Here is a 64,185-nt window from a genome sequence, read left to right as displayed (position 1 = left end):
CATGATCAAGAAAATACATAAAAATTTAAAACTTTTCTTTCATACACCCAACTCAACCTGAGCATGCACTGTACATAGCCATAATCATAATCATGACCCCTCTGTGGGATCCCATCAATGCCCCAATGGGCAATACATCATAAGATGAGTTGGCTTACATGAACATTATAAAACATCTTTGATCATGTATTAAAAGGGATACCTCATACATAAAGTCAAGCACAATCTCTAATCCTCAATATCATTACATGACTGAAAATGTACTTTTACATAACATTAATACATTTATCATGTCCACACTATCTATTACATATACCAAACTTCATTACTCTTGTAAACCTCCTGGTCTACCCTGTACCTGCAATCCTGGGGAAATTTGGGAGAGGGGTGAGCTACTAGAGCCCAGTGAGCAGAATAATAAAACATTTAAAAACATATGATAACATGGGATGCATCACATCACAGCTAATCACGTCAAGGATGAACCTGTCACCAATAGCCCTCTACATGGTCCAACTGTGACAGAACGTAGAATGGGTCCTGGTCTTTCCCTTACACATCATAACATAACAGTGTCCAACTGTGCCAGAACGTAGAATGGGTCCTGGTCTTTCCCTTACATAGTGCCAGCGAACGTAGAATGGGTCCCACTGGTCTTACATTCCGTACCGTACATATCACATCGTCATATCATAGATCGAGGGCTATGGATCATCCAACATTCATCCACATCAACATTTAAAATATGCAATGCAACATATTCGTGAATTCTAATGCAAGCAACCTAATTCATCACATGGCATTCATGATGCATGATCATGCTCAATCCTTGCAATTGATTTGCTTAAAAACATAAAGGGTTATTCCACTCACCTCTGGATAGCTCTGACCAGACACTGGAGCAGCTGACTCACTGCTGGGGTCCTCGGTTCCTCGGGTCCAAACCTACACAGGTGGACTCAAATGAGGGACCAAACAAACATGAACATAATTCTAAACTACTCCCCAAAAACCCCCTAAAACATCAAGAAACAATCATAGAAAAACATGCAAGAGAGGGCTGGACAGGGCACTTTCGGCGGCAGGTTCGGCGGCCGAAAGTCCCTCCAGAGCCGAAAGTCAGGCAGGTTCGGCGGCACCTTCGGCGGCCGAAACTCCCAGACAGAGGCGAAACTCATGCATGTTCGGCGGCACTTTCGGCGGCCGAAACTCCCAGACAGAGACGAAAGTCTCCTTTCGGGGGCAAGCTTCGGCAGCTGAAGGCTGCCTCCACAAGCATGTTCGGCGGCCGAAAGTTCCTTCGGCTGCCGAACCTGGTTTCTCCCTTAGTGGCAGAAACTCAGCTCTTCTATGCACATTTGCCTCCAAAACTATCCAATCAAGCATAAACCTATTCTACAACATTCCCAAACAAGCATACAAGTTCCTAGGGGCATCAAACCATCAAAAACCCCAACTACAACACCTCAAGCAACACACATTGTTCATAAACACATATAAAACCCATAAACCTAACCATGAGCTAAACATGCATTCTACCCCATAGATCCACTTAAAACTTACTTAAAACATGCAATGAGCTTAAGATCGGCTCTTACCTCATGGAGATCGAGAGAGAGACGACCTAACTCGGAGATGGGAGGGGTTGAGTTCCCTTGAACCTCAAAACTCCAAAACTTTGCTCAAAGCTTGAAAATCTTCAAAACAAGGTAAAAACTCATGAAAATCGAGTAGGATTGGAAGGAAAGAACTCAAGATCGGTGAGGGACGGCGGAGAGCTCACCTTGGCCGATAATGGGGAAAAAGCTCGCCCGTTTTCGGCTAAGGGACCCTTTTATAGTGGCTGGCCAGGCCACGTTCGGGGGCCGAACGTGCCTCCACATGCATGCCATGTTCGGCGGCCGAACTTGAGGTTCGGCGGCCGAACCTGGACTTTCCTCACTTATGCTTTCGGGGGCCTAAAGGCGCTCCCGAAGGCATGCATGTTCGGCGGCTGAACTTGAGGTTCGGCGGCCGAACCTGAGTTTTCCTCCAAGGTTGTTTTTATGCAAAAACTCATTTCCATTTTACTTAAAACCATGAAATACCTTAAAACATTTTATGAAAACATGTTTCTATCCTACTAGAGGCTTCCGACATCCGAGATTACACCGGACGGTAGGAATTTCGATACCGGAGTCTAACCGGGTATTACAATGACAGCTCCCACAGCCTAGATAGGTGGGACATCTAAAGGAGCGACTCCGGTGCCCTTTTTCGAGCTGCTCTTAATCGACTCACTGAGCGTGATGGGCTCCTTAAGAGTTCTTTAAGGAGCATGAGGAGTCTTGGCAGGAGACGACGTTTTAGCGGGGACTGACGTCTTAGATGCTGCGGAGCGAGAGCCCCCTGTCACAGGCACCAAAGTTAGGGAAGACACAGGGGCAGGGGCAGAGCAACGAGCTACAGATGCAGGGCCGACTGCCTGAAAAACTTCTTGGGTCACATCAACTACGATCTTGTTGGCCTTGAAAGCGGCCAGAGTCGCTTTCATGCTCTATCGAGACAAGGTGAAATTCTTGGGAAGCTTGACGGTACCCATTGACACAACGGAAGCTGAAAAGAAAATACCAAACCAGTTAGAGCTCAAAGCAACGAAAGACAAACATAAAAAGATGGAAAACCAAAAAAGAATACCAGCTTCCCGGCAGTCTCACAGGTTAGACATGAGCATGCACTTCTTAACGTCATATTTCTTTTCTATACAGATCAATCGGAGAAGGCGAATTTGATCCACTAGGCTTAACTTAGGGAAGTCGTTACAGTCCTGAGGGACCTCTCCCAAGGAGAGGTTGATATCCCAATTGATCCCTAAGCTCTCTTTTAGCTCGACAATAATAATTTTTTCTGTCCAGCCTTTTATCAAATCCTTATACCCAGCAAAAATGGACAGTGCAGCCCGGGGATCAAAGTAATAGGACCCATGGGTGGACCTAACGAGATGGAAGAAAGTGTAGAACAACTCAATAGAAAGGGCAAAACCCCAGCACAAACAAACGGACTTGAAACAATACATGAATAAAATAGAATTGGGGGACAATCTACAAAGAGTCACCCTAAAGTAGTGAAAGACCTCAATGAAGACCAAACTGCACTGTTTGATGAAAAAGACCAAATTGCGCCCTTGCTGGGCGTTTATCAAGCTCGCCGGCAGTGGGTAAGGGAGAACAATCCATTCATTAGGTAAAGGAGCCCTAATTCTATAGATGGTAGTGTCAGAGTAGTTGCTGAAAAAGTAGTGAGAAAAGAAGGAAGGGGTGATGGAGGATACCAGACCCTACTATATCATAAATCCTAGCAGAAGCCATGAGAAGGGTAGGACGTACCTCGGATTGGAAAGGCATGAATTACAAAGAAGAGAAATGGCAAGATAGCAAAAGCAACGCAAAAAGCAGAGCAGTAAGTACAGTCAAGAGCGTAAGTTTGAAATGAATAAAGGCGAAGAAGAGACGTTTTGACAAGAACTCTCCTAGAGCCGCGCAGTAATAATTGGAGTTTCAGGATTTACCCCTTATTAATTATCGAATAATTAATGAACAGATAAAGAGATATATGATGATAATCGAGCCCTGGACACCCCGGTCCAGGTTGAGCCTATACTGAAAAAGTCAAGCATTAACTCTATTAAGACCCAATACATAGATTTGCTTCACATACAAGCCCAGAACTTAACTCTATTAAGGCTCAATACATAGGTTTGCTTCACATAAGTCCAGGACTTATTTTGACGAACCGGATCAAGCTTGACCTTATATATGAGAGGCCTGACTCGATTAACCTACTGGATGAGACAACAGACTCCGTAACGTCCGGGATTGTGTCGACATGGTGCCAGATAGAATTAAATAGCCGTCTGATAATAGAAAAGGACGCAATACGTCCGTACATACGGTCAAACATGACTATAAAAAGAGGATACAAACGCAAGACGACGATTATACGTAACGTTCGGGATCGTGTCGACATAGCGCCAGATAAAATTAAATAGCCGTCTGATGATAGAAAAAAATGCAATACGTACGTACATACGGTCAAACATGATTATAACAAAAGGATACAAACGCAAAAGAATGATTACATATTATTAAAGGACAAAAAGAAAAAGAAATAAAAAAACATAGAAGGACAAACTAAATCCAACTTGCCAAAATATACTTTGAGCCTCCCTTTATTATATTTCAAACATCCATTTAGATTTAATGATCAAAATGAATTCATAAAATGAAGTCAATAATTAATTTAGTAAATCTTAATAAATTAATATAAAAAAAATAATAATTAAAACCATTAGAGTCTTCAATAGTAGTATAAAACAGAATTTTGAATTTTAGAAGAAAATATTATTTATATCAAAGTTTAATATTTTATTTTTACCATTAACTTTTTATTTGACTTTTGAATTATAAATTAGGTTTTAGAAATATTGCTAATTCAGTTAAGCCATGCAAATCCAAAATCCCAGGCGTCAATCGTAATTAAGAAGCAGAATATCCCAAGAAATCAGGGCCTGTTTGGCGCGCACAAAAAAAGAAAGCTCAGCTCTCATTCCTCCATTCTTTGTTTCTTTTCTTTTCTTTTTCTCTTTTCCTTTCTTCTTCTTCCCTCTATTATTGGCTTCAAGCCACGCCCGGTATAAAAGCCTCCATGGCTTCACTGTTGGCTCAGCAGTGAGCAAAAAAAAATCTCCTGAAAACGGCACTAGAAAAAGCTGAAGCGGCATAAGCCACCGCACCGTATAAAATCAAAACCCAGCTTTTTAGCTTTATCTGCTCACGAGAAACAGACACTTCTCTCTCTCTCCCTCTCTCTCTCTCTCTCTCTCGCATGGCCATAAACACTGCCATTGCAATGAAAGCCAAGGCACATAACGTAAACGGCAACAATGGCTGCCTCAGCGAGGGAAGTACTGAGAGCAACTCTCCCAGCCCGCCGCCGTCGCCCCGCCGTCATCTCCAGACCGGCATCTCTCAATGCCGCAGGCGGATACGCTCTAAAGTTCAGGCTCATTTTCGCCGGGAGAACCTGACTGCTGGGATCTTTCTCCGATGGAACATCCGGTACTTGCTGCTGTTGCCTTTGCTGTATATTTCTGGTTTGATCATGTGTGTGGGGCCCTTCTCCGCTTTGCTTCAGCCCAGTCTTCCTGGTTCGGTGTATCGGAGTCATGAGTTGTTTGCAAAGCTCTGGCCTGATATTGCAGCTGATAATTCTACTGCAATTGAGGTTTTCCTTTTTCACTTTATCATTTTTAGTTAATTTTCATTATTTATTGGATATTATTTTCTGTTTGGTTGTTGAGTAAGAGTGGAAAAAGCAAGGCAAAAGAAGAAAAAAAAAGGGTATTTAGCTGTAGAATTATTATATGGGACCGAAGGAAAAAGAAAAAGGAAAAGGAAAATTGAAAGCTATGATGGTTTCTGATGGAACTTGTTAAACTGACGCTTTGCTATCAAATGATGTAGTTAAGCTTTTGTTTTTTAATTTCGAATTGATTCATAGCGATTAGTGAGGAGATGCGTGTTGTGCCGCTGCAGCATTTGTACTTCTTGAAGTTGAGCTAGTTACGCTTTGTAATTTCTGATCATAAATGATTGATCACTTCATATTTTCAAAGGGATTTAGGTTTTTGCTTATTTATTTTGAGTGGCCAAGGTGAATACCAATTCTATTAAGAGTAGCGTTCACCATGGATGGATTCGATTATGTCATTTGCAATGTTATTTTTCCTATTAACTTATAATAGGCGAACTTTCCATTTCTTGCTACAGTTGTCATCTGTATGGAAATTCAAAAGGAGGTTGAAAATGCAGAGGCCTTGTCCAAATTCAACTGCTAGGCAACATTTTGCTATGAATGAAGGTAGCTAAGTCGAACTACCGATTTGATGTTTGATTTTTCTTGTGGGAAAACTTTTGACGTGGGAGTTGCAGCTTCTTGCTAATGTTGCAAGCAGCACGGTTCTAAACCCATAGATTGGATGAAATAAATACGAAAAAAAGGGGAAAGAAGCATATCGTTCTTTGTGTTTCCTGAATATCCTAAACATGGGACCTCAAAATTTATCTATTACCTTCAATCTACAAGGCTTATGAACTTTGTGAGCTGTGAGGACTGAGGATAACTTTCGACCCATACTTTGGGGGAAATTTCTGTAGTTATATAAATTAAAGCTCTGTATTTGTCAATTGAATTGCAGAGTCATCTGGCCCTAATGGTTACTTGATTATTGAGGCAAACGGTGGTCTCAATCAGCAGCGCTCTGCGGTATGTTGTTGCTTTGATATTAATTACCTGCTAGTTTATATCTATCTCAAGTTAATACAAATGTACATGATGATGCTATTCTATCCATATGAATATTCAATATCTACTGCTTTCTTGTTCCTGATGTTTTATGGTTTGCTATAGATCTGCAATGCAGTTGCATTAGCTGGACTTTTGAATGCAATACTAGTCATCCCTCACTTTGAATTCAACAGTGTCTGGAGGGACCCAAGGTGATACCTAGTTGCTTAAGTTTTTCAATTACAAACATTATTGACTCAAATTTTAAGGTTTTGTCTGCCATAACATGTATGTGATCAAAAGAAACATATATATACTTGTACACACACATATACCTAACCCTCACTTTTAGAGAGAATCTTATATAGGAAGACTGCAAGTGCATTAGACTTCCCTGAATGTAGCTGGGTTTGAACATAAATGGTTGTAGATCCCGTGAATTTGCTAGGATAATGCTTCTCTCAGGGTTGTATCTGCAAGAGCAATAAACTAACATTTGCTTTCCAAGCATGCTCTTATTACAGACGATCAAATTTTCATGTTACAACTTAACTTCAGTATTTTGGATAAAAAGGATGGGGACATGCCAAAACGATCTTTCAGCCTGAATGCCATTATTCACTCAATAAGTAATTCTGTCTAAATTGCTCAGTGCTAAAAAGTTGATTCCATTCATACACTGCCAGCTGCTGGAGCCAAATACATTAGGATTTATATGTACCACATAAATGGTCCAACAAAAGTATTTGGTCACTGAAAAAATCTCATTTCATTCTTGCTACCCAACAAACTGGCCAAGCATGGAAAACTTGCAAGAAGTGCATTTTCTGAAGTGAAAGCTCATGGATTTGCACATCAAATCAACTTTACTTGAAATCTATATGTTTTGCAGTGAGTTTAGGGACATATATGATGAGGATTATTTTATAGCCACTCTTGAGGGTCATGTGAAAGTGGTTAAAGAGCTACCTGATGAAGTGATGGAAAGATATGACTACAACATTAGTAGTATTCCAAACATTCGTGTCCAAGCTTGGGCTCCTGCTAATTATTACCTGGGAGAAGTTTATCCTGTCCTGCTGGAGAAAGGGTATGTTGGATTATTTTGAAATATTATTTCACATTGTCTTATTACAAAAGAAATCAATTGCATAGAAACTGAAATAGAAGCACACAAATACTTTAAAGGATTGCTAAATATGCTATTTTCTTTTTCCATATATCTATAACTGTTTTTCTAACCTAAAATTCACAGAAATATATATCCTGGTTGTTTCTAATTTTGGCTTTCTGAAGCAGGGTTATCCGCATTGCTCCCTTTGCAAATAGATTGGCAATGAGTGTCCCACCTCATATTCAATTGCTGAGATGTATGGCAAATTATAAAGCCCTCAGGTTCTCTTCCCCCATATCAACACTTGCGCACAAACTAGTAGATCGAATGATTGAGAAGAGCTCAAGGACTGGTGGAAAATATGTCTCCATACACCTCCGCTTTGAGGAGGTGCTAATACTACATCCTCTTATCTTTCTTTAGCATGTTTCTATCATTTATGTGTTTTATGTTCAAATATCTAGCAACAGTTTAAGATAATATCCAAGTATCTCTCTTATCCTTCAGGACATGGTGGCCTTCTCATGTTGTGTGTATGATGGAGGAGATGCTGAAAAGCTCAAAATGGATTCAATTAGAGAAATAGGGTGGAAAAGGAAGTTCAAAAGAAAAGACCGTGTCATTATACCTGGTCTCAATCGTATTGAAGGAAAATGCCCGCTAACCCCCTTGGAGGTACCCTGTATATCCACAAATTCTCTCGCTCTTTGGATCTTTGGCATTTTGATTTGAGTTCTTTAGCTTTGTGTGGGACTTCACTAATCATTGAAGCAGTTGATATTGTGCTCTGCTAGGAACCTTAACAGAAATTTCATTGTTCTTCAACTTTTTCTTGTAGCTCTTGATTTAATGAGAGTATTTAGACATGTATTTTGTACTGTATACTCTGAAGTAATTTTTCAGTATACATACACCACTTATATATAGGCAGTCTAGACCTATAAACCACTCACTAGAAAATACAAGAACCTACTAGAACACAATATACTAAAAACATTATACTAACATCTAAAATACTATACTAGCTCTATACTAACATCCCTCCTTCAAGTTGGATCAGGGGGCAAAGCAACCAGATGCAACTTGGAGACAAAAAAATGGTGTTATGGAGTGGCCAATGGCTTAGTGAAGACATCCGCAAGCTGAGAAGAGGATGACACGTGAACAGGAGCAATAAAACCTTTTTGGAGTTGTTCCCTGACCATATGACAATCTATGTCAAGATGCTTGGTTCTCTCATGAAAAACGAGATTGTTAGCTATATGAATGACTGCTTGGTTATCACACTGCAAAGAAACAAGAAATTGCATATTAACTCTTAAGTCTTTTAATATACATGAAATCCATAAAAGCTCACACACTACAGCCCCCATGCTTCGATATTCATCTTTGGCAGAGGATTTGGAAACTGTCTTCTGTTTCTTGGTTTTCCAGCTGATAAGAGCACCTCCTAAAAAAATACAAAAACCAGTAACAGATTGTTTAGAAAAGGAACAAGTGGCCCAATCTGCATCACAATAAGCTTGCCTAGAAAGGAACAAGTGGCCCAATCTGCATCACAATAAGCTTGCCTAGAAAGGAACAAGTGGCCCAATCTGCATCACAATAAGCTGAAAGATTAGACAAATCGGACGTGGCAGAAAAATATAATCCCTTAGCTGGATAAGTCTTAAGATATCTTAAGACATGGCAGGCGGAGTCCCAGTGGGGCTTTCTAAGACTTGACATAAATTGACTGAGATAATGAACTGCAAAGCTAATGTCAGACATTAGCCACCTATATTTATTAGGCTCAAAAAGTAAATCACCAGTAGAAGGGGCTCAAAAAGTAAATCACCAGTAGGATCAAGATTCAAATCTTTGGGTAGAGGAATGGAAGCACTCTTAGTATGTAACATGTCGATATCACTTAAAACATCAAAGATAAATTTCCTTTGACTGATAAGAGTACCATAAGGAGATCTAGCGATTTTTAAACCAAGGAAATATTTCAAATGTCCAAGATCTTTAATAGTAAATTTGCAATGTAAGGCACTTTTAATCTGATCAATGGTAGGTACAGAATTACCACTTATAATCACATCGTCTACATAGATAAGCAGAATAGTGAATGTACCATTGTCATCCCGTGTAAAAAGACAATTATCATGTACTGACCAAATAAAGCACAAGGATTTGGATAAAAGACGTGAACTCCAAGTTCCTTGCCGAGAAGCCTACCTTAAACTATAAAGTGATCGTTTTAACAAGTAAACTTGTCCCGGACTGGCTTTAGAATAACCTGCAGGAGGCTGCATGTACACTTCTTCTTCTAGAAAACCATGTAAAAAGGCATTATTAATGTCAATTTGAAAGATAGACCGGTTTTTAGAAGTAGCTAAGACAATAAAAATTCGAATGGTAACGACTTTAGCTACAGGAGAAAAACGATCTTTAAAATTTAATCCCTCTACTTGATTATATCCCTTAGCCACTAAACGAGCTTTATTTCTGTCAACTTCCCCATTGGTCTTGGTTTTAACATTGTATACCCACTTGGAACCAATGACCTTTTTACCTCTTGGAAGATCAGTAAGAATCCTAGTTCCATTCTTTTCAAGAGCTGAAAGCTCATGGTGCATGGCTTCAACCCAATAAGGGTCGTTTGAAGATTGAGTGTAAGTGCAAGGTTCATGAATGCGAGAAATTGTGTTAAGGTAAATGTGATGCGAAGGTGGAAAGTGAACAGACAAAGCAAAGTTAGAAGCAGTGGATAAATGATTTACAACAAAATCTTCTATCCAAGATGGCTTACTATGAATTTTGGTGCTCTTTCTTAAAGGGAGGGTGGGAAAAGAGACCTGTTCCTGGGAATGTGATTGGAAAACAGAATCCGATTGTGTTGGAATCTGAACATTAGAGAAAGAATTTGATTCATCATCAGGTAAACTGATAGGAAGAACAATATCTGAAAAGGAAGACTCCTGAGAGGGATTATGTTGAAAAGGGAAAGTGGATTCATGAAAAAGAACATCTCTACTAACAAAGTTTTGTTTTGTGTCTAAGTTTTGTAATCTATATCCCTTCTGTGTAGCTGAGTATCCAAGGAGAATAAATTTGGTAGATCTAGGATCAAATTTATCCTTTTGAGGGCTGTTATTAATGGCAAAGCATAGGCAACCAATAGTTCTTAAGTGATCATAATTAGGTAGTTTATGAAACAAGGCTTCAAAGGGAGTCAACCAACCTAAAGCTTTAACTGGTATTCTGTTAATGTAGGTAAATATACACTCAGACCAATAAGTTTTTGGAAATTGAGTTTGAAATTGGATGGCCCTAGCTATGTTGAGAAGATGCTTATGTTTAATTTCTACTGTGCCGTTTTGTTGGGGTTTGTAAAGGCAAGTAGTTTGATGGACAATGCCGTGTAAAGAAAGCAAAGAAGCACACCTTTTAATAATAAATTCTCCTCCATTGTCGGATTTTATATTTTTAATTTTTGTTCCAAATTGTATATTGACATATTGAGTGAAAGATGTCAAAATAGAATATGTCTGATCTTTAAACCTAAGCATATAGGTCCAAGTTGCTCTAGTTTTATCATCAATAATAGTTTAAAAAATCCTAGCATCAGTGACAGAATGAATAGAAAAAGGTCCCTATAAATCCATATGCACAAGGTCGAAAGGATTGGCAGCGACCGTATTACTATTGTGAAAGGGCAATTTGGACATTTTAGCTAGAGGACATAAGGTACATGTGTGATTAGTGTCAACAATCTGCTTCAGCACAAGTATATGAAATATTTTATGACAAGAAGAGTGTCCTAATTTAGCATGAATAATAGAGAAAGGAATTTTTATTATAGAATTTGCAAGGAATGTAGCTTCTTTATTGCAATTTTTGAAGCTCAGCAACTTTTACAGTGAGGTTTGGGGCAATTTTATTACACACAGAGTCAGCACAGGACTGAATACTGAATACTGAAAACAGAGAAACTATTATTGTCTAAAATGTATAAACCACTAATCATTTGGCCAACAGCTACAATAGACCTATTCTTCTGGTCCTGAAAGAAACAACACGATGAATAAAAATGTATTGTTAAGTTGGCATGCTTAAACAGCTTGGATATAGACAGAAGATACATATTAAAATTAGAAACAGGGAGGACATTAATTAACTTCATGTGCGTGTGCAATGCAACATTTCCAATATGTGTGACCTGTGTGGAAGAGCCATTCGGCAAGTGTTTAGTTATTGGTGTAGTAACAGAACATATAGATTTCATATGATGCTTATATGGTGTGACATGATCTGATGCACCGATATCAATGATCCATGCTTCTGATCTAGTTGCCATAGCACAACAAGCAAATATTGAAGAAATTTTATGAGTGAAAGAGCTGAAAGAGCTATTACCAGAATAATCAGTTGGATTGAAAGAGCTGAAGTTGTTACCAGAACAATTGGTTGGATTGTGACAGTAGGCTGGATGCGAACTAACTGTGTTTATTGTAGCAACCGCTTTTCCTTTGACTAGTCTACTCATCTCCTGTCGCAGCAGCTCCAGCTTTGTATTAACTTCTTCTATCTTGCTTAATTCGGTGGAGGCAATCGTTCCAGCACCTGCCAACGGTGTTTCCGGGACTGATTCTACACCGTGACCTTCAGCATGTGAGATGTGAGCAGTGTATCTCGGTTTGAACGTCCCTGGATTGTTGAATTGCTTATTCTTGCTCTTAAACCACTCTGGATAGCCGATCAATTTGAAGCATCCAGCTCGTGTATGTCCATCTAAATTATAGTAGTCACGGTGGTCCTTCCTTGCGTCGTACTTATGTAATCTCGTCTGTTGCCTTGAGATCGGACGGCCAAAGCAGCTACCTCAGTGTGTTCTGTGAGGTTGGTTTGGACCTCTTTCCGAGACTCTACCCGTAGGACCATCGAGAAAGCTTTGTTCACCGTCGGTAGTGGATCCAGTAGCAGGACTTGACTACGAACTTGATCAAAGGTATCGTTGAGCCCCATCAGAAATTGCATGAGATGATTCGCATTGTGAATCTTTGTTGCGAGCTTCTCTGATCCGCAAATGCATGCAAGTATAGGGACAATGTTGGCCAATTCGTCCCATAGTTGCTTCAATTTGCCATAGTACGTTGTCATAGAGAGATTATCTTGGGAGATTGACGCTATTCTTCGCTTGATTTGATAGACCATTGGTCCGTTGCTTTCGCCGTATCATTCTCCTAACTCAACCCACAGTTCTCGAGCGGTGGTGACATAGAGGAAGCTTCCGACGAGGTCCTTCGAAATGGAATTGAGGATCCACGATGTCACCATATAGTTGCATCTTCTCCACTTCTCATATTCTTCATATCCGTCCTTAGGTACGTCGATTTTCCCTTCCACGAATGCGAGTTTATTCTTTGAATTGAGAGCGATATTCATTGCCCTATTTTGTCCTCGGTAATTGATTCCGTTTAATTGAACAGAGACGAGAAGCATCGCTAGATTATCTGACTTTTGCAGCATCAAGGCGTCGTCGACTATCGTCTTGGAGATCGTTGGAGCCGAGTTGCTTAGTGCCCTAGCAGAGCTGCTTTCTGCCATTTCTTTGTCTCAAGGAAATGTTTCTGGACGGGAGAGGGTTTCTTGTCTCAAGGAAAGTTTCTGGAAGGGAGAAGAAGAAAGGTCTCAAGGAAACGTTTCTGGACGGGAGAGGGTTTCTTGTCTCAAGGAAACGTTTCTGGACGGGAGAGGGTTTCTTGTCTCAAGGAAACGTTTCTGGACGGGAGAAGGAGAGAGGTCAAGTAACCAAAGGCTCTAATACCATCTTGATTTAACGAGAGTATTTAGACATGTATTTTGTACTATATGCTCTGAAATAATTTTTCAGTATACATATACCATCTATATATAGACAATCTAGACCTATAAACTGCTCACTAGAAAATACAAGAACCTACTAGAACACAATATACTAAAAATATTATACTAACATCTAAAATACTATACTAGCTCTATACTAACAGTAGCAACATTATTTACTTCAACATGCTGCGAAGAACATAATGGCCTGGGGTATGGCCGAGTCACATATTTATTTTTATGTTTTTATTTGCAGATTGTGGCTTGCGTAGGCTTTTTCTTTCTTCCTCAAAATACTTTCCCAGTTTTCCTGTGTTAGGATGTTTGAGATTTAGGTTTTTGATCCATGCCTTAAATGTATATAGCCTTAGAAAAGAGTGATTTGGGAGCCTTTCTAAGCCCATAGCTTATTAACTCAACTCCACTTGTATTCTCCAGTTTGATTTTTGGTAGTCCATTCTTTGCCATAATTTTAGCACCATGTTATAATGCACAAATTAAAATAATAATGATTTTGATGCCATGTTATGTTAGCATAGATTGTGATGCATGCTACATGTGGATGATTATTCTGTTGTGATCTGGTACATTTTGTTTCAATTACACTTTGTTGATTTTCATTCAAGCTAATTTAATTTGTCAAAACATAACTCTTTTTGTGTCTTGATGTTTTTACTGTCAGCATAGGTTGGGATGGTGCTACGTGGTATGGGATTTGATAACAATACATCAATTTATTTAGCCTCGGGGAAAATTTACAAGGCAGAAAGACATTTAGCTCCTTTGTTGCAGATGTTTCCCCTACTTTACACCAAGGAGTCTCTTGCAACCCCAGATGAGCTTGCTTCTTTTGAGGTAACTGTTAATACTGCTTGCAATATATAGTTGAGGATTCTCATGGAGCTATTGGCTTTGTAAATTGACTTGTGTAAGGATGCTATGTCTGAAATCTGAATACCATGTTTGTTTACAGTCACTTGTGGTCAAGCCCAATTATGCCCTTTTCCCCCATAGAGCCATTCTGTTTTTGGCCATATTCATAGGGTTTTAAAATATATTTGAAGGCAATGTATCACGTAAGCAATTCATTCAACTTAGTACCATGAAACTGATCATGGCATCGAATCAGATCACTAGAAATTAGTCCTCTATGTCTCTTTTCCTGAATGGTTCTTTGAAATAAATGAAGACTTGTGTTTGCAATCAGTTCAATTGGATTTTGCAATTTTTAGCGATTGATTCAATCTACTTAACAAGTGACTATGTATTTCCTTGCAGAGTTACTCACCTGAACAAACAGAGAATTAAATTGTTATAATTTGCTGATTCAATTTATTTTCTATTAATTTTCTTAATTCTTTTTTTTTTCAATCTCTTTGTTGTTAGGGATACTCTTCGAGGTTGGCAGCTTTGGATTACACGGTATGCTTGTTTAGTGAGGTTTTTGTGACAACTCAAGGTGGAAACTTCCCGCATTTTCTGATGGGTCAACGGAGATACCTTTTTGACGGGCATGCAAAGACCATTAAGCCTGATAAGCGCAAGCTTGTTGCTCTCCTACAGGATATGGAAATCAGGTATGTTACCTCTAATGCATTATTCCTTGTTAAAACAGTGCTGCATTTTGAAAAATTTATGCCTGTCAGAGCCTTTCAGAATTTTGGACTAGGACTGGTTCTATCTTCACGACATTCTGACTTTTGCCAGACATTAACCAATAAGAAATAGTGTGAATATGATGGCTGGTATCTCGAGGGTGGCACTTTCTGACTTTTGCCCGACATTAACTCAATAAGAAACAGTGTGAATATGACGAATGGTAACTTGTAGGATGCCACTTAGAACCTTTGTTGGTTAGCTAAACTAGAAGTCCATGGATTGCGCTAGTTGAAATTCTTTATTTACATGGCTTGTGGGTAAAGTTCATGTTTGTTACTCTATTGAAGGTTTCCTTTTCTTTATAATATGGTGTGTTTTGTAAGATATTCTTGAGGTTAAGTTAAAGGCTGGAGTTTAGAAGTCCAAAGCAATTTATCTAGGCCTTTTCTAAGTATATGTTAGAGATGACGCAATGTCTACTCTTGATTTGCAGTTGGGAGGCTTTCAAGGATCAGATGGAAATGATGCTCACAGAAAGTGATCGCCAAGGAGTGATGGTACCCAGAGTTAGAAAAATTAATAGAAAAACTTCCATCTATACTTACCCTTTGCCAGAATGTGGCTGTCTCCTATCACACAACTCATCACTCAAATTAACACATACTACAAGCATGCCCGAGTCCACTAGATAACCAACAAATTCCTTGCTCCATTAGTTTTCCTCCTGTACAGACGTCAGTCATGCAGTTATAGCATTGTGCAGCCTGTTGATCAAATCTTGCATAAAAAAGTAGACGGCTGCTTCAGTTACCATTGAGAAATTCAGGAATTCCAGTTTTGATAAGTTAAGGAATTCTTAATCTGGTGTTTTCTGAGTGTTAATTGGCTGCAAATAGGTAATTGTTGTTTGGAATGTGCTGCAATGCATTTTCAGCATTCAGGAGTTGAGTTGAGTTGGAGATTTACTTGCTGCCTCTGATTACTTTTGTTTCTTTTTCACCACCCCCCCCCCCCCCTCTCTCTGTCTAATATTGATAGGCTGACATGAAGCTTCATCGGTTTTATTTTGTTCTTATAATTGTGCAAAGGCCACATTTCCCTCATTATAAAGCATTTATCTAGTATCGAGATTTCTGACTTTCTGGAATAATATGATCTGTTTGTTTGTGGGTAAAGTGAAAGCTTCCTTCAGCCTCGTGAATTTTTTTGCATCTTGGTAAGATGATTTTTCCAGCTTAGGCCTCCATGAAACCTTTTTACTCGATGAGGAAAAAAAAATTACTGAAAAAAATTCAAATATTTGCATTTAATAACTTCAAATCTTAGATAATAAAAATCAAATAACTCGCAATTTTAGTGAAAAGCTTAAATTGAATTTAAAAAAGTTAATAATAATCATAATCCTAAACCTAAAGTTTTATATATTAATAAAATAATTTACTAATTTAAAATTTGTATATAAAAGAATATATCTTATCGTACTCTACTTATTATAATAAGTGTCCAACTTTTTTTTTCAGTTGTTCACTTTTTTTTTTATATTATAATAATATATAAATTAATTATTATAATTTTATTTTATTTCTAATGAATTTTTTAAAAAATTAATAAAAAAATATAAAAAAATAAAATGAATAAAAATTATGTAATCAAAGATTATTTATTTTAAAATATAAAATTTAAATTAAAAAATTATTTTTATTTACTAAAATTTATATTATAAGTGTTCAAGTCAGTTGCTTTGGTTCTGACTAGTTTAGTGGCAGGCAAAACCAGCAGTCTTCCTCTTTCTTCATTTCTCTGAGCTCTAGGGCTTTTGAGACGTTGACCCTTGGACCTCCTGTAGTGAGTTTTGTCGTGGGTTTCAGAAGCATTTTTATTTTAAGTTACCTCTATTGTGAAACTACATGTCGTTATTAACAAATGTCTCAAACGACATAGCCCATTGGAAATGCCCGCATTTCGAAATGGAAACTAATGTGGGCGCATCTGCGCATGAACATAAGCGTTCTTTTCACTAGAATGGTGCGAGCTGAGAAAGCATTTTGATTCAAAGTTGTATGTTCCAATACTTCTGAGGATGAGACTCCTCCTCAACAGACTAGTCGAGTGACAATCTATGAACGTCGTACCCATATGGACTTGAAGCATGTCGCGGCAGCTATACGCCATTGTGGGCGAGCTCAAATGCCGAAACATGGAAAATCATTTCACTCTCGTCTTATTAAAACTGCATACTCTCATAATGTATATATGGCCAGCAATTTGATATCGATGTATGTTGATTGCTACTTTCTGGAGGATGCGCATAAAGTGTTCGATGAAATACCCGATAAAAATATCATTAATTGGACCACAATGGTCTCTGCGTATACTAGCAGCGGAAAACCTCACGATGCCATTAAACTATACATCCAGATGTTAGATTCTAAAGCCGAGGTGCCCAATGGATTCATGTATTCTGTGGTTTTAAAAGCTTGTGGTCTTGTGGGCAATATTGAACTGGGTAAACTAATTCACAAGAGAATTTCTAGAGAAAATTTTGATAATGACATAGTTTTAATGAACACCCTTTTGGATATGTATGTTAAATGTGGCAGTTTGGATGAAGCAAGGAAAGTTTTTGATGGAATTTGTCTGGGTGCAAATTCGGTTACATGGAATACGATCATTTCAGGGTATTGTAAGGAAGGGCTAATGAAGGAGGCGTTGCATTTGTTTAATCAAATGCCAGAGCCAAATGCTGTTTCCTGGAATAGCATTCTTGCTGGATTTGCGGATAACAGGAGTTTTGGTGCGTTAGAGTTTGTCTGCAGGATGCACCACCAAGGGCTTAAGCTTGATGATTTCACGTTTCCCTGCGCTCTCAAGTCATGCAGTTATGATGGTTCCTTATCAATGGGGAGGCAGATTCATTGTTATGTCATAAAGTCAGGTTTTGCATCTAGCTGTTTCACCATGTCAGCACTGGTTGATATGTACTCACATTGCTATCAGTTAAATGAAGCAATAGAGCTATTTGATCAGTACTCAGGTGGCAACAGTTTAATTTCTGATAGCTTGGTGCTTTGGAATTCTATGATCTCTGGATGTGTTGTCAATGGACAAAACAAGACAGCTCTAAGTATGCTTTCAAAAATCTATCTTTCAGGTGCTTATTTTGATTCTTATACTCTCAGTAGTGCTTTGAAGGTCTGCATTAACTTGCTTAACTTAAGACTGGGGATTCAAGTGCACGGTTTGGTTGTTATCAGTGGGTATGAGTTTGATTATGTTGTTGGAAGTGTCCTTGTATATCTCTATGCAAAACTCGGAAATGTTAAGGATGCTTTTGGACTGTTTCACAGGCTTCCAAAGAAAGATATTGTGGCTTGGTCTGGTTTAATTATGGGGAGTGCCGAGATGGGATTAAACTCGTTGGGTTTTTCATTGTTCAGAGATATGGTTAATTTGGACCTTGAAGTTGATCAATATGTTATTTCCTGTGTTCTGAAAATTTGTTCAAGTTTAGCATCTCTTGGAAGTGGCAAACAGGTTCATGCTTTGTGTATTAAGAATGGATATGAAACCGAAGGGGTTACTGTTACAGCTCTAATTGATATGTACTCAAAATGTGGTGAAATTGAGGATGGCATAACTTTATTTGATTCTGTTCTTGATGGGGATGTTGTATGTTGGACAGGGATCGTTGTGGGGTGTGGGCAGAATGGAAGAGCTAAGGAAGCTGTTGAATTTTACAAAAAGATGGTACAAATAGGGTTAAAGCCAAATGAAGTGACCTTTCTCGGTGTCCTTACTGCCTGCAGGCATGCTGGTCTCGTTGAGGAGGCATGGAACATATTTAAGTCCATGAAGTTTAATTTTGGACTTGAGCCTCATATGGAACATTATTACTGCATGGTTGAACTTCTTGGCCAAGCTGGGTGGTTCAACGAGGCAGTGAAATTGATTGCTGAGATGCCATTTAGGCCTGATAAAACTATATGGAGCTCCTTGCTTGGGGCATGTGGAACTCATGGGAATACTGAATTGGTTAGTACCATTGAAGAAAACCTCCTTGCTACCTCCCCAGATGATCCTTCAGTGTATGTCACGCTTTCAAATACTTTTGCAACGTTGGGAATGTGGGATAATCTTAGCAAAGTGAGGGAAGCGGCTAAAAAATTGGGCATAAAGAAAGCTGGAAAGAGCTGGATTGAGATTTCCAGTTAGATATATGCTTTGTGTTTCCTGGTCCAAGCTAGTCGTGTCCAAAGTTCCTGTGATGTAAACTTGAGTAAATTACCTGGGTAAACAACTGAATCACGTTGCTTACACCCGGAGATCTGGATACATCACAACATGTCACGTATATGACAATCAGAATGTTTCCATAAGGAAACCCTTGATGGAAAAGCTTGGAACTATTATGAATTCAGGTTACAGGTGTGCTGAATTGCACATGTACTTTGATGCATGACACACCAACAACAGTTGTATGTTCTTAGTGTCTTTGACATTGGTTATGTAATAATCTCTCTCTCTCTAGTTTTCTATGTTTATTTGTTTTAACTTGTTTTACTAAACAAATGGTGCAGGTTGGCTGTTCCAGCATACTGATAAATTTCCTAAGACAAGGCGAGTTAGAGCACATGGAAAAAGGAAGAACAACAAGATATCTGAGGCGATTATGGCATGAAAGCTAGTTTAAGGTTTATGTGACGAAGAAGACCAAAAAAAAGGAAAAATAAATAATAATACTCTATCCATCTCATAAAGATATAACTCCTTGTTTTCACATGGATTAAAAAAATAAAATTAATTCAGTTAAAGCAATTATTAACTTTTTTAATATACCTCCACCCATTATTGCTCCATGATTCTTGAAACTAATAAATTTTACATTTTCAATGCGTGTTAAATAGTTGAACATTTAAAAATGAAAGTGACATGATTTGGGATGGATGGAAAAAGAAAGCTAGTATATCTTTCCGTGATAGAGGGAGCATCAAATTTTTCATTTTTATACAAGTATTTTTTGTAAGTGAGCTTTGGACAAAGCCATCATGTACCACCTCAAATAGAGGTATGCGGTTAGTCTTAAACAGAGGCTACTCCCTACCTATCTGAGTTGAATTTTTGCAATCAAAATCAACTCTTTTTTGCCTATCCAATGATTTCCCCCGGTCTCTCTGACTTCCTCTCTTGATTTTGGTACATTTTGGTCCTTCTTAAGAAAAAGAAAACTTACAGGGGATTTCATTTATGATTTGCATTCTTATAGGGTCTGAAAACCTAAATTTGCATTGGTAGATGGCATTTGTCTATTCATTCCTAGCATGACTCAGTATCACCTTGGTTAGGCAGTTATTAACACAATAATTTGCTTCTGATACAGACTTGCAAATGTTACCACAGGAGAAAGAATGGAATGGTCCTTGCTCCTTAGCTTGGTCCAGCCGTTTGACCCAGACCTGACATATACATGAGCAAGTACCTGATCATGGGTGGGTTCCAGCGGATTCAGACCAGAGAGCCCCACTTGACCACTTTGTCACAGTTGATGCAAAGCTTCGACCCCTTGTCCTGTAAGGCTTCACCTAGGCCTCGTTTGGTTAAAAAAGTCTATTTCCTGAGTAATTTATTTCCTGGAAAATATATTTACTAGGAAGTTATTTTCTGAGAAATATGTTTTAATTTGTTTGGTTAGTATTTTAAATTTCTAGGAATTAAAACTGTTTTAATGAATTTAATAATATTAATGACATAAATGCCCTTACTCTAATACCAACACTAATCATTAATTTAATATAACACATTTTACTTGGGTAAAAAAAAAAAAAAAAAGAATAAATTTGTGCTCAGAAACTTGCTTGGGGTGAGGTGGGTAATTTATTTACTGTATGGAGGAGTAAGTGAAGTTAATGACTTCCTAGGTATTTGGGAGATGTGGCCAACCAAACAAAAATTGTTTTTACACTTCTAGGGAAGGACTACTTCCTTAGCTAAATTCCCCTAAAACAAACAATGCCCTAATTTCAGCAGCAGTTGGCTGTCTTAAAACGCTCTTTTTCAGTTTTCTCATGCTAACGTTGCTTTCTTCAATCATTTCATCCTCTCTGACTTTGTCTAGCTTCGCCGCTTCTACATTAGTAATCGTGCCTGTGTTTCCTCTTTTAGGCTGTGGACTTATCTCCTTTCAATCACAAAAACAAAAGGCACTGCATGCAACAAAGCTAGCCAACTTGCATGGAAAGGGTCCTTTATGTCTCTTTGACCATCTGCTCTTTGGCGCCAGTAGCAATACTCTTGTTGAGTGAGGACAAGCTAACAAAAATATGAACAAATTTTTTTCTTTCTATTAAGTTTTATTTAGCTTAGAATTATTATTTATTATTATTACAATCAACATGGAAAGAATGAATCTTTATGAGCTACCCCTCGTTGCTACATTTCAAACACAAGAAAGGAAAAAAAGGTATAAGAGAAAACAAAACTAAATCACATCACACTAAATTGAAATTAAGTAAATGTTTGATTTTTTTTTTTTTTAAAAAAGAGCTGGTAGCCGGTACATAATTAAATATATACAATAAGTCGTTTGGTAATTTTATAAAAACTAAGCTGATAGATAAATTATCTATCATATACAATTTATATCAGTTGTTATTTTAAAATTATTTCTCATTTGTTAATAGCTTATTTGATTTCATTTTTCTTGTTAATTTAGACTATATACACTTAAAATTTATTAAATTTAATTACATAGCTTTTATGTCTTTAAATTAAATTTATATCAATAAATTATTTAAAAATATTCATTTCAAAAAAAAAATTATTTAAAAATATAATAAAATAATACAAACACATAAATGATAACTATAATGTTCATTTTTACGTACAATTAAATTGATAGTTATATATATTAAAAGTATAAGGTCTCGAGACAAAGTCCGAGCTGTGGTTTCGTTCTGATTCTCAATCTCCTTGAAATTTAAATTGCAGCCGCACCGCACGGGTGGCATATGGTGTAGTAGCCAAACACCGCACATGCTCCAAATGTACCATTAATGCCTTGTTTCTGACTGCTCCCTGCCAATGCATCGTTAATTGTTTTCTCACAATCCCCAACTATCTAAGTCTATCCTTGCAAAATTGCAGTATCCTTTTGCTGGTGGATCCTTGCTTGTAGCTTAATATCTGTATAAACAAAAGATCTGAGATTTTTTGGTACAAACCACAAAGCAATCAAACAAAATAGGTGGCTTAACATTACCCTTCCTCTTATAGTCACGAAGTACATTTATAGCCACGAAATACATTTAGACCTGTAAAAATTCTCTTCGTCACAAAGAAATAAAAGAAAAATTACCAACTAAATAAATATATTAAAACTTTAAATTTCCTAATTAAGTTAATTCCAACCAAACAAACCTTAATAAATAGGGCATACTAAAATCCTCCATAGATAACAACAAAACAAGGCAAAATTGCCCTCGCATTGAACACATACAACTCATTCAAATTGGAGTAGAACCCCACAGCTCCAGCTACAGAATCATATTCCTCCATGTTACTCTCCATATTCTTCTTAACTCTTCCTGCTACCACTCTGCAGACCAGCATTGCTCTCTTATCACTCTTGCCATTGCTCTCCTCTAATATTTTAGCTTTGTCATGCGCTTTACCACTTGTTGCTGTAGTCAGAATCCCATTTCCTTTGCCTCCCGCAGCAGTGGATTCTTTAAACCCGTTCTTGATGATGCTGCATACATTACAGTGTGGAATTGAATTGCAGAGATTGGATGAACCATTTAGGCCTAGTGAACAGGCAAAGCTGGTGCAGTAAAACCTGAGAAGCTCATTTCCATCTGCTATGCAACGTGGGTGTTTCTTTGGGAGCTTGGTGGCTTTGGCTTTGATGGAGTCTCTGTATTCTTCAAATCTGGAGATGGTTCTTTGAGTGTTGTGGACTTTGAGGATCCTGTCTATTTGGCAAATGGGGGATTCCTTCTTCAGCCAGCTTGACTGGAATATGATTTCCACTATGTTTTTGCTTGTGTCTTCTGGACCCAATTCTGATACTGTCAAGTGATTCCAAATTCAAGTTAAAGAGTTTGATCAATAATAGAATTAACCATAAAGGAAAAAAAAGGATCGTTAATTAAAAGATGGAGAGAAGAATAAATTTGAGGGAAATTTACCTGCATGTCTAACAGCCTGATGATGCTCCAGATTTTCAGGTTTCACGAAGATCTCTCCACATTCAGGGCAAGAACAAATGCTACTTCTCAAAGAGGGGTCTCTGGTGAATCCAATAACAGGATCCACCACCATTCTACACTCATAGCAGCCAGATAATCTCCTGAATGGCATTCCTTTAAAGGACCCAGATGCACCGTTAATGGAGGAATTAGAAGATACAGACAATGAAGAAGTAGTAGAGGAAGGAACCCCATTAATTTCATTTAAAGGAGCCTTCATGGATCTGCATGAGGTGTTATTGTTGCTAGTTAATCTCACTGCAGCCCTTTTTCTTTGGACTTCAGGGGAGGCTGTTTCAGGCCTATGCATGACCTTAGTGTTGCTGCATAGAGAGCCTGAACACTTCATTTTCTTGCATTTTTTGCTGGTTTCCTCCAAAGCTTGCTCCTGTTGCTGCTGTTTTTGCAGGTCCTTGCAGGTGAGAAGACCTCTAACAGCTAGCCATGAAGGTGATGGTTCTGATTTTTGAGGATGTTGGTTTTGGTTCTGGTTCTGGTGGATTTCCTTGATGGGTTTCATTGAGAAGCTTTGGTTTGCTGCAGTTTTTCTCTGGATGAAAGAGTTGCAGTGATCTACTGATATGAAAATTTTGATTTTATAGCAGAGTAATTGCCATGTATATCACATTGTTCATGATGAGAATCTGACCGTTCAATTAGAAGAGAGATACTTAGATCAGTTGCAGAAGAAACTAATATGGGTCCTGGTATTAAAATTACCACATGGACTGTCTCTGTCTGCTTTGAATAGTTTATATGTTGCTCTATTTAGAACATCAAGGAGGACTCTGCTGGAGTGTCAGCAAAGTTAAAAAAGCCATCTGGCTAAGTGATTTTTAATGATTTTGTTAGAGTTTCCATTGTGATGAATAATGATGATAAATTAATTTTCCTAGAAGAAGTCGAAGGTAGGGACAGTTCCTCGGGTATCATCCTTAATAGGCCCGCCCCGAGGTTTTATCATAGTTTTAGTTTTCATTTCCATTTATTTTTTATTTATTTAATTTTATTCAGCTTAGACAATATTTATTTCCATCTCTCATCCATTATGAATTAAGACATTTTCAAAATATAAATAAATAAATTTTTCTATAAAAAAATAAATAAAATCTATTCATTTATAGCTCAAATGTGCAGACAAATTTTTCTTACCCTCCCACCAAGGATGACAACGCAAATATTTATATGTTACAATTAATTCCGGTTGGAGATTTAACTTAAGCTTTCATAATCTTCAAAATAATTTCATAATTTTTAAGCTAAAATTCATTGATAAGAATTTAAATTGTCAAATTATATTTGTATGTATACATACTTTCTCCATAATTGTCATTTTATTTAGAATTTAGTTTTCCTGAATTAGTTTACTGCCAGAGCAAGAAGTAAAGAGAGGAAAGGCAGCAGAAATGGGAATGGGGTTGAAAATCCATTGATGAAGAAGTAGAGATGGAGGCTTGAAAGCTTGACATCCCAAGGTGAATTTTTTGGCCAAAGAGCCAAGTCCAACACTAATTACTTCATGATGCTGCTTCTCTAGGTGAAAAGCTCTGTTTGATTCCCTTTGCCTCAAAATCATAAGACGACTCCTCCTACTTCTATGCTCTAGAATAAAGCTTTCTACTTTAATGCTAGCTAATACAATTACCAAAAATTAATTAAATTAATGCACTTTCTTGCTTTTTAACCTTTACCCTTTAATCTAAGCATTATTCCTAATTCATTGGACTGTTAAAAAAACATATTTGCCGTTGTTGGTACATCTTATGAAGATAAAAATGTAGAGCCCCTATTTGAATTTTGAATGATCATAGTCATGCCTTTGCTGGAGAAGATGGGATTGGAGCAGGGGATCCACTTGTCGGTGGATGCGGCGACTGCCAGGCTTTTTTCTTAAGGAGAGTACCCAAATCAGAAATGCAATGCTATTGAGTGAGTTGATTGTATTTTGAAAACCGATTATTTAAATACAAAAACTATAAATTTCAATATAAATATCTTATAATTGAAAATTCATATTCATCTTATTGGACTCGGATGTACTGGAAAAGTTCTGACCTTTGTGTCCATATGCCCCACAGGCCACAAGCGATTACTTTCTACATTTGGTGTATGCATTTAATTTGTAAAATACTTTCATTTCACATGATTTTAAGTTCCATAAAAAAAAATTTTTTCTATACCAAAAATGATATTCTTAAATTTATATCCGTTTATTAAATATAATGAAAAAATATAACTCATTATTTAAATTAATATTTTAATACAATTTTAAAAAATAATTATAAAAATAATCTCGAAACTATATTGAAATCTTACCAAACTCATTCTGGAACCGAATATTTATTTGTTTATTCACAATCCAAATATTTGAATTATGATTCCTCACTCATTTTCCCGCCTCTTTCTCGAGTGTATATATATATATATGATTCCAAAGGAAATGAATTTGGTGGGCCTTCCAATTGTCCATAATGTCTGCCCATTTCTCGATTAGGCCCAATTCTGAAATCTGAGCCCAATTTAAGGCTCACTAAATTTCGAGTGTGCCATTAAGCCAATTTCAAATTACTGATATGGTGCCTCTTCTCCTTCCCAGTAACCAATGACCAGGGACTGGGAGTGCCGTTTTGCTCCTTCACTGTTCACTATCCGTCTAATATCGCTTCTCCACCGCGGACACGGCCTAAACCCTAATTTCACCAATTGAATTTGTTTTGTTATTTTATTTTCTTCTTTATAATTCAAAATTGCGACTTCTTCACACGGAAATGCAGTTGAGATCCAGCCATGGACAGGGAGGCTAACCTTCCGGTCTCGGCTGCTCCTCCACTCGGGAATCTCGTCCGTCATACCATAAACTCCGACACGACGTCGTCCTCGTCCTCGTCCTCGTCTTTCTCCTCCTCTTCCCCTCCGGACTTTCTCAAGCATGTTCAAGCTGCCTTCAAGCGCCACCGTCCCATCTGTACCTTATTCTCTCTTTCTTTCTCTAAATGTATACATGTATGAATATGTATAACTGTGTATGAAATGGTTTTTTGGTTTCGTTTTTCATTCCATAAGCTTGTCGTTCCTTCGATTTTGAAATATTATGGTTTTGTTTTCTGTAAGTCGGGCATGCATCCATTGTCAATTGATAAAATGGAAACTGAATGTTCTTGTTGGCATTTACAGTGATAAAAATAGGCTAGTTAGAGCATTTATAGGGGACATCTGTAGAATTGTCAACTCAGATTGTGGGCTGCTTCAAAATTTTCTTTGTTTCACAAAAATGATATGGGGCACCTTCAATTAATCAGAATAAACTTAATCAGCTAATTATGAGCCGCATAAAACTTATATGTGTTTGATTTAATTGTTGTTTTCCATTTTGGAAAGTGGATGCGTATATGTATTAGTGATTCTGTGAAAAAAAAAGGAAAATATATATAATTGCTTTCTGTGTAAAGGTGAATTGGGAGAATTTCATTGTTTGAGGAAGTTTCTTCATCTAACAAAGAGAACGCTTCATATCACTTTTGACCATGCCCATTCAACTACAAAGTTTGTCAACTCCCTGAATGCTTGGTATGTTTATTTTAGGTACCATGCCGACCTATAGTATAAAGCCTAGGCGTATATTGGTTCCAGAATGTGAAATATCTAAAGCTGCAGTTTCCGATATAGACCCTAAGGCAGGCATGAAGAAATCTGAACGTGTGATTCCATTCGATCTAAAAGATTCAACTATGCAATGTAAAAATCCAGCTGCTGTTATGGAAACTCAAGAAGAGTCAATTACTCCTCCTTCCATTTCAGGCACCATCACAAAGACTCTTGATGAGAATTTCAACCCACCTGATGTGCAGAAAAGTCAATCCCCATCAATTGTTGATTGTAAAGCAAATAATCCAATGTCCTTGTTACATGTTGATGGCAAGAGAAGGGTCCAGTTTTCAGTCGTAAAAATTGCTAATTCCCAAGGTAATATATCTCTTGCTATTATTTTGAGTTTCTTGTTTCAAAGTCAGCTGTGCTGGAGTTCTTCTCTCACCCATTCTTGAAGTTGTGCAATAGAAGTTTTTGAATTCTTGCTGGTAGGGAATCATTCTTGAATGTGTCAGTATGTTCTGGATACATTTTTTTTCCCCTTCTCTTCCAACTTGCAGGGGCTGATGATCAAATGGCCATTGGATCGTAAAACTTATCTTCTCATTCGGGTTCACTTGCATTGACAGAAATGGAGTGGGATGCAAGCAATCAAAGAGATGCATCAAATGTTATCAATGATGAATCAAAGCATCAGAATTTTCAGAGCATGGAATCTGATATCAGTTTGAGGACTGATGGCGCAGCATCTTTGTTAGCAAAAAGAACAATACTTGCCCAGGACCAATTGCATCAACTTGGAAACTTTTTAGGCCAACCTGCAATTCAATCTTCAGTTGTTGGCTCATCTTGTGCCACCACAACATCTGTCCATTCTACTTCAGCTCCTATGCGTAACTCAACATGTTATTACTCTCGTTCACATGCAGAGAGTGGCACTTCTGTGAGAGTTGAACCATTGGGAGATGTTAATGTGAATTCTCTGCATATAATTCAAAGAAATATGGAACACCTGTCCTATACTTCTTTAAAGGACACAAATGGCATGCTAATTGACCAAAAAGCCATCGCAGCCCAAGCTTCTACATCTGCTATTGATGCCCAAATGAATGAGCACCATCTGCCCAGGGAGAAACAGGGCTATCTGGCCAAGGAGACTAACATTTCAGGCAATCCTTCTTATGTTGATGATAGCACAACTAAAGAGAGAGGATCAGTAGACAATGTCCATGATATACAAGCTCAGAATCCATTGTCAAAAAATCCATCCTCAGATGTGAAGTTGGAGCCTTTCAAACCAGAAAAGCAAGAAAACGTCACAAGTGGTAACACTGTTCCAGTGCCTCGTAAAAAGAATTATGACCCTGACTTGTTTTTTAAAGTTAATGGGAAGCTCTATCAAAGGCTTGGTAAGATAGGGAGTGGAGGGAGTAGTGAGGTGCACAAAGTTATCTCTTCAGATTGTACAATCTATGCACTGAAGAAAATCAAACTCAAGGGCCGTGATTATGCAACTGCTTATGGTTTTTGTCAGGAAATTGAGTATCTAAACAAATTGAATAGGAAGAACAATATTATACAGTTAATAGACTATGAGGTACTCTCTTGCTACTTAAAAGTTTCTAAATTAATTAGTATACATGTTTGTTCCAATCATGATTGCACATTGAATATTCTCTTATCTCCTATTATGCCTTGATCAGAAACTTTGGTGGGCTTTGGGAAGAACATGCCTTAAATTTAATTTAGTGCTAAGCAGGATACAATATTTTGCTTATGATATAACATATGATTCTTTGGAGTGATTTAAAACTTCCTTGCATATGCTATATTGCTATTTCAATTTGTATTTCTAAATTTAGAAGTATTATGCATTTATATGGCATATTTATCGGTATATCACACAGGTGAGTATGTATGTGTCCATCTCTTGTTTAATGCAAACGTCATTGAATGTGGTAACCACTGCAAAATAAGCCATTTGTGCTATCTATTAGAGAAGTATGGCTTAAGATTGTATTAATAATTAAATATGTGGTACCGTGAAGGGGACTGCTAATGCATTTATCTATAACCAAGATATTATTATGGATGAATCATATAAATCTCCTGGTCTATTTCTTTATGCATATACTGTAGTAGAAGTTGCAGCACTAGTGCTTCAAGATATTTTTAAACATGTGAAGTACCTCATGCATTAGGGACTTAATTCCCTTCTTAGTTTTATGGAAAGGTGTTATTCTAGATTTTAGCATCAGTTGTATCTCTAATACTTTCTTTTGGTATTAGGTGACAGATAAAAATTGGCTATGTGAAGTCATGAATGGATCTGCAAGTAATAAAGATGGCAGAGTTAAGGATGATGGATATATATACATGATCCTTGAATATGGGGAAATTGATTTGGCTCACATGCTTTCACAGAAATGGAAGGAACTTGATAGCACCAATCAGTCCATAGATGAGAATTGGCTGAGATTTTACTGGCAGGTCCTTGACTGCAGTTTACGCTGTCATAGTTGCTAAATAACGTTACTGGAATGCTTTACAGGTGTTTTTGGGGGAGATAGTTTACTGGTTTATTCAGGTTAAAGTCGTACATTTATTCCGCGATTGTAGTTATTAATTATTAAACAACTTTGTTGGTCTTACCACTTTAATGAAGTCATTTTGAAAGTGAACGAAGGTCACCCTGTTGTGTTCTTTAGCAAAACTAGTGAACTCTCTCATTTTAAATATTTGGTCATAGAAGAATAAAATGACAAGAGAAACAGGAGAATTGGATTTCATATCAAGATGTAGCAAAAATGACTAACCTTTCTCTGCATATGTCTGAAGCAACCAGAGTCAATAAATATACAAAAAAAAGAAAAAAGAGTGAAGGGATCGGTAATTTAAAATAAAGGTTAAGGGCTTAATATGTTCTTGAGAGTTCAAGCGCTCTTATCTATGTTAAAGTAGCTGATCATGAGGTTGTCTTGGTTTTATAGCACGAAATAGCCTTAGGCATACTGATCAATCTCAGCGTATGAAATTTAAAGACTGACTTTATTTTGTTAAAACATTTTGTAGCAAATACTTCAAGCTGTAAACACCATACATGAGGAACGGATATTGCATTCTGACTTGAAGCCAGCTAATTTTCTTCTTGTCAAAGGGGCTCTAAAGTTGATTGATTTTGGCATTGCCAAAGCCATAATGAGCGATACGACTAACATCCAAAGGGATTCACAGGTAATCTTCACCCATGCGATGCTTGTCTTCTCAAATTATTGTTACAATATAAGTAGATTGCTTCCACTTTATGGATCCTGTGGTGACTTGACTTGCTATTAGGAATACTGTGTCTACTATTATTGATACAAAAGGCAGACACTTTGATGACTAAGAGTATTTGTAACTCATAATCTCCTTGATATTTTATGCTGTTTTCTGTTTACCAATGTGCAATATCAGATTAGAGAAGCTCATTGCTAATGCTGTCTGCCTGCCAAAATTAATGCATTCGATATGTGTGTGTACTTGCTTTCTGGTTTTACATTTTTATCCAGTTCTGTAAGGTAATAAAATGCTACTACTCTGAAGGGTTGTTTGAATTTTGCTCCATCATCTTGGATTATGATTTCATTGGGAATCTGGATCCATTTAATGGTAGACATGATGTTAGTACCCATATACAGTTATTTCTGTTAATTGTTGTTGTTGGATATTGAATATTGGTAAAGTGATTTTGCTGATAAACATGTGAAGGTTTTATGATTTTTTTGGGTTATTGAATAGCTAAATCTGGGTTTTACGATTATGAAATAATTAACTTGATTTTTTACTTCTTATTTGTCAAAGAAACAATTGGAATTTCTGATTTAGGTTGGTCAATAGATCTGGAATCTGGGAATTCATACAAGCTACTCATTGTACGTGCTAATACACTGATGTGTTTGGGTAGTATCATCACCTGAGGTTTTCTGTCGTGTTGGTTGCTTAAAGTTCATGTTCAACTACTGCAGGTGGGTACTCTAAGCTACATGTCTCCTGAGTCTTTCATGTGCAATGAGAGTGATGCGAATGGAAACGCAATAAAGTGTGGTCGGCCATCAGATATTTGGTCGCTTGGCTGCATACTATACCAAATGGTATATGGGAGAACCCCCTTTGCAGAGTACAAGACTTTCTGGGCTAAGTTCAAAGTAATAACAGACCCAAATCATGAAATAAGTTATGTTCCAGTTTCCAATCCCTGGCTTCTTGATCTTATGAAAAAATGTCTTGCCTGGGATCGGAATGAAAGATGGAGAATTCCTCAACTACTTCAACATCCTTTTCTCGTTCCCCCGGTCCCTCGGCAACGATCCTTATCCAATGAGCAAGGTTCTGTGCTGCTTCAACTTGTTGCTGAAGCTTGTGCTAGTAATCAGGAAGCCTCCAAGCTCTGTCGTGACCTCCAACAAATGCTTACTGACCCAGTTGCTCTCCTAATACATCAGTCGTTAACATCAAGAGACCAACAGTGTAAGTTGCTTGCAAAAATGTCTATGCTTAGCTTTCAACTGAGAGAATGTCTGTCAAAGTTGGAAAGGGACTCGAAATAGATTCAGGTACACAAGTAAGTGTTAAAGTGTGTAAATTTAAGGAGCCTTTCGGCTGAAAAATCATGTTCAATCTATTAATTCGATTGTAATACTTGTTCCAGTGTTATTGGGTTCGGGAAGGAGTGGAGTTATCCTCTGCTCCAAATATACGCATATCCTTTTTGGAGAAAGCATTTTGACCTATCACTGCACTTAGAAACGCATTCAAGTAATCATTCCCGTCCATGTAACAAAATTGACTTAACCGCACATGTTCCATTCATGCGCAATAGGAAATATCCAGGTTTGCATGATAAAGTATGTGGCGTGTATACTGCATATTGGCGCCATTTCACAGGGGAATGCTTTTTATTTTTCATGCTTTTTTTCTAAAAAAATTTCAATTTTCATTTTTTTAATAAAAAATACTAAAAGTATAAAAAACATATATTAAAAAAATATCACTTTCAAATTATTAAATGCATTTAAAAAGGTACTTTACTTTTTAATGTGCCACTTATTTTATAATAATGTTACATTTTATTTATGATTATAAATAGCAATTTTTTAAATAATTTATTATGGAGAAAATATAATATATTTAATTTCAAAATTTTTATTTTTCATTTAAAAAAATAAAAATAACAAAAAACTCATGGTGGATTCTTTAAATCTTGATAAAATTGTAAAAGATTAGAAAAATTAAACCCCCAACCCCCACATACAAACATAAAACTCTAAAAAAGAAGGGAAATTCTTAAAGCTGAAATTCTCCGACATCCATGAATCGCCAATATACAACAAAATCCCGATAGATAAATTAACATAAATAATCACCACCTTTTCACATCAGTAACATAAATAATCACCACCTTTTCACATCAGAGAAAACAAAAAACAAAAAATAAAAAGTCACCGGAACAAATCTGGATGGGTTGCCAAGTCAGAGGCCGAAACAGCCTTCAATGTAGCTATAAATAAAGCTTGACGTCTGACATCTAGGCCACATATCAAATCCAAGAATGGTCTCAAGGATGACCGAAGAGAGACCCAAAAAATGACGATCTTTTAAAACTTCATGTCCTTTCTTTAGAGGAATAGCCCTGCAGTGATAATACTGATGTTAGCACCAACTCCACCAAATACGATGGATTCACTACTGATCATCTTTAGATGAAAGTTTGTAAGAAGCTTCAGCACGTGCTTCCTCCAACTTCATCATCAGCTCCTTTACAAAGGGTGTATTTGTTCCATGAGTTATTCTAAGTATGTCCGCCGCTTTGCTCAGTGATTTGATAGCATCCTCCGTGTTCCCAAGCAACCTGAACATCAACAATCCACAGCTAGTTTATTTTAAGTACAAAATTGTGACCATCATGATGTTCTCATTAAAATGGTTAGTGTATTGTAAGCATACAGTCCAGGTTTACAAATTAAGACATCATCATCATAGCTAAAATATAACATTTGAAGATTTGATCTCAGTTTTTCATGTGTTGTATCAAAGCAAGCCGAGAGATTTCATAGATCGTTGTACTTGTGTAATAACTCAGATGGCAATAAGACTACAAAATGAAAACAATAGGTAGAGGCCTGAAACAAATTGGTTCAGAAGAAGGGATTGCCTCTATCCATCCTCAAAAGTAGCAACTAAGGGAACAAAATGAAAAACTCTGAGAGTTCAGGTAACACAACTAAATTTATAATGGAAGAAAAGACCTAACCACTCGAGTTTTCCACTAGTATAATATTGCAATCCAAGCAAAGGATGAAATTCTTGATATACTCCTGCAACAGAATATAGAGGTGATTAGAAATGTCAATTTCAACTTTGCAACGCATTAAGTTGTTCAAATAAATGCAAAGTGGTAGATATAAATTTGATGAACCCCATTTCCTGAGAGCTTTTGCAACCTTTTAGAGTGATTTGAAGAACTGTTCAATGTGTGTATGTATCTATGAACTGAGTATGCTGACTTAATTCAAGAATGAAATAGATATTTTTCGCTCTTAAGGATTGATCCTTGAAGGACTCTGACTATTTATCCATAAACTAATGTTATGGAGATTCAGAATAATGAAAGCAGGGTTCATGTAAGTCCTGTTCAAAATTAAACTTGAAGTATGGCATACTTTGATACACAGGAATGGTCAATTTGCAATATGACAGAGCGGCTCTCCAGTCGTTTAGCTCCATCAACATCTGAATAAGCAAATTAGTTATGTTATTACATGTATATTAATATTGCTATGAACATGGAGTTCTATATTTCTAAAATTTAACCAAAGTAGAGGACAATTACTAAAGAAAAAGGCACTCAAGTTGCTAACCTTTAGCAGCTTTTCTCGAGTTTGCATCAAGCTAATTGAAAAGGGATGGAATAATTTCTGTTGAAGTTTCTCAATCATCTTATGCATAGAGATGCATTCCTTTAGATCTAAGCTAAGTTAAGCAACATACTTTTTGTTAACTTCTTATAAATGTAGCCAGCTGTTGTTACTAGATGATTCCGGTTTATAATGATTCCAGTTTATAAGAACATTATTAAGGGGCAAAAAAGAAAGAAATAAACTTGTGTGATCAAACGTCCGAAGAGATTAATTTTTCTCAAACAAAAGCAACAGCACAGGATACTGCCAGAGGACAGAGACTTGGAAGCCTTGTCTGAAGTTTCTCGTATTTCAGCTGCTATCTTTTTCACCTCTTCCTTGCTCCTAATGAGGCCACACTCTTGGCACACAAAACCTTTGTCATCTGCAATTTCAAAGCTGAAATTGAGAAGGAAGGAGAGCATAATTGCTTACCTGACAAAAAATCCACAACCAAATTACATACTAGAATCACGAAGCAAGAAACCATTGCATATATTGTCTTTGCATCTGTAACCTTCCAGAATTGCACTTTCTCGGATATCATCTTGCTGACCCTTCAATAGAAAAAAAACATTATTAATTGAAACATAATTTGCAGGTAGCTACATATCTAGGGATCCTTATTATTGGCTCATTTTCACACTCAATGTATATAAATGGATTTTCTTTAAGAAATTATGTAGACTTACTATAAAACATGTAAAAATCAAGTTAGTTCAGTAAGCTTAGGTCACAATATTTATCTTTTCGCTCTGCAGAACACAAATAAACAATATTATTTTTTTGCTTAAATCTGTATTATTATTAACTTTTAGCAGTAAGAACAACAGCAAGAAAAGGAGTCGTCTGTTGAGATGGCACAAGATGGTCGAATGAAAATGGCTTAACCCCTAACTACAAGAGCTATAATCTATTTAGACAAGCATGCTAAAAAATAACAAAAGGAAGCTTCTCACCAAGTTAAACTACAAATTACCATTTTAATGCAGCGGGGGCATGCGCAGGTAAAAAAATACTGTTGCCTGAGAGATTTTTGACGTGTCATGGTACTTCCAGCAGTCTCTATGTAACTAATCAACACCTAAAACATAACCAAAAACTCATTCCAAAATTGACATGAAACAGAATATTGAAGTGGCATTGAACACTCTAAAGTAATTTTAGAATACAGAAGCATTATAAACAACATCATATTTTCAAATAGACTGAGAATGAAGTTGGTTGAATCTTGGAAAGAACTCAAAAAAAAAAGAGAGAGAGCATAATAAGATAAAAAATTGTATATCAAATAACTTAAAGTGACCACCAACCAAATCTCACAAAATCTTCAGGATGATCAAGTATTTTTCATGGTTGTCAAATGAACAGCAACCTCTGCACTTCTACAGTTAATTTGCAAAGAATAATGGCCAAGAAAGGTATGCTTTACCTCAGCACCTTTTGGCATATGTTGTAAAGCACGCACCACAGCCAGCCTTCCCTCAAATACCAAAACAGCATTGGGCAAGCAGCTGCAGTACCAGAAGCATTGAGTGACCAGCAATATGAGGAAACAATGAAATACAAGATTCCACTATGGAAGATACCTGTGGTTAATAATGGAAACAACAGGATACAGTCCTGTGCCTAGGGGTCTCAGTTCACTATCACAAATGGTATGGGCATTGCAAGCGAGCTGCATTTGTTTATTGAGGATCAAATGTCACAATCATTTAGTAGAAAAAGTCTTAATAATTGAGACTTGCCTAAACCACAGAGAATCACTTTCATTGAACTGAAAATTAATTGATAATGGCTATCAGCTATCCAACAGTAAAAATTCTGTGCGACTTCTAATGCACCCCCTGCCCAAATACATAAAATTGTATAAAGTGCCCAACTAGTTCAAAGCATAATCTAGACATCACTTATGTTCTAAATAAATGCTTTAAGTACTAATAAAGATTCCAAGATAAAAATGACACTCGCCCTCTTTTTTTTCATAGGAGTGAAAGAGAGGTAGCTTCATGTAAGAAAATTTAGCCCACGATAAGCATCTTATATCTACCAAAAACGCAAAATGGATTATTTGAGCAACAATATTGAAGATTCTCTAGGAGATGGGGATTAACTGCAACAACCAGTTAAGATATAAACTAGAATAAGTTGTGGACCTTGGAAAAATTTTCTGCAATCTCTTTTATGTTGATATCAGGCCACTGAAGAATCAAGCTCACAAGGTTGGCCATCTGTGCATATAATACCAGTTGCTTCTCATCAATGTCTTTCATGTCTTCAAAAAATAGGACGTTAAACAAAACAAATCAATTTGTGGCCTTGCACTACTACTGAACAGAAATACATCAAACAGATCAACCCAAACATGCAAATTAGCCAGGAATAGGATACGAGACACCAACTCCTCCACTAAATTATAATTGTCTGTAGCAGTGGCGGAGATAGTCTGCATTCAATTGAATCAAGAGTATTAAGAATTAATTTGAACACTAAAAATTGCATCAAATACTTGCGAGTAAAAAATATTATTATATGCAGAAAATTACAAATAAATGACAAAAAGGAAAATATAGGGCAATTGATAGCTCAAGGAATAATAAACTAATACCTTCTCACTTTGTAATTTTCTTCGCAGGTAGAGTTTCACCATCAAACGTATAGAAGGTGTAACAGACTTTTGCCTGTCCTTGTCAAGCTTAGAAAGAGCATCACACTCCAGACGATGCAACTTCCACTCAGACTTCTGAAAAATTATGCACAATCTCATTATTTCTTCTTAACATTCCCCTCTAGGAATGAAAAGATGCAATCATTAATCCATGCATCATCGAAAAACAACAACCATCTAGGATTGAAAAGCCTAAACTTCGAGAGAAACATGAATGGAAGGCAATAAGTTAGCACACACACACACACCTGGCATGTGCTCCCACAGTACCACACAACTTGACAAGCTGAGCACTTCTTGAGGTTTCCTGAAGCGAAACATCCATCACACCGCGACTCAGTTGCTGAGTTGTTTGGTACACAGACGTAGGGTTCTTGGCTTATAATGACTTCTCCTGCAAAGTAACAAAAAGAAAATGAACACGCCCAACCGGAGTAATTTCACTTCAAAAGCAGCTACTTGAATCATAAATTAGCATGAATCACCTGGGTAGAAATCATTGGTGGTGACGAGACACCGTCCTTTCTCTGGAACATATGAAACAGCTAAACCCCGATCTCGAAGAGCGCTCTGCAATTCCTCCATGGACACGCACGCACGCGGCACGTTCTCTGCTTCTGCCTCCAGAACGTTCAACTTCAAAATTTTACCTTTTATAAAGGATCAAAAATTTATGGTTCTATGACAAAAAAAAAAAAAAAATCTATGGTTCAGCAGTCTCAACCGAACGATGCATATGATGGGTCCCATCGTTAAAATCTACGGCTGCCAGACCGCCTGTGAGGAAAAAATAGTGAAGCATTGCTGTGCCAATAACTCACATCGTTCCTCCCGGCTCCCAGTAAAGATAAAAATTTCCCTCGCAAAAGAAAAAGGAGAGTGAGGAGAACTTCTCCGGCTTATGGCACTCATGAGTCGCCTCCAGCGGTGTACGTCTCTGTCGTTTCGCTCTCTCTAATCAAGCTCATATCTGGAAACAACAAAAGGCTCTTCGCTCTTCCGATCAGTAGCTGCCCTGGATAGCGGCGGCGGCGGCTCGACATGTACGCTTGCATTATCTGGAAAATCATCTGCAAAGAAGGAACTCGCTCAATCTCTGACGAAAAACATTGCTATTAAAATCCCTGATAATACCGAAGTTTCCATACTCTTGGAATCGGAGATCGCTAAACTGGACAAAGAAGATCCTTTCAATGTAGAGCTGTTCTTCAATTCTCTTTCCACTAGTGGATTCGATAGGTTCCTCTTTTGGTCTCTGCGACTAACTTCGACTCACGATGTCGTTTTGCAGTCAGCATTGAGCATCACCAAATTGAAATCTTTCCTTTACTTGTATTATGTGCGTATTAGAATGATATTGTTATGTCTTGGCTTTCGGCAGAATTAATGTGAGCTTCCCATTGGCACAGCTTGTGTTGCTGATTTTCAATATAAAGGACGAGGTTGGAAGTTATATATCTTTTTTTTTTGCTTGTGAATTGGCGGCTTTTACATGCTTTTGCAGTTCGTAATGGTTTGCTGGCTGATGATTGCCTAGGTCTGTCAAAGCATGTGTGGGAATCTCCATTAGGTTGAGTGTTGTTTTGTTTACTGCTCAAATGGAGGACGGGCGAGTTGTGCCTTTGTTGCAGCACGTGGTGTCTCTTGCTGTTACAGAGGCAACAAAGGATCTTTGTCACAGAAAAGTAAGTTGTTTCCAATAATGAATTTATTTGAATTGGGACCTTTTGTGCTGATTTTAGTGTCTCTTTAATGATATTTGTGCAAGTAGGGAAATTGCATTTTGTCAAGTTGTCTTGGAGTATGTGGACCTAGAGATAGAAGTACAGAAATGAATGAACTCGTTAGAATGGTGTATGAATGAAAGGCAAAGAGTTAAAGAGTGATGCAGAAATGGACTATTCCATAGTATTTTAATCCATAATTAAGGTGCTAAAAGCTATGTGAAAGTTTTGTAATCTTTAGTAACTTAGCCTCTTAGCCTCCAATCAGAATTTCATAGGAATATACCTCATTAATGTTTCAGGGTATATTTAAGACATCAATTGGGACCAAGCCGAAGGCTCTATCAAGGGTTGTTTCAGATTATCTTACTGCCTGGGAACATTATTATAGTCCATTTTTTTGCTTTTGGTAACTTGAGCATTGATGCTTTGCAGCGTAATTCCTTCAGCCAACTAATGAACTTTTAGGACATCCATATGCTTATTTTTGGCAATATTATCTATTTCAGGCCTTACAATTTCTTGATGTTAAAAGAAAATGGCCAAACGATCTTTACTTAAATGACCTTAAAGTTGATGGCGTACTATGCACTTCAACATATAAATCAAAGAAGTTCATTGTTAGTGCTGGTAAATAGATCATCTTCTGTGTCATTCTGAGTATCCATGCTCCTATATACCTAGCTGGCAGTAACCAGTTAATTATTCTTTTCACAAGAGGCCATTTCTAAAATGCTTGATCAACATAATGTATTATTTCTTCTCTTGCTGCTATAGGTTTGAGTGTCAGTAATTAGAAACCAAGAACATGCTTGAATGCAATAAAAGAGAATTATTCAGTGCTGCTTACCAATTAAGAAGAGAAGATACCATTGCAGTTTTTTTAACAAATTTGAAAATCTCTGTGATCTTTCTATAAATCAAGGTGAATGTATGTTTCTAAATTGTTGCAGCATCCAATTCTATCATTGATTTGCCATTTCCAATTATCAGTTATCTTGTGGAACCATCATTGATTCACTTGACTGTGCATTCTGATGCTCTTTTGATTTCAGGCATGCACAAACTATTACGTACTTGTGGCAATTAAAGAATTTACTTAAAGCAGCATATTGTGCCTAAATGTAGTTGTTGGATTTTCAGTGGTAACTTTGTCTTTTACAAAGTAAATCTTACTTTGTCAATAACCATAAGATAAATTGTTAAAGTCCAACCCGATGGTGAAATACCCAAAGCATAAATAGACTTAACATCAAAGTAATTATAGAAGACACAATTGTTTTATAGCAATCTGAAGAAAGAAGAATAGAATGCTGAGCAGAAAGTATTTGAGAAAAGGGAGATTTATAATTTAGTCCCTGAGTATTGCCATTATTAACAAGTCAGTCCCTGTATTTTTAAAAACCTATTAAAACGTCCTTATATTTTCTTTCTGTTAACGAAATAGTCTTTCCGTCATTTTTTCCGTTAAAATTAGATAAAGGAGGAGAGAGAAAATTTTTAAAATCCAATTTTACCCTCAAATAAAACCTCTTATTTAGTCCTTGGATATTGCCATTATTAACAAGTTAGTCCCTACATTTTCAGAAATCTATTAAAACGTCCTTATCTTTTCTCACATCTATTAAAATGTCCTTATTGTTTCTTTCCGTCAACAAAATAGTCCCTCCTCCTCCTCCTCCTCCTCCTCCTCCTCCAAAAAGAAGAAGAAGATGATGATGATGAAGGAGAAGGAGAAGAAGAAGATGATGATGAAGAAGAAGAAGAAGAAGGAGGAGGAGAAGGAGAAGGAGAAGGAGAAGGAGAAGGAGAAGAGGAAGAAGAAGAAGGAGGAGGAGGAGAAGGAGAAGAAGAAGAAGAAAAAGAAGAAAAAGAAGAAGAAGAAGAAGAAGAAGGAGAAGGAGAAGGAGAAGGAGAAGGAGAAGGAGAAGAGGAAGAAGAAGAAGGAGGAGGAGGAGGAGAAGGAGAAGAAAAAGAAGAAAAAGAAGAAAAAAAAGAAGAAGAAGAAGAAGAAGGAGGAGGAGAAGGAGAAGAAGAAGAAGAAGAAGAAAAAGAAGAAAAAAAAGAAGAAGAAGAAGAAGAAGGAGAAGAAGAAGAAGAAGGAGGAGAAGAAGAAGAAGCAGAAGAAAAAGAAGAAGAAGAAGAAAAAGCAGAAGCAGAAGAAGCAAGAAGAAGAAAAGGAAGGAGAAGGAGGAGGAGGATGAGGAAGAGGAGGAAAAGAAAAGAGGGTAATTTGGTCTTTTACTATATTTTTAACGGCAAAAATAGACAGAAGGACTATTTCGTTAACGGAGAGAAAAGATGACGTTTTAATAGGTTTCTAAAAATATAGGGACTGACTTGTTAATAATGGCAATACTCAGGGACTAAATTGTAAATCTCCCTTGAGAAAACTAATATAATTCTTAATAATTGTTTAACCTAATTGATACAACCATGTCTGTTTGGTGGGCATAACAGCTTTACACTTAAAAATGAAAAAATATATATGCAATAATGGGAAAGAACTATATTGTAACGACCCGGAAACCGGACCGCCACCGGCGCTAGGATCCAGATCGGCTTAAGGCCGCCGGGACCCGTAGCAAGCCAAACATACATACTATTACCTGGTAAAATCCCATGCATGATCAAAACTCTAACATAAAACCTGAAATCTGAACATCTGTTGAACCCAAACCTGACCTGTGCATGTATCCTGACATGAAACATACATCATAAAATCATAAAACCTTCACTGGAGTCCTCATCATATACTCCAATGGGGTAACATTACATGCCTCAAGTTTGGTTCTCAACTCAACATATAATATAAACATAACCATGCATTAACGGGGATTAACCAATCTATAGGGCCAAGCACACTCTAATCCATAAACATTAACTCTCCAATCAGTTACATACATTATCTCAATTTACTTTACATCAACTTATATTACATGTCCACTGCTAAAACTACTAAACTGATACATAAACATACACTATTACATAAAACACACGTCTCTTAATCTTTACCCTGCTGACTTCTGAGCTCTGACTTAAACCTGCAACACTGGGGTTAGGGGAGAGGGGTGAGCTAAAAAGCCCAGTGAGTAGAAACAGAGAAAACAGTTCATTAATTACATGCTTTCATGAAATGCGTCATAACACAGAGAAATCACATAATCTTGTCCGTCTTGGGGGCTTATGCAATATGTATTCCCCACGGACCCTGGTTTCTGAGAGTCTGACTTTTTGCATGCATCTTTCCTCTCAGAGGATGGACATGACATCAAAAATCCCTCTGTCGGTGCCCGGCTCCCCCATAGGAGCTCACAAAGGCCTGTAACATACATGACATGGTGTCTGGTCCACAGAGAGCTCACATGGACTTTCCTACATGTACTTGTCCGGCTCTCAAAGGACTAAGACAAGACTCGTGACAGATATGGGCTATTGAAGTCGCCTCGGTCCACCCTACCTCAGCATCAACATGAAATAATGCAATGCAACATATTCGTGAACTAGTGCAATCAACCTACTATACATAATCATGATGCATGAACATGCTTTAGGCATTAGATTTTGTGCATAAAAGATTAAGTTTAGTTCTACTCACCTCCTGGCAGACGCTGACTGACTCTGCAACTGCTAACCCTGATGGCCTCCTCGGTCTCTCGGGTCCGATCCTACACAGGTGGACTCGAATGAGGTGCCAAACACATTCTAACAACTCATAAACATACCCCCTAAAACCCCTCTAAACATCACTTAAACATGCATGGAAAACACCCAAGAAACGGCTGGACAGGGCACTTTCGGCGGCACCTTCGGCGGCCGAAAGTCCCTTCCAGAGACGAAACTCGGGTAGGTTCGGCGGCAGGTTCGGCGGCCGAAACCCTAGGACAGAAACGAAAGTCCCTCCTTCGGGGGCACATTCGGCAGCCTAAAGACTGCCTCCCATGCAGGTTCGGCGGCCGAAACTCCTTTCGGCGGCCGAACCTGGTCCCCTCTGGACGACAGGTCCGATTCTGCCAAGCCAAAAACCAAACTCACATATACCCAAATCCTCTCATACTCTCTCCCAATCATGCATACTCACTCCCACAAGCATAAAGGAGCATAAACTAACATAAACTCCTCAACACAAACATCACATAACATACATTGGGTATAAAACCCACATAAACCTAAACATACATATCTACCCATACTCAACCATCAAAAACTTCATAGAACTTACTTAAAACTTCATGAAAACACTAGGGAAGCAAGGATCTACACTTACCTCTTGAAGATCGAGGGTGGTGTGACCCCTAACTCGGAGGAGTGGAAAATCCAAGCTCCAAAAGCTCCAAGCTTCCAAAACTCCTTTTAAGCTTTAAATCTTCAAACACAAGGGTAGAAATCATGAAAAACTTGAGAGATGGGTAGAGAAAACACGAAAACGACCAAAGGAAGGCATAAACTCACCTGAGCTCGAGGATGGGGAGAAAACTCACCCATTTCCGATCTGAGGGCTCTTTATAGGTGGCCTGGTCGAAGACCTTCGGCAGCCTAACGTGCCCCCTAAACTCATGCATGTTCGGCGGCCGAACTTGACTTTCGGCGGCCGAACCTTAGCTCGTTCAAACAAGACTTTCGGAGGCCAAAGGCGCTCCCGAAGTCTTCCCATGTTCGGCGGCCGAACTTCACTTTCGGCGGCCGAACCTGGCAAACGCCTCCTTGGTCTTTTCCTTTTCAAACTCAATTCATTTTCATTTAAAACCATGAAATCATGTGAAAAACATTTTAGAAAACACATTTTACCCCTTCTAGAGAGATCCAACACCCTAGATTCCGCCGGAGGGCAGGAATTCCGATGCCGGATTCTAGCCGGGTATTACATTCTTCCCCCCTTACAAAAACATTCGTCCCCGAATGTTAAAACAAACAAACAGGCATCTGAAACATAGCATCAATCATACATAAACAAGCAAGCAATCAAGCAAGCAAAACCTAAAAACTTCTCTTCTAAAAGAGAGACACAGGCACTGCTGGAGTAAGAACTCCCGACCTTTCAAACATATTATAGCAATACCTCACCTTCTCCTGAACTCCACAAGCTTCTGCTGCGCTACTCTGATCCTTTCTCTTCTCTTCTCTTCTTTACTAACTGGCTTCTTCTCACTACTAACCCAAAACTAACTCTAACTCTCACAGGTAGTACCCGAATTTCAGATCTATCTTGGAAAAACAAACAGCTCCTACTAGTTGTCCCAATAGATCATCCATCTTGCATGGGAATACCTGCCCTTGGTAGTGACCTTGTTTAACCGCTTACAGTCGTTACAAAGTCTCAAGGATTCATCCTTCGTTTCCCACAACCATACTGGAACAATCCAGAGTGAGGTACTAGGTCGGACAAAACCCCTTGTCTACCAAGTCTCGCCTCTACTCTACTGCTACCTCTCTCTATGCAGGCGCCATCCTATAGGGAAGGGTAGAAATGGTTCTGCGTCCAGACACCACTCCTATACCAAACTCTAACTCCCTGACAGATGGTAATCCTGACAACTCGCCTGGGAATACATCCACGAATTCTCTCTCTAATGACTGGCACTGAGGCTGGTTCCCCGACCTGACTGCTAAACTCTCAAACAAGAGCCAGAACCCTCTGACAATTCCTCCTACGTACCCTACGAACCTTACAGGCTGACATCAAACCTCTAGGCATCCCTACTGTGTCCCCTCAGAAGAAACTCTTTGACCCATCCTGTCCTCTGAACCTGACTACCTTGTCTCTGCAGACCAGGGTAGCACCACAAGTAGAAACCCAATCCATTCCGAGAGTGACGTCTGAACATTCAAGTCCAAGACCTCAAAATCGGGTGGATGGATTCTATCCTCAGTTGACACCTGAACTGAACCGGCAGGCTGACTCTGCCTCAGATGGATCACACTTGGGTCCACTGACCCTGAGAGAACACTCTAGCCCAGAAGCTATCAACTCAACCTCTCGACGGCTCCTAGAGTAACTAAAGAAAGAGAAAAACACTAGGGTTCACAAAACATACACATCAGAACATTCAAAAGTGAGCGTACCTGACACCACCATGTTCGATGTGTCTGCCTCTTGCTGAGCTTGGGTGAAGATCCGAGCTGACGCTGACGGACCTTCTCCACGGGAACCTGAGGAATGAGGGACTGAACCTCTTCCTCTGCCTCGACCACTAACCTGAAACATGGCTGAAGCTGCTGGCTGAGCTGTTCTACCTGGAGCTGCTGGCTGGGACGGAGCCAACCTGGGCGCAGTGGGACACTCACGTGCTATGTGCCCCTCCTGTCCGCACCTGAAACAAGCTGTAGTCCCATAACGGCAGACTCCCTTGTGCGGCCTTCCGCACCTCAAGCATCTTGAACTGCCGGAGCCAGAGCTTGAGCCACCAAAACCCAAACTAGCCTTCAGATTCTGCCAAAACTTCTTCTGCGACTTCCTGAGACCTCTCTTCCATTTCTTACCTCTCGTGGCAGCTGTACTCAGAGTGGAGGGATCAATCCCTCCTGAACCCGAGATCCTGGAATCCTGAGTCTGAGCATCCTCCTGAGAATCTCCCATACCTTCTTCAGGTACTCTGATTCCCAAACTGACATCCCTTCTCTGCACATCCATCTCTACTTCCCTCATACTAGCTGACATCCTCCTTAGAGCCATTCCTTCTCTGTTTGCATCAAAAGACCTTCCAGGGTCCCTTGATGTTCCCCATCTGCTGACGCCCCACGACTGCGCTCTTGGCAGAGTAGGGGGAAAGGTGTCCAAACCTTCCCTCTCAGATGGAACTCCAGTCGATTCCACAGATCGACGAGCACCTCGCATTCTGGCTCCTCTGAAGAACAACACACAAGCATGCAAACAACATCAGCATCATACGGTCCATGTGGAAACACATGAACCTACATCATACATACATAGCATACATAACATGTCATACATCATAGCATTTATGCACATGCATGAAATCATGGCATATCACATCATCAAAGCAAGACAGGACTCGACATCCTATCCTAGTGGACATGCTCTTACTTTTAATCTTTCTTAATGTGCTTGCCCTACTATGACCTCTAAGCCAACCTCTTTCCGATGTGCAACACACCGTACTCTCGAGGCCCAAAGCTCTGATACCAACTGTAATGACCCGGAAACCGGACCGCCACCGGCGCTAGGATCCAGATCGGCTTAAGGCCGCCGGGACCCGTAGCAAGCCAAACATACATACTATTACCTGGTAAAATCCCATGCATGATCAAAACTCTAACATAAAACCTGAAATCTGAACATCTGTTGAACCCAAACCTGACCTGTGCATGTATCCTGACATGAAACATACATCATAAAATCATAAAACCTCCACTGGAGTCCTCATCATATACTCCAATGGGGTAACATTACATGCCTCAAGTTTGGTTCTCAACTCAACATATAATATAAACATAACCATGCATTAACGGGGATTAACCAATCTATAGGGCCAAGCACACTCTAATCCATAAACATTAACTCTCCAATCAGTTACATACATTATCTCAATTTACATTACATCAACTTATATTACATGTCCACTGCTAAAACTACTAAACTGATACATAAACATACACTATTACATAAAACACACGTCTCTTAATCTTTACCCTGCTGACTTCTGAGCTCTGACTTAAACCTGCAGCACTGGGGTTAGGGGAGAGGGGTGAGCTAAAAAGCCCAGTGAGTAGAAACAGAGAAAACAGTTCATTAATTACATGCTTTCATGAAATGCGTCATAACACAGAGAAATCACATAATCTTGTCCGTCTTGGGGGCTTATGCAATATGTATTCCCCACGGACCCTGGTTTCTGAGAGTCTGACTTTTTGCATGCATCTTTCCTCTCAGAGGATGGACATGACATCAAAAATCCCTCTGTCGGTGCCCGGCTCCCCCATAGGAGCTCACAAAGGCCTGTAACATACATGACATGGTGTCTGGTCCACAGAGAGCTCACATGGACTTTCCTACATGTACTTGTCCGGCTCTCAAAGGACTAAGACAAGACTCGTGACAGATATGGGCTATTGAAGTCGCCTCGGTCCACCCTACCTCAGCATCAACATGAAATAATGCAATGCAACATATTCGTGAACTAGTGCAATCAACCTACTATACATAATCATGATGCATGAACATGCTTTAGGCATTAGATTTTGTGCATAAAAGATTAAGTTTAGTTCTACTCACCTCCTGGCAGACGCTGACTGACTCTGCAACTGCTAACCCTGATGGCCTCCTCGGTCTCTCGGGTCCGATCCTACACAGGTGGACTCGAATGAGGTGCCAAACACATTCTAACAACTCATAAACATACCCCCTAAAACCCCTCTAAACATCACTTAAACATGCATGGAAAACACCCAAGAAACGGCTGGACAGGGCACTTTCGGCGGCACCTTTGGCGGCCGAAAGTCCCTTCCAGAGACGAAACTCGGGTAGGTTCGGCGGCAGGTTCGGCGGCCGAAACCCTAGGATAGAAACGAAAGTCCCTCCTTCGGGGGCACATTCGGCAGCCTAAAGACTGCCTCCCATGCAGGTTCGGCGGCCGAAACTCCTTTCGGCGGCCGAACCTGGTCCCCTCTGGACGACAGGTCCGATTCTGCCAAGCCAAAAACCAAACTCACATATACCCAAATCCTCTCATACTCTCTCCCAATCATGCATACTCACTCCCACAAGCATAAAGGAGCATAAACTAACATAAACTCCTCAACACAAACATCACATAACATACATTGGGTATAAAACCCACATAAACCTAAACATACATATCTACCCATACTCAACCATCAAAAACTTCATAGAACTTACTTAAAACTTCATGAAAACACTAGGGAAGCAAGGATCTACACTTACCTCTTGAAGATCGAGGGTGGTGTGACCCCTAACTCGGAGGAGTGGAGAATCCAAGCTCCAAAAGCTCCAAGCTTCCAAAACTCCTTTTAAGCTTTAAATCTTCAAACACAAGGGTAGAAATAATGAAAAACTTGAGAGATGGGTAGAGAAAACACGAAAACGACCAAAGGAAGGCATAAACTCACCTGAGCTCGAGGATGGGGAGAAAACTCACCCATTTCCGATCTGAGGGCTCTTTATAGGTGGCCTGGTCGAAGACCTTCGGCAGCCTAACGTGCCCCCTAAACTCATGCATGTTCGGCGGCCGAACTTGACTTTCGGCGGCCGAACCTTAGCTCGTTCAAACAAGACTTTCGGAGGCCAAAGGCGCTCCCGAAGTCTTCCCATGTTCGGCGGCCGAACTTCACTTTCGGCGGCCGAACCTGGCAAACGCCTCCTTGGTCTTTTCCTTTTCAAACTCAATTCATTTTCATTTAAAACCATGAAATCATGTGAAAAACATTTTAGAAAACACATTTTACCCCTTCTAGAGAGATCCAACACCCTAGATTCCGCCGGAGGGCAGGAATTCCGATGCCGGATTCTAGCCGGGTATTACATATATGCACAGAATGTGTGGACATCTGGTCATTAAGGGCTGATGGTCTATCCTTAAAATCAGCCCCCTAAAAGTCAGATATCAATTCCTAGAAAATATCCTGATTTATTCCCAGGATTTCCAGATCCATTTATGGAATCTAACAAACACATAATACTGCATGAAACGAAGAGAATAAGGTAGTCGCAAATAAAATTTAAAAGTTGTAGGAATTCCATTGTCAGAAATTAAGGAAAAACTAGCCTGAATTTGTCTGTTCCTTTAATCAAGCTATTGTAGGGATTGAACTTCTCTGCAGAAGCTTGATTACTTTTTCTTCATGATAACGCTTTTTTGCCTCAAAGTAAGTCTTAATCCCAATTAGTTGGGCCAGCCATATAATCATTTGAAACCATTTTTTTATCAATATCCAATAATTATAATCATCTTTTTCAAGCATTGTGTGTGTGTGTGTGGATATGTGCATTTAGTGGAAGAGAGTCAGCGAACGAGAAAAAAACAGGGATCAAGTAGTATACAATGTGGTCACTATCCAGGTATAGCCAATTGAAAGAGTTCCTAGATCTGTTGCTACTGTGCAAATTTGAATACTATGTCATGCACAACTCGACTAAGCTATCAATAACTAGTTGAGATCGGTATATTAATCATTTCCTTCATTTATCTTGTTATCAAGCTGAAAATGCGTACTCTTAAATAATTTGTCCGTACACTTTGTTCCAATGTAGACCGGAGATGAAGGATTTTTTTAGTTTGTATTAGAAACTGGGGATTTCATGCTTATCTTTTAGTCTTTGTTTCAAGTAAATTTTATGGGTATTAGTTACTCATAGGCACATTTTTCTTAGGCTTTTAAGCTTGGAGGAGAACTTGCTAGCTCTGCCATATCTACTTGTGCAACCATCTGTAGCTGCCTTGTTTTTAGAAATGTTAACATGCAGAAGGACTTCGTAGTTTTCTGCCAAAACTAACAAAACTGTGGAAGATATTTCAAATTCTGTTAGGATTCCAATTATGTTGCTATAACCTTTTTTTCTTTTCTTATGAACACTGGTTATAAACCTTTGCCCATCTTTTTATGCATGGAAATCCTTAGCGAAATAGGAATATTCAGTAGCCATGTTTTTAATTTGGGAAAAAAGATTTAGCATGAATGGTCTATTGATATTTAGCATTAGTTCAGATGCCATTACATTTCACAAGGGTACTGGTGCATAGACTTGAAATACTGCATTCAGTTTTATTTATTTCACTCATTTATTTGCAGGACTTCACATATTCAGGATATTTATTAGCTATTGGTGATTTCAATCAAGTATGCAAGCTTCATCCTGATGGAAATAGGTAGAGTTATTTTCTCATTGAAGAATGCATTTGATATAATTGCTGCCAAAGTAATTCTAGCCCTTTCCTTTCTTAGAGGCTCAGAAAATGTAACAGGTACATAGTTTGGAAAATTTTATTTGAGCACAACTGATGCCTATTCTACATGGCAAGAAAAAGAAATTAAATGGTGAGTATCAATTCTTAAAGTACAACATGCAAGATATACAATGGGGCTATGGCTGGATTCCATTACTTTTTTGCATCTATAAGGTGCTTAATAAGATGATCCTGTGGAACTGAAAAATGGAGTTTGGTAGTTGGAAAAAATACTTTTCCTGTGGAAGTTGTCTTCAGCTTTTTTAGCGGTTCCATGTGGAACTTCTCAAAGGCCTGTATTGCTCAGAAAATAGCACCACAAAAGTGGTAGCTCTCATGCATCTTATTTATGTTAATTGTCTTCAAAAAGGGAACTCCATTGGTGGCATGACTGAGGTTGAATATCTGGTATTCTTTTTGCTTTGAGTAATTCCCTTGTCCTTGTATTTTTATCAATTGCCATGAAAGAGTACCATACAAGATCTCTACAAACTCTTGTTATACTTGAAAATTTTATTGTTTGCTTTCTCGTTATTGATGAGCACTTGAGTTATTTTATTTGCCTTCATCTTTGTATCAGTGGTAGGGGTAGGGATTCTAAATTTTCTGTCTCTAGTTGTATGTCTTCAAAATCTGCATTTTTAGGATGTGTGCTTCTTAATGGTGAATACTTCAAAGTTTGTTGTCTAGCTAAGGTTATCAAGTTTGGTTTTGCTACATCTGATGTTTGTGGCATATGGACATAGATTGGTGTTTGTGCATGTGCTGGTATCCAGTGTCCAGTTTAAAATTTCTCTAATAAGATTTGGTTCTTTCCTATCTTTACAATCATTTAAAGTAATTAACAAAGAATATCCTGCCACATGCAGAAAAAACATGTACTGATCTCTTCTCTCCTTTTAAGATCTGTATTGGGCCTTTATGCATCAATGAGTAAAACAATTTCATTCATCCTAAATATTTCAAGCCGACAAGCCCTGCGGCCCTGCCACATGGTGAACAACATTATTAAATCAAGTTAGTTTAAGGTCATTAACAACTTCCTCAAAGCTTTCTGAAATTTTTCTGGTTATCAACTAAACAACTAGAAAAACATGCTTCCACATGTTCGTGTCCTTCCATTTTCTTAATAAAAATGACACGCTTATCACTTAGCATTGTTCCATACGATTATAATTGAGGTACTGGTTCTAAGAATCCTATATTGATTGGTGTCTTACTGGATGTAATAGGTCTTGTGTCTCATGTGACTACAGTGTTGACATTTTCTAGGACTGGTCAGAAGGAAACTTGAATGGAGAAGATGCCTTCGGCACTTTCAACTGGGAGCAACATGAACTGTCATGTTGGGACGTGCACAACAGAAGTTTTATGAATATCTTTTTTGGTCTTTTGTTCTACCACTTGTTTAGTTTAATTAAATTATTTGTGTTATGTTTACAAATCCATTTTTATAACACACACAAATTCTGTCTTTTTTTATCTTTTTTTTTCTAATCTGAAATCTTTCTTTGGTTTCTATTTTTTTAAGAAGAAAAATCTTTCTTTAATTAATTAGGTCAGATTTAGTAAACAATGACATCGGTACAGCGTTTTTGTACTGTTGCAACCGGAAATCCTGTATTTTTTTGGTTTTTCAGTCACATGATATTTTTTTAATATTTTTTTTTTGTCGAAGGTCACATGAATCACTTTTGAGGAAACTGAGTCAAGATATATCAATTAATCAATCATTTGTAGGATATTTGGTCTCTTTTGTGTGACAGCTATGAAATGATACAGAATATTAGCAGCTATATAATTGATTTGGGTGCAATGTCTATGTCATAAGACATGGTTTGAAGGGGCCATTGTTGAAAGATATTCTTGCTTTAATTGGTATAGCTGGCTTCATTGACCCTATTATGACCCAGGTGTCAAAAGAACATTGTTCGAGGGTTTGTCATTGTTACATTACCTTTACTACTGTTGATTAGCTGAAACGTGCAGGGTAGAGATTCTTTTCCCAAGGCCGATATGATCACAAAGGATATCTTGACTCTATGGAGCAATCCAAATTACTGGTATGTTCTTTCTATCTTCTTTGATTGTGGGGCTATTCTCTCTCTCTTTCGAGAAAAAATATGCATTCTTTCTCTGCATATATATATGTGTACCGTGACTATGTTTTACGTTTGGAAGGAAAAGGAAAGAAAAGAAAAGAAAAAGAACCCAACCCCACCCCAATCCTCATAAGCACTAGCTCACTTTGATATTATAGTATTGAATTGTTCGATAACCACTCCAAAGCCAAAGGTCCAACTTGCCAACCTTCATAATTTGGAATTATATGTTGAGGTTCATTCTTCCTCAAAAGGCTGCAGTGCAGCTACAGAGGGAAGAAAATAAAAAGTGCTTATGTTCTATTTATTTGTCATTTCATTAAAGCTTGTAGGTTCCATTTCCAAGCTTAGGGCCCCCCAAGTAAGTATGCCAAACACGTCAACTTGCAGCTTTTTTCTATCGTAGGCCTGTCCTGCATGAACCCTGTCTATTTCCCCACACTTTAGGGTTAACATGCTGCTTCATATTCCCCTTATTTAGAAAATTATGAATTTTCATAAGAATTTAATTCGGTTTTTTTTTCTTATCAATTTTTTTATTTAGAATAAAAAAAAATTTTAATAAATTATTTAAAAAATAAAATCATATATAATTTTATAAAAAATTCACTTGAATTTTTCTGGCAAATGAATTATTGCAAATTGAATCTTTATTATTTCTCTCGTTTCTAGTATTAGAATGGTATATAAAAATGTGTATATATTGTGTTTAGTCGTGATGGTGAGACAAGTAAATCATGGATTATATTCAACTGCACGATGTCCTTTTTAACCCTTTACTCTGCCCAACTTGATTAAGTAAATAATGATGTTGATATTGTCGCTTTTCCCAGAATTACAGGTTAGGTTTAATTCGTTTAAATTCAAACTCTACTTCATCCACAAACTCAATAAAAGCTCAATCTTGTTTATATATCCATATATCCATATTCCCACTTGCTTCATGGTGCACTTGAAATATTCTAGTTCAACTCAATTTGGTAGCTCAAATTCATAATTCATGTATAATTTATTCAGTATATAAAATAAATAATTATTCGACTTAAAATCACAAGCCACTCAACAAACAAAACAAAACCATTATATAAATAATAGGTTCATTGTGTAATTTCTCTCCGGCACTTGTTGGTGAAGGAGTCTTTTGAATCTCAATGTTTCTCGTGAATCTTGACCTCCATCTAGAGGAATGCAGAAAAAAACTGCAGCAGAAGAGTGGGCAATGGGGGTAATAAGTAAAAGAAAAGATGAAATAGCAAAGGATTTTGAGTTCCAAGCCTTAAAAATTTTAAACTGTGAAGGCAATAGTATACCACTGGCAAGTGCCGGTGTTCCCTCGCTGTGGATCTTACTCTTCCACTGGAAAGGTCGGAGTTCAAGCATTGATAATTACAGATAAACCGATAAAATTTATATATTATTGTTTGGAAATGTGAGTTAATAGAGGATAAAAGTAAGAGCAAGCGATTTTACCTTCATTTATCCCTTAGATATCATTGTTTTACACTCTACTTTAAGAGAGATGATTTAATATAGCTATTGTATGGTACCTACCTAGGATCACCATGATAAGTAGTTACAATACAACGAATCATCGTAAAATTTCTCCTATTCTGGATAGAATAGTTGCCCCATCAATTCCTATTGGCTTGGCTTTATAGACTTTATACTCTTTCAAACATATTTGAAGCATTACCCACACCCAATTAGCATTTTGATTAAATTTTTCCGCAGTTTATTATTTATTTTTTAATTTGTTAATTTACAAGTACTTAACTTTATCATTGCTGTCTCTCGATTGATTTTTTGAACTCATTAACCCTTTGGTTCTATGTGTTTTGTTTAATTTCAAAAAAAAAAAAAAACAAAAAAGTTAATTAAATCTACTCATTTTAGTTTAATTTCTTTCACCTCTTTTTTTTTTATTTTAGATAAATGGATTTACACTTATTAGACGCTTATATAAATGTTTGTCAGATTCGTGCATAATTGAATTTAAAATAAAACGCATTTTGGTTAATGGGTAATGAGGTAGAAAATCTCAGAGGAGAAAAGTGGAGGGCTTAATTAAATTTTTTTCTTACTAAAATTGCATAATTACGTACTATTGTTCAAATAAGCAAATAATCTATCTCAATCCATCAGTTCATGGTGTTTGAATCCTTATACTATAAGGAATTGGAGTCATACCCTACTAATAGTGTAAGCTCAATCTTGCATAGATCAAGGAGCTCAATAGGTAAAATGTTTTTTTTTTTTTTTGAATCAAGGTAAAATGTACTTATTACCTATAAATGCTGCCATTTTTAAGGTCAAAAGAGATTATGTGGATTGAATAAGTGTTGTACCCTAATTAAGATCACCACATGGACTCCAAAATGATTCTCCACATATTATGCTTCTATCCTTTTGTGTAGTAGCGGAAACAAAGACTTAATATAAAGAAATGGGAAAAGGATATATATATATGATTAAAAAAGCCGAGGATTTCACATTGACAGAGTGTGAAAAGAAGAGCATATATAAATACAATAAATTGAAAGAAGAAAGGAATAATAAAATCAGTCAAAGACACACTTTGCATAATCACATGGCCAGCAGGCATGGTGGACCAATGTGTGTGTGTGAGATGTGAAGAGAGTGAGAGAATCAACAACAAAAATGAAGAGGTTAATATTTTGGGATAAGCAAAAACAGAAAATAAAGATGTCATTAGGTTAAAAGGAATAGAAACTAAGCAAATTCTCCATGCACAAAGGTCAAGTAGTTTCTGAAACTACATTTTACCCCTGAAGATCATTGTTCAGTTGGATATCTACTTTCCTCTAGTTGATCAATCTCTACTTTGTGGTTGAAATCAATTTATTGAATATTGAACTAAAATTATAACTTATTAAATATTTAATTTTATAAAAATTACTAATTACACTTTAAATTTTGTTAATTGTACTCTAAATTTTTATAAATTTATAAAATTTGATGATAATAGTTTATATTTTATGTAGAGTAATTTGCAAACTTTAGAGTACGGGGAGCAATAGGTAAGAATATTCTCTTTTTTTATGAGTAATTAATGGTTAATTTGTGTTTAACTATTACTATTTTTATAAGTTCAAACACATGTTATATTACTACTTATATCACACAATAATGGTTGTTTAAGGGTTATACACTTAAATCAAAAAACTAATTAATAATTTTAATTTTAGAAAAATTCCCTTTAAATAATAATATTTTTTCATATATTAATATTAAATGGCTTAAAAGATAGTAAGGAGATATATGAAAAATAATAATTAATATTATCTTAAAATTTTTAAAATAATAAATAATTTAAGATTAAAAAATTTCTAAAATAACCGTTATCATGAAATGAAGGTAGTATATTTAAATTTAAATATTTAATTGATTAATTTCAAATATTACATCATTGTTATTCTTGCTTTTACTTTTAACATTCCACCATATCAATAGATGATTTTACTGCATGCTTCTGGGCTAGTGGGGATCCATTGTTTCCTGCTATATTCAAGCTATGAGCATTGGGTGAAGAAGAAAAAATAAAACCTATTCATGACCCTGTAAGTAAAACCTATTCATGACCCTGTAAGTTTGTTTTTTTTAAATAAAATAATGAATAATGGGTAATGAATGTCAAGGTGGGCAAACCACTCTGAAGAAAATAATATAAAAAGACAAAAAGGAAGGGCAGCTTCTTTCTCTCCCTCTCCATATCTTTGGATTTGCGTGCTCACAGTCGCGCGCATGCAATTATGCTCAAGATTACGTTGCTGATGCTTAGGAATAATTGGGATTTTATGGAGTTTTGAGACTTAGTCAAAAAGAGAATGCCTCTCTTCTCTTTCTTTTGCATTTTTTATGTTAACTTTGTATCTTATGATTGCTCTTTAAGATTGGGGTTTCACCGTCATGATTGGATTTATAATTTTATATTTAAATTTCATTTCATTTAATTTTAATTAATTTATTATAGATGGGTTTTGTTTGAATCCAACTAAAATCGTTGGATTCAAATCTTCTTTTTTTTTTTTTTAGTATTTTACATTAATCAAAACTATATATGAATTAAAATTAGAAAAAAAAAAACAAGACGACGTAATTCAATCCAAATTCTCTTAAATTTCGATTTAAAATTAATCTGAAGGATCCATAGTTCAGCAAACTCTCTCAATTAAAAAAAGTCAATAAAACATTAAATTATATTACAAGCAATAGAAAAGGTTTTTTCTCTTTATAATTTTCTATTTTCCATATTATTATTTTTTGTTATTTTATATTATAATATTATTGTTATATGATTTGTATTGTTTATAAATGGTGGTCGGTGATTTTGCTCATCTCACTTGTCCAGTCTAATTTGATTCAGCAGTAAAGACGTATCACTCATCATTTAAATTTAAATTTTAATATTTTTATCTGTTATAAAAAAATATTAAAAAATAAAGTAATACCATAAAAAATAATATACACTTAGGATAAATATAATTATATAATTGTGAAGTATATGCTACCAGATGGAGTAACTTTTCAATTTTTCAACATTCTATATTTAATTTCTCTTAGTATAATCGATATTTGTTTAATATTCCATTTTTCATGTGGAAGCAAACGAATTCAACTTAAATTAATTATTTTATTATAAAAAAATTAGATTGCTCATTAAATTATTATATATAAGAATTTTACGTTATTTTCTAAATTTAAATTTTAGATTGATTGCATTAAATTAATTTGGTTAAATCCAAATTAATAGAATTAAAATTTTATTTTATTTTATTTTTTATATTACATTTTTTATTTAAAGTAGAAAAATTTTATTTTTAATTTATAATATTAAATTTAATCAGATTTAACTTATTTTAAAATTTAATTTAATAGCAAATGTGTTTATAAATATGAGATTTAATATACCATTATACATAAAATTATATTGAAATTTGAAATATTTATAAGAGAAATAAAATTAATGTAAAAATATGATAAAAATATAATATTATGTTTGATAATCTAAGATCCAGTAAAATAGGGTTTACAAGGGTTCTGTAAACCTAGCAAAAAAAGTCCCTTGAGAAGAGAATGTTTCTTCCTTTTATCTGTTTCCATTGTCTGTCAGTGACGTGTAACGGCTTGACTTCCATTGGGTCACCTGTCTCTACCATACTGATACGATCGTACGAGAATATCAGATTTCTGTCCCATACGTAATAGCCCCTGATTTTCTCCAGGTGCGCATGCAGATGGTCCCATAAGGCGAATGGGCTGAACTCCTTCCTGGTTCCGAGCCAGGCCGGAAGATAAGGTTAAAACTGAGCTCAGAGAGGATCTACTCGATGGGCCGCGAGGGCTGGACCGGCCTAGTTGAGAAATTCAGATGAAGCCCAGTCGTGAGGCTGAGCGGTCTGGACCCAATTTGCGTGAGTGACTAGGGGACCTCTAAGTAATGGGCTATTGTCATGGGCCTGACCCCAGACCGGGGTGAGGAAATCCAGCGGTCATCAATTGCCCCTTTACTTTCTCGTCAGTTATTGTCCGACTGATGAGGGGGTAAACCTCGAGAGTAATAATGACCGCGCCGCCCCAAGATAAAACTGCTCCAAACAAGTTTTCGGCTCTTCATTGTTTCAAATTTCATTTTCTGTCAGTTTCCTCAGAACATTCGCTCTTCTCTGCTCTACTGCTCTCTTTGCTTTCCTTTGCTCATCCGCCCCAATCGTTTTTCAGGTACGCCTCTCCTTTTACCATGGATAGTTCTAGCCTCCCCGATGTTGTCAACCTAGAGTCTAGCATCACTCCATCCAACATTAGGAGTTTCATCTCCAAGAAATATCTGGATACCCCTCTTTTTCACATCCGAGCCCCTTACCAGAATGAGAGGATCGTTCTCCCTGTTCCTTCTCCTCCCGGCTTAATCGACCCTCAAAGAGACGTCAGTCTAGTCTTCTTTATCAAGCAGATGGAGTATGGTTTGTCTTTCCTCTTTTCTTCGGTCCTCCGGTATTTCGAGATCACCTCTCGAATGCTAACCCCTAACTCCGTTCTTTTTATGTCTTGCTTTGAATCTGTGTGTTTGAGCTGGGGGTTTACACCCACAATTCACCTGTTCGTCAGTTTCTTCAGGCTGGTCAAAGCGAGCCAGAAATTTTACTACTTTGCCCCTCGCGGAGGGTTATCTATTTTTACGGGCTATAAGGACTCCATCAAGGGCTGGGTAGAGGGGTTTCTGGTGGTAGAATTGAAGAAGCAGACGGGGTTGGCTTGGGAGCTCGATCTCCCCTGGGAGGATGTCTCTCTGGGTTGCAACGACCTGCCGCAGCTGAGCCTCATCGACCAGGTCGGATTTCTTCGACTGACTTCTGTGAAGAAGAAGTATGACGTCGAAAAATGCTTGTTCGCGTCCAATCTTCGGGATATTAAGGACGCGGGTATCCTATCCTATTTGCCTGCTTTAGTTTTCGCTTTCGTGATCTTTGCTGAAAACTGTTCTGACTTGCTCTGATTTTTAATTTTGCAGCCTCTGAGGTGAAGATGGATCAGATCAAGCCTCCCAAGAATCTCATACTGTCCCGGGAGAGCATGGACGCTGCCCTGGATGCCCTCTTGGCTGGGCAATCCGTGAGGGAGGCTACTCAAAGGGTGGCAGAGGTTATTTCTTCCAAGTCGGTTACCCGACCTCCTCCCCCTCCGGTCTCCTCACAAGCTCCTAAGCCAAGCTCCCGACGTAGTAAATCGTCTCAACTCTCCCGCCGCAACAGATCGAGCTAGACTCATCAATCCTCTCAAGCAGCCCCGCCTCGACGTGCCTCTAACGAGGGGACAGAAGAAGCTCCCAGGATCATTTCTGATCTGGCCGAGGACACTAGGCCGCCGAGGTCGGATCCTGCCCTTCCTTCTGAGGAAGCTCCAGAAGTGAGGTTTGAGGTGAGGCCGGAGGTCTCCGTTATTGAAGAGAGGGCTCCGAAAGGATAGGTGGAGGTCGTCCTTGTGGACGAGGATGATCAAGAAGTTGCTGCTGAGGGCCCTCCTGTCATTGAGAGGGCTGAGTCTGAGCCTGCGGATGAAGTTCTCCCTCAGGGGAAGTCGTTGGTTGACTCGGAGGTCATGGCTAAGGGGGCTGGGAGCAAGCGTCCTTCTCTCTCCGACGCTACTGTCCCAGTTCCAAAGAGACCTCAGGCCTCCGGACATGTTGCCCCAGCTCTGCCTCCGCTCGAGAAGAAGAAGACCTCGATGGTGCTGCTGCTCTCTGCCCCTGATAATGATATTCTTAACGCAGAGGAAATCACCCATCAATCACCCCCGAGCGTGGTCGCGAAGATAATTCGAGAGCGGATGTTTGGTGGAGTTGCGGAGGCTTCAGATCCTTGCCTGCTGGCTCTTTCTGGCCTTTTGGCCAGCTCTACTCGAGAACAGGTGGCCTTCCGGGCTCAATCCAAAGATCGGCTTGGGGACACTGCCCGGGAGCTGCTCTTGATGGTATTCCGCCCTCATTTCTTCTCTGTTTTAATTGATTTCTACCCATGTTCTCTTTCTGATTATATTTGTTCTTCTCTTTGGCCAGACAATAGGCATTTTTATGGAGATGGATGCCCGGGATCATGCTCTCAGAGACTCGGTGGACCGTCGTATTGGGGAGGCGCGTCTCGAAGAGAACTTGTCGGCAACTAGCGATGCCTGGAGCAACCTAGCCGCGGCCCATGAGCATGCCAAGTCCCTGGAAGCGGAGTTGTCTCACACCCGGAGGGTTCTCAAAGAATCTGACGAGAGGGCAGCTGCAACTGAGGTCTGCTGTGAAGAAGTCTTGAAGCAGCTGTCCTCCATGGTAGAGGCCCTTCGTGAAAAGGACGAGGCTGTTCGCCAGAGAGACGAGGTCCAGCGTCAATACGAGGCCCTAAAGGCTGATTTCGATGGAGCTCAGGCTCATCTTGCCAAGGTGAAAATTCAAATGGAGGGAGCCTTAGCTCGGGTTGAGGTTCTCGAGCAGGAGTTGAGTAAGAGTTCTGACCGTATCAGAGATCTAGCCTCAGCGGCAGAGGAGTCTGAACTTCACAATCAAGCGCTCCGTCATGAGGTCAAGACTTTGGAGCACAGATGCTCGGCCCTGCTCGAGGATGCTAGACTCGTTGAAGACAGGATCCAACTCGAGTGTGAGAGGCGCCTGATGGAGTATAAGGAGTCCCCCGAGCTGAAAAAAGAGATCGAGCAGGCCTGTGAAGCTCGCCTTCAGGATTATAAGAGTTCTTCTGAATTTAAAGCCAAGGTAGCTGAGGCCTGTGAGAAGCGACTTGCGGAGTTCCAAGGCTCTGATGAAATGAAAACTGCCATATGGAATAAGAGCTTCCGCATGTTTGTCTTCGGATACAACCGGGGCTTAAGGACAGCCAGATATACTCCCTCCGCCCCGTTAGCTAAACTCCGAGCCGTGGAGGTAGACTCTGATGGCAAGGAGGTGCTTTACAGGGAGGACGACAGGCCCTTGCCCAAGGGGGCCTCTCGCACCTCAGTCGGGTCTTTTGGGGCAGAACCCGAGCTAGAAGATGAAGATGCTGGGCCTCAAGGGCAGGAGATCGTGCCTTTTGTGGGCAATGGGGGGTCTGACCAGGAGGGCGCTGGGCCTCCCATGAACAGCAATGTAGATAATGTAAATGTAGATACAGGTAGTGTAGATGATAATGCCCCTAGGCGTGTAAGTCCCTTAAGGACAGTTTTCCCTCCATCTCGTGTAGATAATTAGAATAGGTTGTAATGTATTTTTCTTTTAATGAAATTTCATTTTCATTTATTTTACTTGCTTTTTCAGCTTCACTGGGCTACTTATTCTGTTAGACAATCTGTCTTGTCAGGAATGAAATACTTAAACTATATGCTTCGTAATTTTTCCACTATACTGTTTTTTCCTTTTTGCCTTCAAGCCCATCAGAACTAAAATTCTATCAATTGACTGAACTTTTGACTTATGAATTTATCTATTTCACTAAGGTATTCTTATCTGTACGTTCTTTCCGAGCTGGGCTAGCCTTACCCGTGAACTCAGTTTTTAATAATGGGCTGAACTTTCAACTTATGAGTTTTTATGATTCCTGCAAGGACATCCTCATTTTTCTCTTATTACTTTATTACTATGGTCTCGGGCACATAGTCTTTGCAGAGTAATAATAAGTCAGATCATGTACCTTTTAAGGTGATGAGCAAGGCTGGCCTTTTGTTTTAGTTCTGTTCTGATAGGAATTGAGGCTCGGGCCTTTAGCTCATGCCACTGAATTTCCTCTCGGATCATAGGAGGCTTGTTGCCTTCAGTTTGCCTTTGAGCTTTTTGAGCTCAGTTCTCTCTTGCCTGGTTGTCCGAGTTTGTGCTTCCAAGTCGGCACTTTTGGCCTCTTGTTATCTTTGTCTTCTGATGATTCAGTTCTCGGATATGTCTCGGATGGGTTCTTTGTTGCTTAGATCTTCCTCTAGGTTAGCCGAGCTGGTTTAGTGCCATCAATCAATCTTTGGAGTCGGTGTCTCACTAGCCTGTAATCCGAGTTCGGATTTAGACTTTTTATATCTGCTTTGGTACATTCTTGAGATCGGCATGGCGCTTTGCCTCCTTTGGTTGTCGTGTGAGATCTGAGTCCCTTTCTCTTAGGACCTGAGCTCCTTTGGGAGGTCGGGATCTAGCTTTGCTTCGGGAGATCTCGGGGACCTCACCGGCCGTTTTTTCTCCGGGAGATCTTGAGGATCTTCACCGGCCGTTTTGTGCCAGGAGATCTTGGGGATCCCGATCTTCTACCTCCCTGAGGACCTATGTCTCAGTTCGGTTATGCCATGAGATATTGGGAATCCTGGACTTGTTGCTTCGGGAGATCTTGGGGATCCCGGTCTTCTACCTCCCTGAGGTCTCTATGTCTCAGTTTGATTATGCCAGGAGATCTTGGGGATTCTGGGCTTCTACCTCCCTGAGGTCTCTATGTCTCAGTTCGGTTATACCAGGAGATCTTGGGGATCCTGGGCTTTTACCTCCCTGAGTTCTCTATGTCTCAGTTCGGTTATGCCAGGAGATCTTGGGGATCCTGGACTTCTACCTCCTTGAGGTCTCTATGTCTCAGTTCGGTTATGCTAGGAGATCTTGGGGATCCTGGACTTGTTACTCCGGGAGATCTTGGGGATTCCGGTCTTCTACTTCCCTGAGGTCTCTATGTCTCAGTTCGGTTATGCCAGGAGATCTTAGGGATCCTGGACTTGTTGCTCGGGGAGATCTTGAGGATCCCGGTCTTCTACCTCCATGAGGTCTCTATGTCTCAGTTTGGTTATGCCAGGAGATCTTGGGGATCCTGGACTTGTTGTTCCGGGAGATCTTGGGGATCCCGGTCTTCTACCTCCCTGAGGTCTCTATGTCTCAGTTCGGTTATGCCAGGAGATCTTGGGGATCCTGGACTTGTTGCTCCGGGAGATCTTGGGGATCCCAGTATTCTACCTCCCCGAGGTCTTGGGTATTTATACCTGTTTCATTTTTTTTTCTTTGTTTCTTTCATGAAAGCAATGTGAGTAGAGACAAATAATGAATTGGGACGATAATCAACGTCTGTTTTATTATCATGCTTTAAAGTACAATAGGTCTTTTACATTTGATGATACCTCAGGGGAAGTACCTTTTCAAGTGCTGGATATTCCAGGCATGGGGCTCAGGGTTTCCCTGCATATCTTCAATTCGATATGGTCGGCGCCAACTTGCCTACTGTCGCTCTTTTTCCTGTAGCTTCTAGGTTTCTCAGGGCCAGATCTCCCACCTTCAGACTTCTTTCCCTGAGCGTCCTCCAGAGAGAAAATGATAGCCACCTGAGAGTGTTCGACGACCTGCATGACTTTGGCATTGCTACTTTTCCCATCTCGGTTCCTCTTTTTCCCCCTTCAGCTCATCCGACCTCCTGTGCCTCCAACAATCATGTTGATGGTCCCACTGGACCCATCATTCATCGGTCCGGCTCCCGTTCTCCTCGGCGCTTGGGCTGCTAGGTTAGGCTGAGGCCTCTGTCCCTCTGGTTTTTTCACAAAGTTCTTGAGGTGTCCTCTCTTTATCAGCCTCTCGATCTCAGCAATCAACTAAAAGCAGTTATTGGTATCATGGCCGTGTGTGCAGTGATACTGACAGTATTTGTCAGGATTTCGTTGATCTGCTTCAGTCCTCATAGGTCTAGGCCATTGTAAGAACTCCTTGTCTTGGACGGCCATGAGCACTTCGGCTCTAAAGGCGTTGAGCGGGGTCGGCTTCTCTGGAACCCACGGAAGGAGTGGATTCTTCTCTGAGACCCGAGGAGGAAGGGGTCTTTGGTCCCTTCTCTCCCATGGTTGTCTGTAGGGTTCAGGTTTCTTGTCGTGCTTCTTCTCGTGTCTCTCTGGCCTCCTTCCTCCGGGGCTTTCCCCTTATCTGTCGCTCCCCTGGCAAATCTGCTTGTTTCCAAGGCATCATCCTGCCTTATGTACTTCTCTGCTCTTTTCATTAGCTCGGCCAGCGAGTTAGGAGGCTTCCTGCTCAACGAGCCAAAGAATTCGGGTGAGGTCGTCCCTTTCTGCATGGCTTTGACTGCTCTGCCCTCATCCAGCTCAGGGATCTGTAAGGCCTCCGTATTGAAGCGGGCCACGTATTCCCTAAGCGATTCATCCCTTCTCTGCCTGACTGTCTCCAGATAGCTTGTCTTCCTATCTTCCGGCACTCCGGCGATGAACCGGCTGATGAAGCGAATGGCCAGATCTCCAAAGCTTCTGATACTTCCGGCCTCAAGACTATTAAACCACGTCCGTGCTGGCCCCGAGAGCGTCGTTGGGAACACTTTGCACATCAAAGCATTTGATAAAGTCTGCAGTTCCATGAAAGTTTTGTAGTTCAGGACGTGCTCCCGGGGATTCCCGATTCCGTCATATACGGCCATAAGCGGCATCATAAATTTTTTAAGAACGATCTCCTGTTGCACCCACGTCGAGAAGGGTGAAGAGGTGGGCAAGAGAGTTTAATTCTGATCCTTCATTCCCAACTCGGCCAAGAGCTGCTCTTTCATCTTTTGCAACTTTTGGTCTACACTCTCCTCCTCTTGCCTGGATTTCTTCTCCCGGCGGTACTCCTCTTCCTCCGCTTCGCTTCTCGTCCACTTAGTTGTTCCGGCAGAGTAACTGTCGGTCCCATCATTCTCAATCATCTCCCTCATCCTCCTTCCATGGGCCCTAACTTCCGGTTCTTCCTCTTCTCTGGCTTTTTGCCCCTTTTCCCCGGTTTCTCGGCTGACGGTTTGGGGATGGTTGAAGGTAGATTGAGGTTCATTGGTCTGGGGTTCTTCTACCACTGGCAACACATTTATTGGGGTACTAAGGCCCCGTTGTTGCATCACCTGTCCCAGCCAGTGGGCGGTGTTTTGTAACTGAAGGGCGATGGTTTGGAGGTCCTGGTTGGACAAGGCAGCGGCGGACACATTCCCTGCCAGGCTTGGCGAGGGGTTGAAAGGGATGGGTAGTTGATTGTCTGGGGTTGTGGGACTAGAAAAAGAGAACTGTTGTCCCTCCTGAGCGGAGCTCAGGTCATTAGGAGTGTTAATGGTGTTGCTTTCATTGTGGTTAGCCATCGTGGATCTCAGTGCGTATTGTAAGAGTAGAACTCCGGCGATGAAAAGATCTCCTTCGTTCCCCACAGACGGCACCACTTAATGATCTGAGATCCAGTAAAATAGGGTTTACAAGGGTTCTGTAAACCTAGCCAAAAAAAGTCCCTTGAGAAGAGAATGTTTCTTCCTTTTATTTGTTTTCATTGTCTGTCAGTGACGTGTAATGGCCTGGCTTCCATTAGGCCACTTGTCTCTGCCATACTGATACAATCGTACGAGGATATCAGATTTCTGCTCCATACGTAACAGCCCCTGATTTTTCCCAGGTGCGCATGCAGATGGTCCCATAAGGCGAATGGGTTGAACTCCTTTCTGGTTCCGAACCAGGCCGGAAGATAAGTTAATGGGCCATGAGGGCTGGACCGGCCTGGTTGAGAAATTCAGATGAAGCCTGGTCGCAAGGCTGAGCGGTCTGGACCCAGTTTGCGTGAGTGACTTGGGGACCTCTAAGTAATGAGCTATTGTCATG

The 64,185-nt window shown here is 38.8% G+C and overlaps 6 protein-coding genes and 1 long non-coding RNA gene across 19 annotated transcripts; 4 read left to right on the top strand and 3 right to left on the bottom strand.

Annotated features, from left to right (window-relative positions):
- Positions 1-4,570: 4,570 nt before the first annotated feature.
- LOC110606150 (O-fucosyltransferase 10) lies at positions 4,571-16,015 on the top strand. The gene is made up of 10 exons (XM_043953515.1): positions 4,571-5,262; positions 5,808-5,898; positions 6,236-6,303; positions 6,448-6,536; positions 7,217-7,414; positions 7,624-7,828; positions 7,946-8,113; positions 13,976-14,143; positions 14,675-14,865; positions 15,381-16,015. Exons 1-10 carry the CDS (start codon positions 4,864-4,866, stop codon positions 15,577-15,579), a joined length of 1,776 nt encoding a protein of 591 aa, XP_043809450.1. The 5' UTR covers positions 4,571-4,863; the 3' UTR covers positions 15,580-16,015.
- A 585-nt stretch (positions 16,016-16,600) lies between these two features.
- Positions 16,601-23,240, top strand: LOC110605964 (pentatricopeptide repeat-containing protein At4g08210). Of its 4 annotated transcripts, none has more exons than XM_043952852.1 (4): positions 16,601-19,312; positions 19,465-19,578; positions 20,265-20,454; positions 23,102-23,240. In XM_043952852.1, exon 1 carries the CDS (start codon positions 17,024-17,026, stop codon positions 19,097-19,099), a length of 2,076 nt encoding a protein of 691 aa, XP_043808787.1. In that variant the 5' UTR covers positions 16,601-17,023; the 3' UTR covers positions 19,100-19,312; positions 19,465-19,578; positions 20,265-20,454; positions 23,102-23,240. The 4 variants fall into 4 exon arrangements, with proteins under 4 accessions (XP_043808787.1, XP_021600352.2, XP_043808786.1 ...); XM_021744660.2 differs by having other exon boundaries at positions 16,601-19,362; XM_043952851.1 differs by lacking the exons at positions 20,265-20,454; positions 23,102-23,240 and having other exon boundaries at positions 19,465-19,598.
- LOC110606149 lies at positions 22,117-23,650 on the bottom strand. Its single transcript, XM_021744913.2, has 2 exons — positions 23,071-23,650; positions 22,117-22,950 (listed from the first exon to the last, which is right to left on the bottom strand). The coding sequence occupies exons 1-2, from the start codon at positions 23,648-23,650 to the stop codon at positions 22,319-22,321; spliced, it is 1,212 nt and encodes a 403-aa protein (XP_021600605.2). The 3' UTR covers positions 22,117-22,318.
- Positions 23,651-25,679: 2,029 nt separating this feature from the next.
- On the top strand, positions 25,680-31,407 carry LOC110605963 (serine/threonine-protein kinase MPS1). The gene is made up of 6 exons (XM_021744658.2): positions 25,680-26,095; positions 26,713-27,093; positions 27,348-28,315; positions 29,008-29,208; positions 29,791-29,952; positions 30,726-31,407. Exons 1-6 carry the CDS (start codon positions 25,918-25,920, stop codon positions 31,305-31,307), a joined length of 2,472 nt encoding a protein of 823 aa, XP_021600350.2. The 5' UTR covers positions 25,680-25,917; the 3' UTR covers positions 31,308-31,407.
- Positions 31,408-32,026: 619 nt separating this feature from the next.
- On the bottom strand, positions 32,027-36,970 carry LOC110606894 (histone-lysine N-methyltransferase ASHR1). 4 transcript variants are annotated; one of them, XR_006349359.1, is made up of 15 exons: positions 36,810-36,970; positions 36,573-36,718; positions 36,265-36,399; positions 36,048-36,102; positions 35,813-35,931; positions 35,246-35,334; positions 35,089-35,170; positions 34,636-34,740; positions 34,123-34,213; positions 33,922-34,041; positions 33,618-33,724; positions 33,420-33,489; positions 33,006-33,074; positions 32,159-32,608; positions 32,027-32,126 (listed from the first exon to the last, which is right to left on the bottom strand). XR_006349359.1 is itself a non-coding variant. In XM_043953051.1 (14 exons), the coding sequence occupies exons 1-14, from the start codon at positions 36,907-36,909 to the stop codon at positions 32,443-32,445; spliced, it is 1,449 nt and encodes a 482-aa protein (XP_043808986.1). In that variant the 5' UTR covers positions 36,910-36,970; the 3' UTR covers positions 32,083-32,442. The 4 variants fall into 4 exon arrangements, 1 of the variants encoding a protein (XP_043808986.1); XR_006349358.1 differs by having other exon boundaries at positions 33,011-33,074; XM_043953051.1 differs by having other exon boundaries at positions 32,083-32,608; positions 33,011-33,074.
- An 83-nt stretch (positions 36,971-37,053) lies between these two features.
- LOC110606148 lies at positions 37,054-50,452 on the top strand. Of its 7 annotated transcripts, none has more exons than XR_006349362.1 (5): positions 37,110-37,766; positions 37,862-38,009; positions 48,816-48,892; positions 48,989-49,061; positions 50,243-50,452. It is a non-coding gene; the product is annotated as an uncharacterized LOC110606148 (long non-coding RNA). The 7 variants fall into 7 exon arrangements; XR_006349367.1 differs by having other exon boundaries at positions 50,227-50,452; XR_006349365.1 differs by having other exon boundaries at positions 50,203-50,452.
- Positions 50,453-62,249: 11,797 nt separating this feature from the next.
- Positions 62,250-62,993, bottom strand: LOC110606147. The gene has a single exon (XM_043953076.1). It carries the CDS (start codon positions 62,991-62,993, stop codon positions 62,250-62,252), a length of 744 nt encoding a protein of 247 aa, XP_043809011.1.
- Between the last annotated feature and the right edge of the window lie 1,192 nt (positions 62,994-64,185).

The sequence above is a fragment of the Manihot esculenta genome, chromosome 18 (genome assembly GCF_001659605.2).
Source record: "Manihot esculenta cultivar AM560-2 chromosome 18, M.esculenta_v8, whole genome shotgun sequence".
NCBI lineage: Eukaryota > Viridiplantae > Streptophyta > Magnoliopsida > Malpighiales > Euphorbiaceae > Manihot > Manihot esculenta.
This window is presented reverse-complemented; position numbering and strand designations above follow the sequence as displayed.

Coding starts and splice junctions, on each gene's coding strand:
- LOC110606149 (XM_021744913.2), bottom strand. CDS start 23,650: ATGAAACCCATCAAGGAAATCCACCAGAACCAGAACCAAAACCAACAT. Junction 22,951..23,070: donor TCAGGCTGTTAGACATGCAG/GTAAATTTCCCT, acceptor ATCACTTGACAG/TATCAGAATTGGGTCCAGAA.
- LOC110606894 (XM_043953051.1), bottom strand. CDS start 36,909: ATGGAGGAATTGCAGAGCGCTCTTCGAGATCGGGGTTTAGCTGTTTCA. Junction 33,725..33,921: donor CAAGTCTCTGTCCTCTGGCA/GTATCCTGTGCT, acceptor AACTTAGCTTAG/ATCTAAAGGAATGCATCTCT. Junction 33,075..33,419: donor GACCATTCCTGTGTATCAAA/GTATGCCATACT, acceptor ATTCTGTTGCAG/GAGTATATCAAGAATTTCAT.
- LOC110606147 (XM_043953076.1), bottom strand. CDS start 62,993: ATGGCCGTATATGACGGAATCGGGAATCCCCGGGAGCACGTCCTGAAC.
- LOC110605964 (XM_043952852.1), top strand. CDS start 17,024: ATGGACTTGAAGCATGTCGCGGCAGCTATACGCCATTGTGGGCGAGCT.
- LOC110606150 (XM_043953515.1), top strand. CDS start 4,864: ATGGCCATAAACACTGCCATTGCAATGAAAGCCAAGGCACATAACGTA. Junction 5,899..6,235: donor ACATTTTGCTATGAATGAAG/GTAGCTAAGTCG, acceptor ATTGAATTGCAG/AGTCATCTGGCCCTAATGGT. Junction 7,829..7,945: donor TACACCTCCGCTTTGAGGAG/GTGCTAATACTA, acceptor CTTATCCTTCAG/GACATGGTGGCCTTCTCATG.
- LOC110605963 (XM_021744658.2), top strand. CDS start 25,918: ATGGACAGGGAGGCTAACCTTCCGGTCTCGGCTGCTCCTCCACTCGGG. Junction 26,096..26,712: donor CAAGCGCCACCGTCCCATCT/GTACCTTATTCT, acceptor TGTTTATTTTAG/GTACCATGCCGACCTATAGT. Junction 27,094..27,347: donor AAAAATTGCTAATTCCCAAG/GTAATATATCTC, acceptor TTGCATTGACAG/AAATGGAGTGGGATGCAAGC.